The 65,098-nt window shown below is 37.0% G+C and overlaps 4 protein-coding genes across 6 annotated transcripts; 3 read left to right on the top strand and 1 right to left on the bottom strand.

The window, feature by feature from the left end:
• The first annotated feature begins 4,465 nt into the window (after window positions 1–4,465).
• Window positions 4,466–14,816, top strand: cep83 (centrosomal protein 83). Its single transcript, XM_073838292.1, has 15 exons — window positions 4,466–4,680; window positions 4,765–4,915; window positions 7,091–7,183; window positions 7,382–7,513; window positions 7,594–7,845; window positions 8,606–8,737; window positions 9,611–9,725; window positions 9,801–9,945; window positions 10,697–10,846; window positions 11,242–11,317; window positions 11,431–11,588; window positions 13,098–13,227; window positions 13,328–13,431; window positions 13,540–13,708; window positions 13,850–14,816. The coding sequence occupies exons 1-15, from the start codon at window positions 4,466–4,468 to the stop codon at window positions 14,021–14,023; spliced, it is 2,196 nt and encodes a 731-aa protein (XP_073694393.1). The 3' UTR covers window positions 14,024–14,816.
• Window positions 14,817–15,776: 960 nt separating this feature from the next.
• Window positions 15,777–30,063, top strand: LOC141333481 (sortilin). The gene is made up of 21 exons (XM_073838494.1): window positions 15,777–16,001; window positions 16,463–16,525; window positions 16,699–16,775; window positions 18,834–18,936; window positions 19,400–19,567; window positions 19,906–19,979; window positions 20,160–20,206; window positions 20,368–20,504; window positions 20,629–20,712; window positions 21,181–21,241; window positions 21,834–21,989; window positions 22,488–22,585; window positions 23,655–23,754; window positions 23,834–24,005; window positions 24,782–24,975; window positions 26,089–26,281; window positions 26,367–26,483; window positions 26,584–26,710; window positions 29,402–29,508; window positions 29,628–29,745; window positions 29,822–30,063. The coding sequence occupies exons 1-21, from the start codon at window positions 15,777–15,779 to the stop codon at window positions 29,834–29,836; spliced, it is 2,436 nt and encodes an 811-aa protein (XP_073694595.1). The 3' UTR covers window positions 29,837–30,063.
• Window positions 30,064–31,507: 1,444 nt separating this feature from the next.
• Window positions 31,508–38,635, top strand: fam3c (FAM3 metabolism regulating signaling molecule C). The gene is made up of 10 exons (XM_073838075.1): window positions 31,508–31,571; window positions 32,353–32,414; window positions 32,663–32,767; window positions 32,947–32,973; window positions 33,451–33,574; window positions 33,885–33,943; window positions 34,065–34,115; window positions 36,663–36,747; window positions 36,842–36,968; window positions 37,087–38,635. The coding sequence occupies exons 2-10, from the start codon at window positions 32,399–32,401 to the stop codon at window positions 37,174–37,176; spliced, it is 684 nt and encodes a 227-aa protein (XP_073694176.1). The 5' UTR covers window positions 31,508–31,571; window positions 32,353–32,398; the 3' UTR covers window positions 37,177–38,635.
• Window positions 38,636–39,997: 1,362 nt separating this feature from the next.
• ppp6r2a (protein phosphatase 6, regulatory subunit 2a) lies at window positions 39,998–63,213 on the bottom strand. Of its 3 annotated transcripts, none has more exons than XM_073838850.1 (24): window positions 62,897–63,213; window positions 57,980–58,139; window positions 56,037–56,303; window positions 53,905–54,091; window positions 53,653–53,790; window positions 53,252–53,317; window positions 53,025–53,137; window positions 52,831–52,944; window positions 52,594–52,720; window positions 50,617–50,769; window positions 50,249–50,479; window positions 48,937–49,001; window positions 48,655–48,770; window positions 48,466–48,551; window positions 47,138–47,218; window positions 46,939–47,036; window positions 46,713–46,770; window positions 46,483–46,610; window positions 46,266–46,405; window positions 46,051–46,186; window positions 45,876–45,928; window positions 44,497–44,671; window positions 41,982–42,086; window positions 39,998–41,894 (listed from the first exon to the last, which is right to left on the bottom strand). In XM_073838850.1, exons 3-24 carry the CDS (start codon window positions 56,261–56,263, stop codon window positions 41,846–41,848), a joined length of 2,646 nt encoding a protein of 881 aa, XP_073694951.1. In that variant the 5' UTR covers window positions 56,264–56,303; window positions 57,980–58,139; window positions 62,897–63,213; the 3' UTR covers window positions 39,998–41,845. The 3 variants fall into 3 exon arrangements, with proteins under 3 accessions (XP_073694951.1, XP_073694952.1, XP_073694953.1); XM_073838851.1 differs by having other exon boundaries at window positions 41,982–42,083; XM_073838852.1 differs by having other exon boundaries at window positions 52,837–52,944.
• Window positions 63,214–65,098: the final 1,885 nt, after the last annotated feature.

The following is a 65,098-nucleotide window of genomic DNA, read 5'->3' as shown; positions in this document are numbered from 1 at the left end:
AATGTATTATCTTAATTATGAACACAATGGTTTGTAGTGCAAACCGTTTTACCTTTTACTGCACTTAGTTATTCTTCTTGCTATTTTCCTACAGTGGCTTATGAACTGGAAGTCTCGCACATTACCAGAAAACAGCTTACTTCCGCACTGAAAAATAAGGTAGATAGTAACATTTAATGTGTGGTATTCTCAAATTTACATGTTATAAAATAAGCAAATAGAAAAAAAAAAAAAAAACTAATGTACCTTAGCCTGAACAGACAGCACCACAAGCGCTTAGCATTCTTCTCTGAGCACCTGAATAAAATGTTCGGATTAAGAAAGAAAACACTGTCTATCTGTCTTCACTCACACATAATAAACTGTGGGAAAACAGTGGCTATTTCAGGAGTGGTTTAATCTCTTATCCTTTTAAAGATAAAATGCTCACCAAAAACTATAAATATCTTTCATAACAGCATGAGGGCTGGTTCATGCCCAAAGATATCAAGAGGTTCAAGGACTCTAATGCCAAAGTAAAAACACTCGGGCCAGTCTCAACACATCTTTTCGTAAACGGTGTATGTTGGCATAGCTGAAGGAACGATAACTAAGTTACCCATGTCAAATCAAATAGGAAACAAAAACAATAAGTGAACACTGAAATTGGTACATAAACTGCACTTTTACAGTGGTTATTGTGCCCTGCAGACAATATTATCCTTTACAAGTCCAAAACTTACCTACGCACTACCACAAAGTTGTCTGTATGAATGAAAGCATCTGTCTGGATATCTGCTAGAACAGCCAACAATGGCTGACTCCAGTAAAGAACACAGTTTGACCGAACAAATTGGAGCGAAGGGCTAAATTCACATACTGTCAATTTTCGCCCTCTGCTGGCATAAAAGCGTTATTGCAAATTGAAAAGATATCGCGATGTTCACTCTGAGTATATTACAAATTGTATACAAAAATTGTAGTTAGTAACGTAATCCATTACATTACACATTTTAGACTAATCAGACTACTTTTTGGTTACTTTTAGATTACTTTTGACTTAACTTGTTTATCACATTGATTTGACATAAAAATACAAAGAAAATATATTCCATTGGTTGTTAGTCGCAACAACATGAATTAGGCATTACATTATGTCAAGGTTTGCCGGTTTGTGAGTTGTAAAAAATGTCAATAATTAAGCAAAAAAGATAAAACATCAGTCAAAATAAAACACTTACTAGAAAATGGTATATTTTATTTGTTTATCTGCATGCCATGTAGGCATTTTAGAACATTTTAAATAACAAAAAGAACTAGGGACAATCAATAAATTATGAATAATGTATTGCTTTTGTGTGAATATTTGTAATCATGTAATTAATAAACTCAATTCTGATTACAAGTATTTCAAAATGCAATTTAATCCAATTACAAGTACTTAATTTTTGGAATATATATACTACAATATATACTATCTATATATATATAGTTTTTGAAATTTTTAATGTTTTTCAAAGAAGTCTCTTCTGCTCACCAAGCCTGCATTTATTTGATCTAAAGTACTGCAATAACAGTAAAATTTCAAAATATTTTTACTATTTAAAATAACTGTTTTCTATTTGAATATATTTAAAAATATAAAGTATTCCTGATTTCAAAGCTGAATTTTTAGCATCATTACTCCAGTCACATGATCCTTAAAGAATCCTTCTGATATTCTGATTTGCTGCTAAAAAAGCATTTATTATTATTATTATGTTAATAACAGCTGAGTAGAATTTTTTCAGTGTTTTTTGATGAATAGAAAGTTCAGAAGAACAGCATTTATCTAAAATAGAAATCTTTTGTAACATTATAAATGTCTTTATAATCACTTTTGATCAATTTAAAGCATCCTTGCTAAATAAGAGTATTAATTTCTATAATTAAAAATTATTAAAAATATATACTGACTCCAAGCTTTTGAATGTTGTAGTGTACAGTTGTGGCCGAAAGTTTTGAGAATTAGCCTACATAAATATTGGAAATTGGAAAAGTTGCTGCTTAAGTTTTTATAATAGCAATTTGCATATACTCTAGAATGTTATGAAGAGTGATCAGATGAATTGCATAGTCCTTCTTTGCTATGAAAATTAACTTAATCCCGAAAAAAAACTTTCCACTGCATTGTTAAGAAGGCTTCAGGGCATCTAAGAAAGTCCAGCAAGCGCCAGGATCGTCTGCTAAAGAGGATTCAGCTGCGGGATCGGAGTGCCACCAGTGCAGAGCTTGCTCAGGAATGGCAGCAGGCAGGTGTGAGCGCATCTGCACGCACAGTGAGGCCAAGACTTTTGGAAGATGGCCTGGTGTCAAGAAGGGCAGCAAAGAAGCCACTTCTCTCCAAAAAAAAAACAAACATCAGGGACAGATTGATCTTCTGCAAAAAGTATGGCAAATGGACCGCTGAGGACTGGGGCAAAGTCATATTCTCCGATGAAGCCTCTTTCCGATTGTTTGGAGCATCTGGAAAAAGGCTGGTCCGGAGAAGAAAAGGTGAGCGCTACCATCAGTCCTGTGTCATGCCAACAGTAAAGCATCCTGAGACCATTCATGTGTGGGGTTGCTTCTCATCCAAGGGAGTGGGCTCACTCACAATTTTGCCCAAAAACACAGCCATGAATAAAGAATGGTACCAAAACACCCTCCAACAGCAACTTCTTCCAACAATCCAACAACAGTTTGGTGAAGAACAATGCATTTTCCAGCACGATGGAGCACCGTGCCATAAGGCAAAAGTGATAACTAAGTGGCTCGGGGACCAAAACGTTGAAATTTTGGGTCCATGGCCTGGAAACTCCCCAGATCTTAATCCCATTGAGAACTTGTGGTCAATCCTCAAGAGGCGGGTGGACAAACAAAAACCCACTAATTCTGACAAACTCCAAGAAGTGATTATGAAAGAATGGGTTGCTATCAGTCAGGATTTGGCCCAGAAGTTGATTGAGAGCATGCCCAGTCGAATTGCAGAGGTCCTGAAAAAGAAGGGCCAACACTGCAAATACTGACTCTTTGCATAAATGTCAGGTAATTGTCGATAAAAGCCTTTGAAACGTATGAAGTGCTTGTAATTATTTCAGTACATCACAGAAACAGCTGAAACAAAGATCTAAAAGCAGTTGAGCAGCAAACTTTGTGAAAACTAATATTTGTGTCATTCTCAAAACTTTTGGCCACAACTGTATATTACAGGAGCTTTTTATTTCAGATAAATGATCTTTGGATGTTTCTATTCATCAAATAATCCTGAAAAAATGTACTCAACTGTTTTAAATATTGATGTTAATAATAATAATAATAATAATAATAATTATTATTATTATTATTATTATTATTAGTATAATAAGTGTTTCTTGAACAGCAAATCAGCAAAGCTTTCTGAAGGATTCGAGATTTTCTTTCAAGCTTTCTGAAGGATCATGTGACACTGAAGACTAGAGCAATGATGCTGAAAATTTAGCTTTGATCACAGAAATAAATTACATTTTAAAACATATTCAAATAGAAAGTAGTTATTTTAAATAGCAAAAAATATTTGACAATAATACTGCTTTTGCTGTATTTTAGATCAAATAAATTATTTAAAAATTCTTATAATTCTTATATATATATATATATATATATATATATATATATATATAAATTTTATATTTATCATAATATCATTTAATAAAATATGGATATATAAATATAACAAAATATTATTAATATTTAATATTTAGTTAACGCTGCATAACGGAAAGTGTCAAAATAAGACTTTTATTTTGAAAGGCGACTCTGTCCGCCATCATGCTCAAGACGTAACAGTGCGTCGCTGTCAGTGTTGGATCAGGTAACTTTACAACAGCATTTCAAATTATCTACTTTTTTACCCTAAAGCACAAATGTATTATTATGTTTTGCACATTTTTGAACGCATGAGGTAATTTACGCTCAGCAGAAGTGTTTACTTACGAAATACGTGCAGAATGCAGTGTTTATCAAGCACTGTATGCATGACATTTCAATATAGCAGAAGTTAAAGCTGTATACTCTGACTTGCCCTCACAGACAACACGAAATGCTTCATCTCGGGCTAGTTTCCCGAGTGGCTCAGTTGCTTTGACAACATGGGAAGCCGTTATGCGTTTTGTCTGTTTCTACAACACTGAGTGAATCACTGGAGACCAGCCTGAGCTTCACATCTAATCACTTGAGAGCAGAGGAGCAAATAAGGACTCTTGTATTGCACATGTAGTGATTAGATGCTTTGTTCCTGCTAACTAGGCTCTTAAAAGTGATTTAAAACAGTCAGTCCTGATGACAAGATACACACGGCTGCATCTCTTGACTTTGCTTGGCTAAAGTAGTCATTTGTGTTGATTGAGATCTTGAGGTTTTAGTGATTTCTGGGGGAGGCAACAGTATAAAATCTTTTGCCTTTGTTCCCTCACTCTTTTTTTCTGCTATGGACCAGATGAACCCTCCAGCGTTAGGACAGGCATCTGCCCTGTTCCCGAACCTGGAGCCTGCAGGAGGAGGTGGGAAAGCCACAGTCCTCCTGAGCGGCTCTACAGGACTCACTAGCTCTGATATGGAGCTGCAGAAAATGCTTATTGATGAGAGAATGCGCTGTGAGAACCACAAGACCAACTATCAGACTTTGAAAGTGGAGCACACCAGGTGAGGGACTATGTTGTGAGTGTATACTGTATTCTGTGGGATGCATTGTTGGGTTAAGCTGAGCAAATTTGTTTGTATGTACAGATTGCAGGATGAATACACCAGGGCGCAGAGCGAACTGAAACGCCTGCTCAGTGATCGCCAGGTTTCTCAGGAGAAACAGCAGCTGCTGCTGGCCGAGTTCAGAGGAGAACTGCTGGATAAAACACGGGAGCTAGAGGAGCTTAGACTGCAGGTACACATTTTTTTACACTTTTTTACATATATAGGCAACACGTATATTCATTATATCATTCAGAAGTATTATATAAAACACTAGTTTTACATACTAGTTGGTACTAATGAATTATCAGGAGAACTTCTGAATATATATGACAGTATTTAAATGGTCGGTTCATCCAAAAATGATAATTCTGTCATCCTTTACTCATCCTCCAGTTCTAAACCTCTATGACTTTCTTTCTTCTGTTGAACATAAAAGAAGGTATTTTGAAGAATGCTGGTAACCAAACAGTTCTTGGTACCTATTGACTTGTATATACAGAAAAAAATCTATGGAAGCCAATGGGGACCAGGAACTGTTTGGTTACCCCAAAATATCTTCTTTTGTGTTCAGCAGAAGAAAATAGTCATACAGGTTTGAAACCATATAATTTAAAATACAATGAAAGTGTTTGCACATCTACATAATCTTTATTATGGCTATTTTCCAGATTTTGGAATAATTGTGGATTAATCCAAACTGTGAATAACACTTATGTAAATATAGGAAATAGGAGAAATATTAAATAAATTAAATCTCACATTTAATATGTTCACTATGTCACCACACTTTGTCTAGATTTTTTTTTCTTTTTTTTTTTTAGAAATTACAAAAAGGTTTTAATTTATGTTCACAGACATGAAAATCAATAAAAACAGGATTTTTATAAATGCATGTAGAGCTTTAAAGAAGTAATACATACTATGTAGATACCAGTTTTACTTTAGTATTTATTTATGTACAATTTAGTTAGCTTTCAGTTTTATAGTTTCAGTTTCATTTTGAGTTTCTGTCATTTTGATATGTGCTTTTGTAATTTTTTTGTTTAGTTTAATATTAAATAAAATTATTTGTATTTAGTTTAATTTTATTTCAGTTTTAGTACTTCAACTTACACTTTATTTATTTCAGTTAGTTACCACAACTATATATTTTTTTTTTAAGTTAATTTTTTTTAAATGTAATATTTTATTGTATTTGTTTATTTTATTTTATTGCAATTACCAAAAATGTTTTAATAGTTTTAGTTTTATTTAATACATTTATTTATAACAAGAATTAAATTATTTCTATTTATTTTTTAATTTCAGTTTTAGTATTTTTAGTACTTCAACCTACACTTTATTTATTTCAGTTTGTTGCCACAGCAATATTTAAATTTAACTTAAAATTCACCAAATATTTTATTTTATTGCAATTACCAAAAATGTTTTAAGAGTTTTAGTTTTATTTAATACATTTATTAATAACAATAAATCAATTATTTCTGTTTAGCTTTTTTATTTCAGTTTTAGTCATTTTAGTACTTCAACTTACACTTTGTTTATTTTAGTTAGTTGCCACAACAGTATTTAAATTTAACTTAAAATTCACCTAATATTTTATTTTATTTTAATATTTCAGTTTTTTGCAATTACCAAAACGCTTTAATAGTTTTAGTTAAAAATAACAATGTATTTATTTAAAACAATAAAAACTTTTTTTTAATGATTTAGCTATATTTAAAATTTTTATAGTTTAAATGTTTCACCTAATATATATATTTTTTAAAATTTAAATATTTAATTTGTTGTCTATTTAGCTTTATTTTATTTTAGTTTTAATTAATTTAATACTTAAATTTATACTTAATTTATTTCAATTAGGGTTAGGGTTTTCACCTAATATTTGTTTTATTTTTTATTTTATTACAGTTTTATTACAGTTACCAAAAATAGTTTTATTAGTTTTAGTTTTAATTAACAATAGCTATAAAATGAGTTTAGCACTTCAGTTTACACTTTATTTCAATTTGTTGCCACGACAGTATTTAATTCTTTTTACCTAAAATTGTATTTGTTTTATTGCAATTACCAAAAATATTTTAATAGTTTTAGTTTTAGTTAGCAATAACAATAAATGAATTTTTTAGCAATAAATAATATCTATCTAGCTTTATATTATTTTTGTTTTAGTAATTTTAGTACTTCAACTTACACTTTATTTCAGTTAGTATATATATTATAGTTAGGTTATAGTCAATTATATACTTAGTTTATATATTATATATCTAATATGAATATATCTTGGGTGCTGCAGAGATATGCTTGAATCTGACATTTTGCTGACAAAGTAGCTCTTTTGTGCTGTGTTGATCATGTGTTTAAGGTGCTGACCCCTCAGCGGCTGGAGCTCTTGAAAGCACAGGTGCAGCAGGAGTTGGAGGCTCCCATCAGAGAACGCTTCAACAAACTCCAGGAGGTAAAAGATGCCCCTCCACACCAGCTGACTCCCACTTCACATCTATTTGCTCCCGTTCTCATGACAACCACCTGAGTACATGCTCTAGCCAGAATCCTGTCCATCACAGATGGAAAACAATATGAATTCTTTGTCTTTTTGTATCTACGAATGTAGGTTTCATCTTAAAATGTCCATTTCTATTTCTCACTTTAACAGGAAGCAGAGAATTACAGGTCAGAATATAATAAGCTCCGCTATGACCTCACTTTCCTCAAGTCAGAGTATGATCACCAGAAAGAGGAGCATGCCCGAGTCCTAGAGGAGAGACGAATACGGCATGAAGCTGATGTATGTTTCATAATTTTAAAATAGAGTTTTGACCCAGCAGTGTGTCTTTATGATGGAGTATTATATATGTGATTGTACAGGTGGCCCGACTTGAGCGTGATAAGGAGGATCTGGCAGCTCAGCTGCAGAGCGGAGACCCTGCACGGGACGGGAAGCGTGTTGAAGCCCTGCTGAGGGAGAAAGCTCAACTCCACCAGCGGCTCAAAGGCCTGGAGGCAGAGGTCACTGAACTCAGGGCAGAGAGAAATAACTCAGGTGCTCAAGCCGAAAACGTGCAGCGGATACAGATCCGACAACTGGCTGAATCCCAGGCTGCGGTAAAAGCCCTAGAGGTGAGCAGAGTTGTAGATTTTTGTTGGTTAGATTAAGATTTGATGAGGCAAAGTCAGTATATAAAATAAAATTGTTAGTTATTTTTTAATAGAAACAAATTGGAACAGTGGAAAAGTGGGCAATACTTATACTCATGATGCAAAAAAAAAATGCAGTATCCTATATATATATATATATATATATATATATATATTATAAAAATATTTATAATACATTTAAAATGAACAAAATTCAGTGAGGAAGGCCTAGTGCTGAAACATTTAATCCTGATTATCATTTGTGAATTTTTTTTTTTTTTTGGTACAATAAAATTCTAAAAAACTTTGATATAAAATCTATAAAAATGTAAAAACTTTTCTACTTTTCTACGTACCCTAAGAAAGTATCAGTTGATTTCACATTTTTTTGACGTATTTTAAAAATAATGTAAATATTTCATATAGAATATATATCATAAATATGTATTAAGTATAACATAAATGATTTATGTTCAGTGAAGTCCACATTAAAAGTCTCTGATTTATGTTTTAGGATTTTGCAGTTTTTATATTAACTATGTAACATGAATATTTTTTGCAATATTTAAAAAAATATTTTGTTGCATTTCTGTAATCAAATAGGCACATTTTAAGGTTTTTATTCATATGTGATGTGTATATATCACAACATTTAACATACACATATCATATTTGAGATTTATAAAAGATTTTTATTAAGATGTTTGTACGCCTTTTTCTCTCTCCCTCTGTTGGTGTTCAGGCAGAGAAGCAGTCTATTCGTATGCAGTTGGACCGGACAGAAAGTGAACTCCGTCTCTCTCAGGAACAAAACACACTCCTCACAGGCAAACTGCACAAAGCCGAAAGGGAGATCAACTCGCTCAACAGTCAGGTGCGTGAGCACAGCCTGAGTAACTTTTATGACCACATACTTGATATCTGTTAGGGGTGGGAATCTTTTACCATCTCACAATTCAATTCGATTCCGATTCTGGAGGCCACGATTCAATTCAAAATCGATTTTCGATTCAAAAAGATTTTCGATTCAAAACGATTCGATTTTATTCATAATGATTTCTAATCGGGTTTCTGATCATGATCTACTCTCATCTCCTTTGCTATACAGAATGACAAACGGAGACATTAAAGTGTCTTTTTCACATTTATTAAGTTAAATTCTCAGGGAAGTGCCTTTTATCAAAAATTATTATTTTTTTTTTGCTCGCTCGGAGTTGGCAGGGAGTTTCGTGAAGCACTGCAGTGTGCGTTGGTCTGCAGCTGGCGGCTGACTCTGCTCCGTGTCGCTGAGCTCCGGGTGATGCCTAGTAATATGAGCACGCGCATTTGTTGTGCTGCCGAAGTACTTGGTCTTCGTTTTGCAAAGCTTGCACACTGTGTGTGTCATGTCCAGCGCAGTGCTTCCAGGCATTCGGTAAAAACCGAAATGACGCCAAACTTTAGCTTTAAGTGAAGACGGGGCTGATTGGATCTCCCTTTCATCCATATTTGCTTCCTCTTTGTTTTAGTGATTTGCTGCGCACGCTTACGTTTAAAAACTGTCAGTACAGACCAGTATAGGCTAGTTACAAAAATGGAGGCGAACAGCCAGCTGATTTTATTTATTTATTAAATCGATTCTTGGACATTTCAGATCGATTCTGAATCGTTGCAAATGAGAATCTAGATTTTTCTGTGAATCGATTTTTTGGCACACCCCTAATATCTGTAGTAATATATATTGTCAATCATGTGTTTTATTGGCCAGATTGAAGAGATGAAGCACACGCATAAGTTGGAGTTGAGTAACGTAAAACTAGAGTGTGTCAGAGCCAAAGGAGAACTAGAAAGAGACCGAGATACACTGCAGTGCCAAGTAGAGGGTAAACATCTTGCCTTTCATTTACTTTCTTGGAACCTACTTTACAATAATAACAGAATGTCTTTCTCTCCCTTAGGTCTACAGTCAGATATTGAGGTCATGAAATCAGCGTTGGAGAGAAATAAAGAGTTGATATCTGAAAAAGAACGTGAGATGGTGCGAAGGGTTCAGGCAGCGAGAGAGGAGGAGATACACAAGATGGCCGTCCTTCAGGAAGAAAAGTAAGCACTGTTATTAAAGGATAAGTTCACTTCCAGAATAAAAAATTCCTGATGATTTACTTACCCCATGTCATCCAAGATGTTCATGTCTTTCTGTCTTCAGTCGCAAAGAAATTAAGGATTTTGAGAATAGCATTACAGGATTTTTCTCCATATAGTGGACTTCAATGGGGATCAGCGGGTTGAACGTCCAAATTTCAGTTTCAATGTAGTTTCAAAGAGCTCTACACGATCCCAGCTGAGGAATAAGAGTCTTGTCTAGCAAAACAATGTCATTTTCTACAAAAAATTAAAATGTATACACTTTTTAACCACAAATACTCGTCTTGTACTAACTCTGCGATGCATGTCCGAACATCCGCAACTTCACTCATTATGTAATCACATTGAAAAGATTCTTTGGTTTAAAAATGTAGGGTATGGTGAAAAACTCTGGACGTTTTGCTAGATAATACCCTTATTCCTCGGCTGGGAATCGTGTAGAGCCCTTTGAAGATACATTGAAACTGCAATTTGGACCGTAATCCCACTGGCCACCATTGAAGTCCACTATTTAAGGAGAAAAATCCTGGAATGTTTTAACTAAAAACCTTAATTTCTTTGCGACTGAAGAGAGAAAGACATGAAAATCTTGGTGTGTGAATTATCAGGAATTATCTGGAAGTGAATACTCCTTTAAAATCAGATAAGGAACTGATTCAAAGCTTCTTGGCATTTTCTACATTCAAATGATTTTTTTCATTGTCGTCAGGCTGGAGCTGGAGAATCGTTTATCTGAGCTTGAACAGCAGAGAGCTCTTCAGGAGGCAACAGGTAACTCTCAGAAAGAGGAGTGGGAAGAGTGTCTCCGTGCTGCACAATTGGGCGAAGAATCCGTTCGTAAGGAACTGCAAAACCTGAGGTAAGCTTCTTCAGGGTTTGTTTAATACTTCATGTCCACTTAAAATTAAAACAGACCCTTTTAACTTCCTGGTCTTGATTGAGAAAGGAAGTTGTATCATTCACAATATTTATTTTATGTTGCCTTTAACTAAGTGACAGGAAATTACTAAATGCTCAAGAGCTGTATACAGTAAGATATGTGACCCTGAACAACAAAACTAGTCATAAGGGTAATTTTAAGGGTAATTGATATATTTCCGGTATGCAATGTACAAAATATCTCCATGAAACATGATCTTTACTTAAAAGAAAAATCAATAATACAAAGTATTTTTGGCTATTGCTACAAATATACCCGTGCTACTTAAGACTGGTTTTGTGGTTTGATATCCTGTCTAATTTTTTGTGATACAGATCCAAAGTTCAGCAGCAGGGTCAACAGTTGGAAGAGCTTGAGACCACAAGAGCAGAAAACACAGACCTGAGACGAGTAAGCGCTGGAAAATAAATGAAATTACTGGAGGAGACGCACATTATATAGAGATGGAAGTCATGATGTATCATATAACTCAAATAACTTGTTTTGTAAATTGTGTTTATCAGCAAAATGCTGAGCTGAATCTACAGATAGGAACCCTGTCGCACTCGGAAAGTGAGCTGCTGGACACCAACAGCAGGCTGAGAGAAAGTCTGGAGCGAGTGAGAGAGGACCTACGAAGCGCTCGCACACAAATGGAACGGACCCAACAGGAAGCTGAGAGGTACGCCTTAACCTAACCTGGATACTTAGTATTACTGTCAAATGAGAACCAAAAATATTTCGGAGAATTCTGACAGCTTGCTGAGCGAGCATCAAAACGTGCTATTTAGCATTTCTTCAGATTAGAGGCTTGAGATGAATGTTGGTTTCAAAGCAAGATTCAACTTGTATGAAAGTTCTTGATAGACATGATTCCTTCTATTACAAATATGGGTGATTTGTTGATAATGGTATATTAGATCTCTTTTTGTGTACTGACAGCTATAATAAATCATCTTAAAAATGAAACCATATTATCATATGTGAATATATCAGAGCCATTGGCTAATATTATTAGCTAGATGTATATTCTGAATTCCACTTCTTCCTTATTCCTTTTCACTTTCAACTAAACAGGACAACTTCTGAATTTTTATCTTGAATGTATCTAAAAACGATATTGATTTTTTTTCTGTATGTATGTACACTGTCATTTAAAAGTTTGGGATCAGTAAGATTTTTTTAAGATTTTTTTTAATTCTCTTATGCTCATCAAGGCTGCATTTATTTACTAATAATATTGTGAAATATTATTAGAGTTAAAAATAATGGTTTTCTATTTTATTATATTTAAAAATGTAATTTATTCCTGTGATGCAAAGCTGAATTTTTATCAGCCATGACTCCATTCCTCAGTGTCACACAATCTATATGCTGAATATGCTGATTTATTACTTTTATTATCAATATTGGAAACAGTTGTGCTGCTTAATATTTTTTATTATAGCTGAAGAATCTGTGATTCTTTCTTCAGAATTCTTTGACGAATAAAACGTCGAAAAGAACAGCATTTATTTAAAATAGAAATCTTTACTATCTTTACTAAGTCTTTACTATAAATTTTTATCTATTTAACACATCCTTGGTAAATAAAGTTTTAATTTCTTTCAAAAAAAAAAAAGAATAAAAATTTACTGACCACAAACTTTTAAATGGCAGTTTATATTGTTACAAAAGATTTCTGTTTTAAATCAATGCTGTTCTTTTTAACTGTTTATTATCAAAGAATCCTGAAAAAAGTATCAAGGGTTCCAACAAAATATCATGCAGCACAACTGTTTTTTTTTATTTGATAATAAATCAGCATATTATAATTATTTCTGAAGGGTCATGTGACACTGAAAACTAAAGATGCAGAAAATGTAGGTTTGCATCACAGGAATAAATTACATTTTAAAATATATTCACATAGAAAACAGTTATTTTACATTGAAATAATATTTCACAATATTACTATTTTTTTTATATAAGAATCTGCATAAGAATCTTCTTTAAAAAACATTAAAAATCATACTGATCCCGAACTTTTGAAAGGCAGTGTAAGTTATCCTGCTTCCCTTTTTTCAATTATTAGTAGTTTATCTATTTTTATGATTCGTAGTTCTGATTTTACTCTGTTCGTTCTATGAAAAATTGTAACAGTGTAATGAACAGCAAATTGTTAAATCAATTGTTAAATTTATTGTCACAGGTTGGTGGAGGAAAGGCGTGTGGAATGGTTGGAGGAGAAACACAAACTGCAGGAAACAGAAGCAGAACTACGGGAGAAATACAGCCAGGCCAAAGAGCGCCTGCAGAGGGCAGCATTTGCACAGAAAAAGGTCATCTAATTTCTACAAACTTGTTTTTGGAACCTAAACTTTTCCACCTTGTTGATACATTCTTATTAAATGTGCATTATTGGTCTGTTTTCTTATCCAGAGGAAAACCATGACAGAACTGAAAGAAAACAAACTCCAAGACAAGATTCAGCTCCTGGAAGCCAAGATTGAAGAACTTGAAATTGAAGCAAGCACAGCCAGAAAGTACTTCCTTTTTCAGTTTATAACACTATCGTGGGACTTTTGCTTTAGAGAATAGTATGTATATAAGCATGTTTTTTCTATAATATTTTTATTACTGTGTGCGCTCAGGAAATCCTCATACTCTGAAGAACATGCTCAGCTCGGCAAGCGTCTGAAAGAGCTGCAGAGGAGACACAACGAGTTCCGTCGTTTACTGCTCGGCAACCAGATGACCTCCTCCACCCCTTTGGCCCAATCCCTCCTCATCCCAGCAGAGTCCATTTTCTCCAACATACAGGTGTCTGCAAACATCCCATCCACAAAGAACATTCTCTTGTCAGCCATAACAAAACCCAGAATATAAATCTGTTGCTTTTCCATCCTCCTCTTTCTCTTTTCTCTCTCTTCAACCCACTCGTTTCTGCATTTCCTTTCTCAGGAGGATCAGCACCAGAGGGAGTTGTCTGTGCTGCGGAGACGCTTGGAGGAGTTGGAAAACAGTCAGCAACAGCAGCTGGAAGAGCTGGCTGCTCCTCTAGATAGAGACAGAGACAGAGACAAAGACAGAGAGAGACTCTTAAGTCCACGGGACGCCCTTCCAGACCTTTCCTAACCACTACCTGTGTGATTACATTCACCATGTGCCAAAACCCGAACATACTGTGACATTTGTGTGCTGTTTTCTTTTAAACGACTCATGGTGCTTTGCAACAGAAAAGTCAGAGATGTTTTAAGAAAAACCTGTCGCATTATTTATTGATCATTCCTCAGGTGGTATTTTTAACTGGGGGAAGGGGTTTCTAAAGTTTACATAAATTGTTGGTTTGTGTTGAAAGGTGTTTGTTGTACATATTGAAAATGATTTGAAACATGTTTCAATCTTGAGAAGCCATGTCCAAATGTGCATCTATAATGAGTGACAGCACCTTTTCAGTTTTTGGACTGTTTGTGATTTATGAAATTGAGGCTCATTTATCACAACTTTCAGTATGGCTAACATAGTTCAAATGCAGCGGTTATTGTGATAAATAATGATTTAGTTTTGACGAACGTGTCTCTAAAAGCACTCACCCTGAAATGTGTTTTTAATAAACAACATTGTGTCCTCTCTCTGACTGAACAACTCAATGAAGAACGTAAAAATTTTATGAACTGGGGGGGAAAAACGTAGGTAAAAATACATAATACAACAGATAATTTATTTTATAGTTAAAATTTGCTTTTAGTCAAGTCTATGGCTGTCTCAAAACCTAGTAAGCGTTCTACCCAGACAACATAAGGCACAAAACTTGAATCTTGGGAGAAAATGTCAATTAGTGCTGTCAAACGATTAATCGCTTCCAAAATACAAGTTTATTTTAAAACTGTGTGTATTATGTATATATAAATACACACACATGCATGTATATATTCAAGACAAATATGTTTTTTATATATTAAATATATTTTTATATATATTTTATTGTTGTCAAATGATTGTGATTAATCGCATCCAAAATAAAGTTTTTGTTTACATAATACAGAATATATGAGTGTGTACTGTGTATTTATTATGTATATATAAATACACACACACATGCACATATATATTTAAGAAAATTTTTATATATTACAAATATATATAATATCATACAAATATAAATATATACATGTAAATACATGTAATTGTTTTCTAAATATAGGATGTATGTGTGTATTTATATATACATAATAAATATGCACAAAACGTTTATTTTAGATGTGATTAATCGTGTGACCACACTAAATACATGTAAATATTTTCTAAATATCTATGTGTGTATTTATATACATCATAAATATACACACTACACACATACATTATGTAAGCAAAAACTTATTTTGAATGCGATTAATCGTTTGACAGCACTATGTTTTGTTGAATTCGTACATTTAAGTATTTTTATGCAAGCATGACTGTCCAGTGGTTCAAGCAAATCGTTCTAAAACGTACACATGAAGTTGAGGTAATTCATATGAATGTGGCAACGTAAAATAGTAACGAATTATTATAACAGTGTGTTGGCACGTCCCATGTTGCACCTGCCTAAATTCACCAAAATCTTTATTATAATTTTCTCACATTATTCAAATGCTGCTGCCTTTAAACGTAAAATCCTGCACCTGATGCCCTGTACGCGTTTATCATTTCCCAAAACGTTGCTTTATTTAACATTATAGGTTTGTGCAGCAAATTCAGCCATCATGCTGACTCGGAACGATATGCTGTTGAGGTAGGCAACTCGCATCGCATGCCTTGAGTCTGCGGACAGTGGCGCTCACTCCTCCCCCAGCGCGCATCTTCTGAGGCATTAGGAAACTTACTTCTTTCTATCTGTCACACAGTCATGAACTGGACACTGCTTGTGTTGGGTAGTGTGTGTATACTGGTCCTCGGTTTGGACGCGTTAGTACGTGTGAAGCGCAACGCGAGGACAGTGACTTTCTCTCGGACTGCACGGGGTCACTCGAGAGACAGGCGAGACACCTGGAGTGGACAAGCGCATTTTACGGCATGCAAGTCTCCACTGTCACCCAAAGACCAAGCGCTTCTGCTCAGCCACACACACGAGGTGAGAACGAGATATTAAAGTTCACTCAATCCAAATAAAGTATGTTTTGTAATTTTATTTTGGCATTTTACTTTTGACATTGAGATGAATGTCAAAAGGTGACACAATTTGCATTAATTTATCCTACGCCTACAGTTATGGTCACTGCTAAAATTATATCTGTATCTACTAACAGTTAGATTTTAGATTTTTTTTTGATAGCTGCCACTAGCAAAATTAAAGATCTGTCATTTTATTTATTTATGATTTATATGTCCATTGTTGTTTTGGACACGCAAATAGAACACTGAAACACTTTTCATATATAATAATAATAATAAAAGTCCTATAGGTTTGGAACAACACAGGAAGAGTTAATTATGAGAATTTAAATTTTTGTGTGAACTATTAAATGACAGACAGAACAGGAAAGTCCACTTTCATCAGTATATGTGCTACTCTGTCCTCTGGTCTTTTTCCAGACTGGGTTTCATGGCGATGATGGATCCAGTTTTACCCTCACATGGGTTGGAGATGGAACTGGGGTAAGTCAGTCTTTCCAAATCATCTAAATATTAACTAGTAGATATCTCATCATTTTATGGTCATTGTCTTGATCATTTGGATGAACAGTGTAGCTTTACGTTCATAATAAGTACACTTTTATTTAAAGAAATAATGCAGGGTGCATTGTGAACACTTTTTCTGTCCATCTCAGGTAATCCTGGTTCTTTCCACACTCAGTGCTCCCTCAGACTCTTTTTACGAAGGCGGCTCAACACGACTTTATAGGAGGTCAGTGGTGCAGTTTACATGTAGACCAGGGATGCCCAATCCTGTTCCTGAAGATCCATCTACAGTTGATGTCAAACGTTTACATACACCTTTGCAGAATGCAAAATGTTAACAAGTTACCAAAATAAGAGGGGTCAATCAAAATGCATGTTATTTTTTATTTAGTACTGTCCTGAATAAGATATTTTACATGAAAGACATTTACATATAGTCCGCAAGAAAAAATAATAGTTGAATTTATGACAGTGACTCTGTTCAAAAGTTTACATACACTTGATTCGTAATAGTGTTGTAACCTGAATGATCCACAGCTGTGTTTTTTTAAGTGATAGTTGTTCATGAGTCCCTTGTTTGTCCTGAACAGTTAAACTGCCCGCTGTTTTTCAGAAAAGTGCTTTAGGTCCCACAGTGTATTTGAATCCTTTCCAACAATGACTATATAATTTTGAGATCCATCTTTTCACACTGAGGACAACTGAGGGACTTCAGAAGGAAAAATAATGCATTAAGAGCCAAGCTACAGAAGCTACAGAAGATACTTACATGTTCCTCAAAAGACAAAATAAGTTAAATTTACCCTGATCTTCAAATTCACCCTCCAGCTCTTAATGCATTGCGTTTTCTACTGAAGCATCTGTGAGCATTTGAACCTTCTGTAATAGTTGCATATAAGTCCCTCAGTTGTCCTCAGTGTGAAAACATGGATCTTAAAATCATACAGTCATTGTTGGAAAGGTTTCAAATACACAAACATGCTGAAAAACCAAAGAATCTCAAAATAATTCACATTTTGTAGATTCTGCAAGGTGTATGTAAACTTTTGACTTGAACTGTACCTACAGACTTCACTTCCAGCCCTGCTCCAACACACCTGTCTTTATTTATCAAGTGTTTCTGAAGATCTTCATTAGCTGGTTCACATGTGTTTGATCAGGGTTGGAGATGAACATTGCAGGATGATAAATCTTAAGGAACAGGATTGGGCACCCCTGGTATAGATCAGTATGGCCAATTCAGGCTTTTACTGGTGCTTCTTTTAAAGGGGACATTGGATGCTCATTTTCCACAAGTTGGTATGATTCTTTAGGGTCTTCATGAAATGTCTGCAACATTAAACAACTTTGAAGGTTAAAATTCCTCAGTGGTCATGTAAAACAACACCCTTTTTACCTTGTCAAAAGCAGCTCTGTTCACAGTGACCCTCGGTGCATGTTTCTTTAATTAATAATGAGCTGCTCACTCCCTCGCTTTTATTTTTGTGTATTTGGTGGCGCATTAGCATCAAAAACAAAACTAATCCACTGTGTCCTCAGTGGCTCTGATGTCAGGAGAAGACTCTTACGTTTACTTTTAAGTCCAACTACAAAACACCTGCACTGCTTACGAGACAATGTTGTGGCTACAGATGCTCGAGTGTGAAGAAAATGGTGTACAGTGTACAACTGGCTGAAGGCGGAAAAATGCTAATACAGGACAGTTCATCAATGTTTGTGGGCGGGGCCTGTGCAGTATGATGTCATACTGCTCAGAAAATCAAAACGGCTTGATAATTGGGACCATTTAGGTTTTCTTGTTGATTTTTATCATTGTAGGGTGGCTGTGTCCACACACTGCTAAGACATTTAAGCTGGCCGCACACTATACAATTTTAAGGCCAATTTGGGGGTCCAATTTGAGGGTTGTTGCAAACGATTTTTTTGTCCAAAAAATCCTTTGTTGTGTGGTGTCATTAGGATTATTTAACTGCTCCTGATCGAGAAGAAGCGCCTCCGAACTCAAATCGTAAATATCAAACGTGTGGTCTCGCGGCCTGGTCGTATCGTCTAGTGTGCTCGTTTAGAGGATTATAAGGCTAAAATCGATTAAAACTATCTTCAAGTCTGTGGTCTCCCATGGTTTTAAAATTGGTTAAGATTTGAAAATCATCTAGTGTGCAGCCAGCTTAATATGAAAAAAAAGTTTGCATCCAATGTCTCCTTTAATTAGCTAAGCTGTCACAAATGCTGATTTTATTGGCCTAGCCAGCTGTTTTTTAAAGATGCAACCTCTTTTTTATAGTGATGACTATGGAAAGTCTTTTCATGATGTTTCCCATGCCATTAACAACACATTTATAAACAAGGAATTTGGGATAAGTGCTGGACCTGGCAACCCACAACAGGTAAATAAATGTGCTAACATCAAGGCTTTATCTCTGAGAAAGTCACAAGTCAAACTTGTCTTAGCTAATAGTGTGACCTTTCTTCAGTAAACTTTGTCATTGTATGTAGTCGTCAATATGTGGGAAGTATGTTTTTTTCCATTCTGACACAAGTGAGATTCTGTCCGAAAAGGAGGCCATGACATTTAATTGTCTCAAGACATCTCATTGTCTTAACAGACAGCAGCCTGTTTGTGTTAAAACCTATCACCAACATGAAACCACACTTTTTTTTAACTTCCTCCAAAGTGGGGTTGGTGTGAAGCTAATACCCTGCTGTGCGTCAGTTCTTTGGAACTAATATTTGTCATCATCTCAAAGAAAACCCACACTGTAATTTTTCCTCTTCATGATTTCGATCCTTTACTTTTTAAGTAAGTAAATTATATATAACTTTTTTTTAACATTTTCGTCACCATTACAGATAATTCTAACAGCCAACCTGCCTTTTACCGAGACCCGAGGAGGAGTTATTTTTACATCAATGGATGCTGGTGTGACGTTCAGATCAGTGCAGCTTCCTTTCCATCCAGCACAGGCCATTCAGTTTCACTACCAGGACCCAAAATACCTTGCGGTCATCAGCATTGATGTGAGTACGATTTTGTGAGGTGATTCATGGTTCTGCCACCCCCTTGTATTTTAATTAGTTGACACTTAAAGGAATAGTTTGCATAAAAATGAAAATTCTGTCATTAATTACTCACCCTCATGTCGTTATAAACCTGTAAGACCATTGTTTATCTTTGGCGTTTATCTGGGTCTTGAACATGGTAGTTGCATTGCTGACTATGCAGGATCAGAAAGCTCTTGAATTTTGTCAAAAATCTGAAGATGAACGAAGGTCTTATGGGTTTGGAAAGACATGAGGGTAAGAAATTAATGATAGAATTTTCCTCCTTAAATGTCATATGTGACATTTGTCTTTAGGATGGCTTATGGCTCTCACAAGACTTTGGGAACAGTTGGTCTGAGGTTCACGAAGGAGTTCACACATTCACATGGTGAGAACAATAACGGTGACACGAGTAACTGAACAAGAAACTAAACATTTAAGATGTCTGTGTATTTGAATATTTTCAAAATATTTTATATATATTTTTTATAAGTGAGGAAATATCATCTAAGTGAAAAAATAATTAATTTCTGTAAGTAAAATATAGTTTTCCTTTTTTTCTTTCAAGGGGATCTGGAATCACTCTTTTCTTCAGTTCCAGTCCAAAAGGAACTGGTACGTGATTTCATCAATGTTTTTTCATTAAATAACATTAAAGGAATCACTAGATATGAATAACTGATGTTGGTTGAGATACATTTTATGTTCAAGCAAACTGGCCATTAAATGTAATGCTAATCAGTTGAATGGTAATTTATTAATTGGGTTTGAACCAGTGGAGGCAGCAAGACGAGGTGAACTTATTCTGAGACGGACGCAGGATTTCGGCAAAAATTTTACCACCATCGCCAAGAACATCTTCTCCTTCGGATACATCGGTGGCTTTCTGTTTACCTCTGTCATGGAAAAACTGGTGTGGAACTCAGACAACATGCACACTCAAGCATGTGTTCACCCATATGAACACAACTCATGTTGCCCACCATTCTGTAAGAATCATCAAAGCATGCTTGATTTATGAGGTGTTGTGTTTACAGGGCTCTCCTCGTGTCATCTACGTGTCCTCAGACCAGGGTGACCATTTCAAAAAAGCTCAGCTACCATCAGCATCTACAGAGCAGGTATGAAAAAGACACAAATGCTTGAACACACTATTTAAAAAACTAAAAAGTAACTTTTAATTAATTACTTCTAATAAATAAGTCACTTCTAAATAAACAAGTTTGAACACAATTATGATAAAACTGGTAAATGTATATTTATATTTTTTGTATTTATAATGTATTATAAAATAATAAACAAATAATTTACAAATATTTTACATTAATTCTTAATTGTATATTAATATAATAATAAATAAATATAATTACACAATAATTAATAAATATTATACATATAATAATAATTTATTACTTTATTGTTAATTTGTTTTTCATAAATAAGTTTGGAAAATGTATGAGAGTTGTGCTGTTACTCCCGCTTTCAAGTTGGTCCTGCTGATTTGGCAGAAAAAACCTGTCACAACCTCTCACAATATGACTTGAGAGCTGTGTGCAACTGTTTGACTCACTGTTGATGTCTGTTTGCAGTTCTACTCCGTTTTGGACGGCGATGTGGACATGATCTTCATGCATGTGGACAACCCTGGAGGTTCTGTTTCGCGCTTTTTAACTTCCTCTGTCTTTCTCCATCCTGTAAAAAAAAAAAGTATCAGTATTATTTAACAGCTCAACCACTGTCGTTGTCAGTTTAACAGTGAGGAGGCTGGACTTGCCAAGCAAGTTCCACTTTATGCTGACATATCATAGAATGTCTCTGCACAAAATGCTAGACTCTTTTGGGTCAGTGTGTACACTATTCATCTTGGAGTCTGGAGGTCTTTGTGCTGCGACGATCACTAGAAACAGATAAGAGTGAGGATGGTGTAGTCTTTCAGTCAGGCCTTCACTGTCACACTAGAGGAAATTACACACAAATACACCCCTCATTGTATTTACATGTATGTATCACATACAGTCCATGGCTCATGTGAAGAGTTATCTTATGTCCCATCATGCCTTTTTATATGTCGATCTGTTTCTCACTGGATGTTCGATTCACATTTTGTCACACGAAGCCGGTTAGATGGGTTTGCTGTGTATGTGTGTGAATAATGATGGCTTATGGCTGATCTCTTATCTTGTCTGAGAGAAGGCTGTGTCAGCGGAGTGTTTGTATGTGATGTGATCTCACATGCTTACAGAAGACACATATTTTGGGACTATCTACACCTCTGATGACCGTGGAATCCTGTATTCGAAGTCTCTGGAGCGCCACCTGTTCGGCGGGGAGGGGAAGAGCGATTTCACTAATGTTACGTCTTTGAGAGGGGTCTATCTCACCAACATACTGGAGGAGGGTACGAACACTTGTTTCATGTTATTTATTTGTCTTAAATGTGCCTAATCAGTACAGAAATGAAAATTCTGTGTCAAAGAAGGACATCTGAGCTTCTTCTGTTGAAAAGTCCAGGATATGATGGTTAGGTATGTTTTGAAGCATTGCAGCTGGTTTGAGATGGTCCTGAGCTGGTTATGAGCTGGTTCTGACCAGGAGCTAGTTGCTTAGGACCATTTTATAACCAACTAAGGACCAGCTTAAACCAGCTATCATGCTTCAGAACATACCTAACCAGCATATGCTGTTTTTTCAACAGTGTCTGTTTACCACATTTGATGTGCTCCATCTATGTACATTTAAAAAAGCCTAAATTAAATCTTATGGGGTTGAGTAACTGATGACAGAATTAAAATTTTTGGGTGAACTATCCATTCAAGTGCCAAATTGCCAGTCAAACTTGTATTGGCGATGCTTGTATGTCATTATTAAAAGATATCAAACTCATCTTGGACTGCAGATGGGCGCATTCGTTCAGTCATTACATACGACAGAGGCGGGCGATGGAGATTTCTGAGGAAGCCAGAGAATGTGAATTGTCCAGAAACCTCGAAAAAGGTAACTGCTAAGGACTGAGTGATGACGAGAAATTGCATTTTATTGGTTACGCTTTCAATAAGTATGTTTTTTTCATGCTCTGTTGATGTATTTTCTGTTTAAGCAGGAAGTTAGGCAAGAACATATTGAACATTTTAAAATTGGCAATAATTGGATGAACATTTCACACAAGGCAACTTTAAATGATTACATTAAAGTTAAAAGACCAATTTTCATATCCTTTAAAGCAATGAAACAGAAGTAAAACAGATATTTCCCTCCATTTTGTGACATACATCCAAGCATAATGTAATATTGGAAAAGAAAACCCATGAAAGATTTACATTATTTAAAAAATCCATATAGTTTTATACATATTTTGGACAATGGGGGCACCATTATTTCAGTGACTTCAAATGTTTGCACTCCGTGAGCTACTGGTGCTACCTGTTGCTATTTTTACTGCAAAACAACTGGGAAAATAAAATACTGATACAATGCCACACTGTACAGCTTTTGTTTGTAATTTTCAGTCAAAGGGCAACAAGAGAAGTGACCCAAGTCTTCACTGCTTTTCTAGTGATAAGAAGAGGAGAAAAGAGTGGGAAGATGTCTGTGGACGAATAAAACTTCCTAAAGACCTATGACTTTGTTCTCTCCACTTCAGCCCTGATGCCTTTGAGACTTTTAGTAGACCACAGCTACCGAAAGAGCTTACAAATGGCAGAGACAAGAAACGGTAGATGCCATCCTGACAGGAGAAAAACTATAGTACGGCATTTGGTTTAAGTCTATGCTTATATCCATTGCCACCTGTAAGCTGGTCATTATATCAGTATTTTATTTGCGGAGTTGTGTTGCAGTAAAAATAGGAACAGGTAGCACCAGTCACTCAGAGTTCAGCCATTTCACATCATCAAAATAATGGCGGCCCCCCATAGTCCAAAATAAAACGATGTCAATTTCTTAAATAACATACAATCTTTAATATGTTTTCTACTACATATCTCAGTAAGAGACATAATTTACATCATATTCAGCCTTACTGTAAATATGTGCATGTTATTGTTTCCGTTTTTTTTTTTTCTAGTGTAACCTGCACATTCACGGAGAACATAGTCACTTTAGTGGAATCACTCCTATGCTGCCTCTCTCTGAACCTACCGCCATTGGTCTGGTTATCGCCCATGGTACTAGTCCCTACTACCTATCTCCACAACTTCCACAAATAAACATTCAAACTCATCAGAATGTTAAATGTTACTGCAGGAAGCGTTGGTGACTCCATTTCAGCTGCCCGGCCGGATGTGTATGTGTCTGGGGATGGAGGTTACACCTGGTGGGGGACTCTGAGAGGACCTCACCACTACAGCATCCTGGACTCTGGAGGCCTGATAGTGGCCGTGGAGGCGCATAGAGACAGAGAGATCAGCTCAATAAAGTAACACACTATCACTTGGCCTGCAGTTGTATTAAGCCCAGTTCAGACTATACGATTTTTGTCCGTTACAACAGTCTTTAACAGCATGCATGCTGTCATCAATAGTGCATGACTAGATAGAAGGTGCCATGAGTGTAAACAAACACTGGCTACCAAACAGCGTTTGCTGTCTTGTTGTCAGAAAAGCCCAAAAAAGAAATAAAACCTGACAGTATAAAAGCAGTATGGACTGTCAGAGTCAACTGAGGTAAAATGGTTTTTATTTGACCTTTTTTTTTCAGTCTGTCATAGTATTCCCTTAAGGAAACATCATGAATGCAGGAATATTGTTGCCATAGGTCCACCAACATTACCTCCATTGTAAAATTCCACCGAGCAGGACCAATACCATTGTTTCTCTTTCTTTTCGGAATGTTTGAAAGCATGCACGAATGCGCGTCTGTGCTTCTGTGTCACAGATGTGACAAAACTCATCGTGGACGACCAAAAAAATTTAAACATGGTAATCTTTCAGTGGTTATGCGGTGAAGCATTGCAGATGTGGCGTCAGTTGTCATCCACTATGACACACTACACAAGAAGAAATTATTGAATCTTGCTTCCCAGCACCCGCTGTCATTTATTAATCCCCACAACGCCCTACACCAAGCAGATCGTACCAAAATCGGGCTTAAATCATGTAGTCTGAACCGGGCTTTACACATCGTTCTTGTTCTGAAAGAACAAATGCATAATTTGTGGTCACTGTCATATGTGACTGTGTTTGATGTTTTCAGGTTTTCCACAGATGAAGGACAGTGCTGGAACGTATTTAATTTCACAGACCACCCAATCTTTTTGGCAGGACTGGCATCTGAGCCAGGCACTAAAACAATGAATATCAGCATTTTCGGCTACCGCCCAGATGATGATGATCAGCCCATGTGGGTGGCTGTCACCATAGACTTTGAACACCTGCTCACCAGAGAATGTAAGCAACGTTTCAAGAATTAAACTCAAATAGTGTAATAAGTATACTACATCATCAAAGCTTAGATACAAATCAAAGAATAGTGGCTACGAAAGTCATCACGTCATCTTCACCTGAACCAAAAAGTTGCACTTGCAACACACTGCAAAGACTACAGTACAGCCAATGAGCCTAGTTGCTCATTGGCTGTACTGTAGTCTTTGCAGTGCGTTTTCTCTTGCCTGACAGGAAATAACTCTCCATACCAGCAGGTGGCAGTCATCTGTATTTCCCATTTAGTAAGGGAAACTGGAATAGCTTGGACTGTGGATATACAAACTGTAAACAAAGCAGCACTTGCATAGAATTTAGTCCACTTAACTTCGTAGTTTGGTTGCTTTTGCCGCTTCTGTTTTTCTTCCCGTGCACTTAGCTGAACAACCAATTGGAGTGATCTCTTTTACCAACAAGCTCTGTCACCAATTTAATACTCAGTCAGACTAAAAGCTTTGGCGGGGGGTCGGACTAGTGCCAAAAGTGCTGAACACACTACCAATAATATTGGCTAACAGACAAAGACAGCTCGACAGGTGCTCAAAAACATAAGCCCATCAGCATCGTGTCACTGCCTTAAGAAGAAAAAAATACAGTTCTTTTGTAAAAACTAAATTTTTACAATCTGTGTTCTTGGTTGTAGCATATACACTATATTGCCAAAAGTATTGGAACACCCCCTTCTAATGCATAACTATATAATTACACAATTTTTTGCTTTGAAAAAAAGGAACTGGATGAACAAGTTTGTTTTTAAATAAAAAAATGTATGCATACACAGTAAAAAAAAAACCTGTAGCAGAACTAAACAGGTTGAGCTGGGGTTTCAGAGGAACTCTGAGAGTTTCAAGGACACTACGAAATGCTCTAGAGAATGCTAAACAGTCATTTAAATGCAAACCAGCAAGCTCATTGGCTGCGTTTGCAACATGAACCAATCAGCTTGTGCAAAGTAGTTTAACGCTTTGAATATCATCAGTTTGCGTTAATGACTCATCAGCCTGCGCCATCTAGAGTTTAATGACAGTGACAATGCAATATTTAGTCTAAGGGGTTTGTTCAAATCATCTCTTTTCCTAGGTGGTGAACAGGACTATGTGCAGTGGTTGGCGCACTCTGACTATGACTCTGACCCAGAAACAGACGGATGCCTCTTGGGCTACAAAGAGACGTTTAGAAGGTTGAAGAAACTTTCAGCATGCAGAAATGGAAGAGGATATGTGGTCAGCAGGCAGCAGCGGCCATGTCCTTGCACTAGAGACGACTACATGTGGTAGGAAAAATTGCACCACACTGAGGTTTGGACTTCTGCTTGTGGCCAAGAAAAAGTGTTTTCTGAACATCTCTCTTGTTAACAGTGAGTACGGTTTCTATCAGCATGAAAACACCTCGGAGTGTCTTCTACAACCTGACTTTCTGAATCAAACCAAGGATATTTGCTTTAATGGGGAGCTGGATGAACTTCAGAGTTCAGGGTGATTGTGAAATATATCTTGTTTTTCATATAACAAAATTGTAAAACACATGCACACGCACATACATTTGATGTTATAATTATACCACTCTGTTAAACAGGTATCGTAAGATTCCTGGCGATAAATGTGAAGGGGGTTTCAGCCCTCCGAAAAGAGAAGATGCTTTCAAAGAGCTTTGTGGGAAGGACACTTCATCAGCTTCCTCAAATTTGCATACTGAGAGTTCAGTAAGTGGCCATTTCTTATGACAATCATTATTCACTATACAGCCAAAAAACATAAAGTGAAATCACTTACTGTCACGGGTTGTGTGGCTTAAGGGAAGAGCACGAAGCAAGAATATTCCAATGCAGTCTTTTAATATAATCCACAACGAAAATACAGGAGAGCAAGGAGAATCACACACATGGGAACATCTAATAGCAGACAAAGGAAATGGGGATAACGCAGGACTTAAATACTAGAAGGTTAATTAGGGAGAACTGAAACAGGTGTGTAGCAATTAATCAAAAACCATGGGAACAAATGAGGAACAAACTCAGACAGGAACACAACAGAACAAACATGTGACATTTCGCCCCCTCCCGGAAAGGCGCGTCCTCGCGCCGACAAAGAGTCCAACAGAGGAGGGAGGGTGGGGGTTCAGGAGGCGGGCGTGGGGCAGGCGAAGGGCAGGCAATGGGAAAGGAGTAAAGTTCAGGAGGCCAGGGTGGAGTAGATGGAGGAAGGAGCCAGGGAGGAGCCAGAAGCAGGAGGAGCCAGATGGTAGTCCAGAGACCAGCCAGGACGAGGCCCCAGGGCGGAGTCGAAGGAGGGAGGAGCCATGGTGGAGAGATGGCAGATGACACCCTGGGGACGAGCGATGGAGACGGAGCTACTGGCAGAGGTGACCCAGGTGGAGCCGAGCAGACGGAGAGCCAGGGTGACACAGAGGGTCCAGAGGGCCAAGGCGGAGCTGATGGCTCAGGCGAATGAGGCGGAGATGTGGATCCGGAAGACCGCAGCAGAGCCGGAGCGACAGAGGACAAAGGCGGAGCTGGAGGGAAGGAGGAGCCTGACAGAGCCGGAGGGACAGAGTGACAAGGCGAAGCCGGAGGAATGGAGTCCCGAGGCGGCGGATGGTCGACGACTGACCAAGGCGGAGCCGGAGAGACGAGGGAGCCCGGTGGAGCTGGTGGGATGACGGGCCATGGTGGAGATGAGGGAGCCAGGAGCCAAGGCGGAGCCGAAGGGTCGGAGGACCGAGGTGGAGTCCAGGACTCGGAGGCTGGAGGTAGAGACTGGGGATCGACCCGCCTAGGCGGAGCTGGAGCCTGGAAGTCCCGAGATGGATCCACAATCCTAGATGGCGCAGCCTGAGGGTGAGCTGAGGGACAGACAGGCACTAGCAGAGACAGGGCTGAGGAACTGGCTGGTTTGAGTGGAGGCGGGAGAGGGAGGCTGGGTGGGAACTTCAGAGACTCTGGACGGCTGGACGGGACCAGCGGAGGGTCTGGAAGACTGGACTTGACTGGCGGAGATTCTGGACGGCTGGATGGAGCTTTCGGAAATTCTGGAAGACTGGATGTGACTGGCGGAGATTCTGGACGGCTGGGCGGAACCAGCGGGGACTCAGGAGAGCTGGACGGGACCAGCGGAGACACAGGAGAGCTGGACGGAACCAGCGGAGACACAGGAGAGCTGGACGGGACCAGCGGAGACACAGGAGAGCTGGACGGAACCAGCGGAGACACAGGAGAGCTGGATAATATCTCCCCAAACCAGTCTATAAGATCCACTTCAAATATTTCCAAAAGTTCTTTATGATAATATCCATAGCTCAGCTGCAGCTCACCCTCAGTGTTAGGAGTGTGGGCGGGACCTCCCTCTAAGCCCTCGATCTCCACAAGGACTCCTACGGTGTTGCACAGTGTAGCCGGCTCACACACCTGGTCAGTCGCGTCATCAGGCTCAATCTCCGGGGCGATGATGTCCTCTGTCGCTTTAATTGCGGCAGATCGTGGCGCTTTAATCGCTACGGGCTTTGGCTGTGCGGCTGCGGTGGGCTCTGGCTTGTGCTCCGTGCTGCGGGGTGATGAAAGCTGGCTGGGCTCTGGATCGGGAGTGGGGCTGGAGAGGTCTTCCTGAACAGGACAGACGGAGAAATACAGTCCATTACTCTCCAGCGCCCACTCCACGAAGGCGGCGAAATCCTCCCTTGGACCGTTCGCTGGTAGGCGTGCCTTACACGGCTCGCTCAGGCTGGCGTGATAGAAAACACTGAGCGAGCGATCCGGGAAGTGTGTAAGACACGCCAGATCTAAAAAGTCCCTTGTGTGGTCCTCCAGCGAACGGTCCTGTTGCTTCAGGCAGAGGAGTTGGACTGCTGGCAGATCCATTCCGGGAGAGGGAAGAAAAAAAAGAAACAAACCAAAACAAAAGGAAGAAAAAACGCCGCAAATAAACTGTTGTTTGGTCTGCTATTCTGTCACGGGTTGTGTGGCTTAAGGGAAGAGCACGAAGCAAGAATATTCCAATGCAGTCTTTTAATATAATCCACAACGAAAATACAGGAGAGCAAGGAGAATCACACACATGGGAACATCTAATAGCAGACAAAGGAAATGGGGATAACGCAGGACTTAAATACTAGAAGGTTAATTAGGGAGAACTGAAACAGGTGTGTAGCAATTAATCAAAAACCATGGGAACAAATGAGGAACAAACTCAGACAGGAACACAACAGAACAAACATGTGACACTTACCATGTATGTTAAAATATAAAGAGCATAAATACAGTTTGCTTAACCAGTATGAGCAAGAGTGTTGTATTTCTGAATATCATTATGAAATTTGTTTATTAAATTAATATTAAATTAAGACATTAAAACACGATTTATAAACCGGATAAATGCATTTCTTGTCTTTCTATTTGCAGCCGGGCATGCTGGCTCTTATTGTAGTGTGTACTTGTGTGGGAGTAATTGGTTTGGTAATTACTGCAGCTTTAATAATCTCTTCAAGGAGGATAAACTGTAGGCAAAGGTAAGGCCACATGATAAAAATTAATATTACATTCATTTTGAGGCCACCTTCGGTATTTCTCCTACAACAGAGCCTTGCAGAAGTTAGATTCTCTATTGGTCACATTCTGCCCTCTGCAGGTCACCTGCTTATCGCTTTTCGGCTCTGCAACTCCAAGAAGACGATCTGTGTGTTAGCAATGAGAACAGCCCCAATAGCAAACTAAATGGCTTCCAAGGGCAGGAGGACTCAGATGATGTGAGCTTGATGAATCAATCAATATTATCCTCCCCTGTATTCATTGAATTTGACTGACTTTTTATGTCTTTCGTAGGATCTCATTGAATGAACAACATTTAAACTCTGGGAACTACTCAGGCTTTGCAGACAAGTGTGAATTGTTTCAAATGAATCTCAAACCCAGGCGCTGTAACTGGACGATAAGCACTTGGAAATAATGGTGTACTGCATTTTTTAAACCGAGGCATAAGGTATCTTGCTGCGGTCAGGTCTTATTTTGTCCTATTAAGTGTCTTATACAGGGACCAGAGATTAATCATTACGAATGAATTCACTTTCACCCTCTTTGTCTTTTGCACTGGAATTATTCATATTCCCTCAGGCTGCTGCTGGCAATCCTCCTTGAGCTTTGGGATTATGTTTTTTAATAGACCAATCTACTGTTTTTGAATTGTAAATAAATTAAAATACAATTAAAAATCTGCTATTTGTGCTTATCCTATTATCCACATTTAAAGAATTTTGTTAATACACCATAATAAGTGTATTATTTAATACACACCAGGTTTTGAACAATAAGATTTTTAATGTTTTAATGTCTCTTCTGCTCACCAAGCCTGCATTTATTTGATCCAAAATACAGCAAAAGCAGTAATATTGTGATTTTTTTTTTACTATTTAAAATAACTGCATTATATTTGAATATGTTCATATGATCGTTCAGAAATCATTCTAATATGCTGATTTCCTGTTCAAGAAACATTTATGACATTTTATTTTCTTTTTAATTTAATTTAATTTTCAAGGATGCTTTAAATTGATCAAAAGTGATGAAAAAACATTTAAAATGTTACAAAATATTTATATTTCAGATAAATGCTGTACTGCTGTACTTCTGAACTTTCTATTCATAAACAAAACCTCAGAAAATCAGTTTTTGAGCAGCAAATCTATTACAATGATGTGACTGGAGTAATGATAAAAATTCAGCTTGAAATCACAGAAATAAGTGACATTTTAAAATATATTCAAATAGAAAACAACATACATCTTAAAATAGTAAAAATATTTCAAAATGTAACTGTTTTTGCTGCACTTTGGATCAAATAATTGCAGGCTTGGTGAGCAGAAGAGTCTTCTTAAAAAATCTTTTGACTGCTAGTGTATTTTTATATTTTTTTATTTGCTTTATATAGAATAAAGTATGTCACGTTGCATAATTTTGCAGAAAATTGCTCTACCGCTAGTTAAATACCACTACAGAAAAATATCAAACAAAAAAGAGACCAAACAGTTGTCTGTCTTGGAAAACAAACAAACCACACACCTCACATGAGCATACACTCACCTCACACCTCTTCACTAACACACACTCCCACACATATACTACAAACCAACATCAACCAGAGACTCTCACACATCTTCACTCATCTGACTCAAAATTCAAGAACACTTAAGCAATGCATTTTATATGACAAAATAATAAAAAACACATGTCTATAGTTTCCTATTTAATCAGCTTACTACTTTATAACCCAACGTCTTTACAAGCAGTTGGAATATTCTGTTCATTTTTAGATATAGCCTAACTTTTCATTCATTCCAAAAGGCTTTAAAATGCCTTCTGTTTGAATTAGAGACTAAAACCAGTGTAACTAGTTCTTGAAAAATACATATAAAACGCTAAGTAGTTTGAGAGGGCGACCTGTAGCTAGTGCACGCCCCCGTGTGGGCGTGTCCGTCTCAAACACACGTACGCAGTGCACATGCACACACGCACGCCCCTCCCCTCTGGCGAAACCGGATGTGTAAGGATACTCAGCGTTGTGTCGCCGTGGCATCAGGTACTTCTTTCTATTCTCCACGTCTTTATTTAATATTAGTCTAAAAGTACATTCGTTGGGTTACATTATGTTTCTGAATTCATATTATGCATCTGTTTTAAGGTTTATTCTTGTGTTTTGTTTGTATACTCGCCTCATGCTAACGGCTATTGTCACTTTTACTGCTGTCAACTGACACCAAACTTCACACAAACGTTTAAATCGCTTCTGGCATCTTTTTCAGGCATACTTAGAGGTTTTCGGGATGTGTGTGTTTGTTTTACATGTTAGACCTTGATGTGAAGTTAAAGCTAACATTTTAGTAGATGTTTTATTGGCTCATTTTCAGACAGGTGAAGACTGCTACAGATTTATGTAAAATACTGATACTGATATCTGCAAAGCAGAGTACAATTTAATAATAATAACAATTAGGATGCTTAACACTATATTAGAATTTACTAAAATAGTTGATAACAGAAATTTCATTCATTTTATTCATAAACAATTTAATGCATTCATAAATTGTATAATTACGTGGTTTAGTTAAACATGATAAAATGTGTTTAACAGCTTAAAGTAGTCAAATAAAATAAATGCTTAGCTGAAAGGATAATCAGGTTACATAAGTGTTAATTATGAATCTAAATCAGCCAATTATAGGTCTGTTAGTCAGTCTGGTCGTTGTTTCGCTGTGTAACAAACATTAATCTTGAGTAAATTCCTGCAGGTAACATAATTGTATTTGGAATATTTAGGAATTTGTGCTTTTGTTATATAATGATATCTGATCTCATGTCAGGTGTCTGGTTCTCAGTGTGTTGACTGGTGCTTGCAAAGCCGTCAGGATGATGCGAGCAGGAGGTTTGTCCCGTTTCTTTCAGTATGAAATCTGCTAAAGTATATATTACATGTAACCGAAGGCAAATATTTGGTCTTTTGTGTATATATGAGTAATAGCAGTGCAAATACGTTTTGCTTTAAGACATTGCACAATTGTTTATTGTGCAAAAGTGAACAAAACAGCTGAAATTAAATACTACGCCATTGTTACTATGATAATATTATATGAAAAATATTATGGACTTTTTTTCTTTTTTTTTTTTTTACAGGACTTTTGAAACTGGCAGTGCTGGTTTCTATCTTATTTCTAGCGGTGTTCCTGGCATTTGAGCTATTAGAGAGCAATATGAATTTTAAACTGGGGAAAGTATTTGGTGAGTTTATGCATGCAGCCATTTTCTCCAACACAAACAGAACATATTGATATAAAACTGCACATATATTTTGTTAAGAAAGTAAGATAATGCATTTGTTTGGTTAAGGAATGAGTTAGGGTTTTCTGTGTTTGACTTGGCACATTGCTATTTGCTAATCGACATCTGTTTCTCTACAGCACGGTACGCACCCGCAGAGACTGTCCGTAAGTACATATTTGCAGTTTTTTACTACATAGGAGAATTGAGGATGGAGTTTAATCCTTAAAGGTGGTTGACGGGACTAGATGAACAAGCTCCTCTTGAAACGGTGCAGATGTAAATGAGGAATTAAAAACATGTAACTTTGTAACAGTCATTGTCTTACATGTTACTGCAGAGTATTAAAAGTATGAGTGAGACATATGTAGGTTAATGGTTCATGTAATTAAACTTTCCTGCAGTGGTATGAATGGCATGTAGGTGTTAGCTTCTTGATTTACTTTTTATTGTTTCATCAACTTAAGAATTATGTCAGAGACATAATTGAGCATGAAGAGACCTGTCTAGTTTATGTGTAAAAAAATATAAACAAATATTAAAATGTGCTGACTGAAGATTGGAACATAGCCAAAATGTTTTGTTTTTTCCTTTTCAAATAGTAAAAATGTCTGTGTTTATAAATGTATTGGTGTTGTTTTCAGCCACCAGGCCTCCGCGCCACAAATGCGGCCTTTCCAAATCCTGTCCGGAGGGCCATTTTGCCTTTAAGATTACCAGTGGAGCAGCCAGCGTTGTGGGCCCGAAAATGTGTTTTCAGGACAATGTGTAGGTTTTACACAATCTCTAATTGTGCAGCACTATTGCATAAACATATAGAAAAATACTAAAATTGAGGAAACGTGAGAAGCTTTGATCACAGGAATAAATTACATTTTAAAATATATTTAAATGGAAAATTTGAAATAGTAAAAGATATTTCAAAATTATACTGTTTTTGCTATACTTTGGATCAAATAAATGCATGCTTGGTGAGCAGAAGATACTTCTTTAAAAAACATTAAATGTTCAAAAACTTTTGACTGGTAGTGTATTTGACTGCTGCTGTTTGAACTCTTTCTTCTTTATCTTTTATCAGAATAATGAGTGGAGTAAAGAACAACGTTGGACGGGGTATAAACATTGCTTTGATCAATGGTATGCCTCCTTTTTGTCTTTAGAAACCTGTAGATGGTATAACCTTTTTAACTGAACACAGTGACTGTATGTTGGCAAATTATTTGTTACTACATACTGAGAGAAGTTGGCTTGTGTACAGGGAAGACCGGCGAGCTCACCAAGATGGATTCCTTTGACATGTGGTCTGGAGGTAAATCTCTTTATACATGTCATATCTTGTTTACAATTATGCATATTGTATGTGTCTGGCTTCTGTTTAAACTTGTATTAAACTCTATCTTGGGTGATCATCTCACTACAGCCATTAGATAAATGTCTTTTTGTCACATTTTTATATACTTTTGGCTTCAAATATAAGTTTGTATGGTTGTGATTCTCCTCATAGCTGGTTGGCTTGGTTCATGGCTTATAGCGCTTTAATTAAGACATTTAAAAAATCTCTATGGTAAAATACTTCCGTTAAAAAGTGGGTGGGCACTGGGCAGTAATGCGCTCTATTCAAGCCTTTTCTTGTCTGATCACCTAAATCACATTCAGACGTAATCCGAAATGCATATGACCACATTGCATTTGTATTGTTATTGATCTTGGACACTTAAAAAAGAGTCATAGGAGAAGTGGTTGAGAATTGTGAGTGTTACTTAGAGGAAGTAATTAGAGGATTACTTCACTCTAGAAGTAAAATGTACTCACCCCTATGTCATCCAAGATGCCTTTCTTCAGTCGAAAAGAAATTAAGCTTTTTGAGGGAAAAAATTCCAGGATTTTTTTCCCTATTGTGGACTTCAATGGGATTAATGGGTTGAAGGTTCAAATTGCACTTTCATTGCAGCTTAAAAGGGCTCTACCACATTACTTAATCATGCATGCATGACATAGGCGGAAGTACCAACCCAGTGTTTACAAAGCAAACATGCAAATAAAAGTAAGTTCTCCTCAAAGTTGGAGGAGAAAATTAGTTTTTCGCCCTACCCTACCTTTTTGAACCGAAGTACACAGATGAAGAAATAACCAAGCGTGACCATTCCAACATGATTACTTAATGCGTGAAGTCGTAGACAGGCATTGCAGAGCTAGTGCAAGATGAGTATTTGTGGTTGACAAGTATAGAATTTAGTTTTTTTTCTCTTGAAAATGATTGATCGTTCTGCTAGACAAGAACCCTTATTCCTCGGTTGGGATTGTGTAGAACCCTTTGAAGTGACTTTGAAACTGCAGTTTGCACCTTCAACCCGTTGATCACCATAAAATGACATTTTAATTCAGGAGTGAACTAATCCTTTAATGGGGACTCAATGTTTGAAGGCACCTAAGATATTTCAGATACTTATGCAGTTAAAACAAAGTAATTCATTTTCAACTGTTTTTATTTTCAGAAATTAGAAGCAGCAATGTATTAAAAAAAAAAATGAAGTAATTAATAATTAAAATGAAAATAATTTAATTCCATAATATTGGAATTTTAAGAACTGATCTTTATGACTGATTAATTTAGACGACTTTAATTGTCATTCATGATTACAGGGTAAAAACTTAAAATACCCCCCATTCAGTTTCTAAAATATTTTAGTGCTTGACCTAATTAGAAGGGACATTTTATTGCTTTTAATAATTTCCATGACTTTTTAAAGCTTAAAAAGTCACACTTTTAAATTTGCCTCACACATTTCTCTGTGAGACTGTGGGATCCCTGAGTTTTAAAGGGATAGTTTACCCAAAAATGAAAAAATTCTGTCATTTATCACCCTCATATTGTTGGAAACCCGTAAGACCTTTGTTCATCTTCGGAACACAAATTAAGTTATTTTTTATTAAATCCAAGAGCTTTCTGATGCTGCATGGACAACAACGCAACTGAAATGTTCCCAGGCCTAGAAACGTAGTATAGACATCGGTAAAATGGTCCATTTGACATCAGTGGTTCAACCGTAATTTTACAAAGCTACGAGAATACTTTTTGTGCTCAAAGAATACAAAAATAGCGACTTAATTCAACAATACTTCTCCTCCAAATCACATCCCCGCCATTATCGAGAGTACCACGTGTGTGCGCAATCATCTGCTTGTAAAAATGCTTTGTGGTACTCTCACCAATGGCGGAAGATAGGGACTTGGGGGAGAAGAAATATTGAATAAAGTCATTATTTTTGTTTCATTTGTGCACAAAAAGTATTCTTGTAGCTTTGTAAAATTACGATTGAACCACTGAAGTTACATGGACTATTTTAATAATGTTCTTACTACCTTTCTGGGCCTTGAACGTGTCAGTTGCGTTTCTGTCTATGCAGGGTCATAAAGCTCTCGGATTTCATCAAAAATATCTTAATTGGTGTTCCAAAGATGAACAAAGGTCTTGCGGGTTTGGAATGACATAACGGTGAGTAATTAGTGACAAAATCTTCATTTTTGGGTGAACTATCCTTTTAAATAAACATGACAGTTGTCGCAGGAACAAATTAAACTAAAGTTTAAAGTTTTAAAGTGTATTTTAAATCATTACAAATTATCTTGGTGCCCACTTGGAAGTATGCTGAGGCCTCTTGAGTGGTTTCTGACCCCCGGTTGAGTTTTAAGTGGACAGCAAGGGACTAATTTTATTACCAGCTGAAAACAGGGCCGCAATGTTATGGTTTAATTGGTAAGAGCATGTGTGTATTTGCAAACTGGGCATGGTCAAGTACTTGAAGTTTCCTTATGAGTCACATGCAAAATCTTTTAAATGTTTATTCTTATCTAGATGTGAACCAGCTTATAAAATTCTTGAAGGAAATAGAAGATGGAAGTATTGTCATGATGGCCACTTTTGATGATCCTGCAACAAAGTGAGTCACTTCTCTAAATATCTGGTTAGACTTTACAGATCTGTCTCGGCTTCTCTATTTATTGTTTGTTTTTGTTTTTTTTAATTATGAACAGGCTAAATGAAGAGGCCAGAAATCTGATAGCAGAATTGGGCAGCACAAGCATCAGCATACTGGGATTCAGAGATAACTGGGTGTTTGTTGGAGGCAAAGGGATCAAGACAAAGAGCCCCTTTGAGCAGGTAAATTTAGCTTGTATTTCGATTTCAGGCCGCAGCCCGTATTAAAGAGGGGCCATGTCTTGTTTAAATTTTGGGTTAATATTTTATATATCTAATAAATCATCTCTTTGGTCTCCAGCACATCAAGAACAATGCAGAGACCAACAAATATGAAGGCTGGCCTGAAGTTCTGGAGATGGAAGGATGCATTCCTGTAAAACATGAGTAGAATCAACCATTTCGCATTTTCATGTGCAGCCTAGAGAAGATTGGAGAATTCAAAATTGAACATGCAATGTTGTATTGTTCAGTTAGCATTGACAATGACGCAGGTAAGAGTAGAATACAGACTTTAAATTTGATGTTGGACTTCCTGCATTTTAAATCTCGCTATTAGTGCTGCAGAGCATTTGCTGCTCTGTATTTGTATTTATTTTAGTTCCCACTACTTTTAACCAGTGAGTTTTCTTTACTTTTCTCATTTCTACCAATTGCTCATGGATTAGACTCACAAAGAGCAATATGTAGCCAGGTACTGCTGAAAATCACTATATTCACCTTAGAAATATCTACAACTTCGCTATTTGTTGTGAACTTTCCAGCCCTGGAAACCCAGTCTTAAAATTCCATGCCTGTGGGAGACTTGATTTGTAGGTTTTTTTAATAACTGGTCCATAAACAGCAAGATTTCTGCCATTTATGAGGCTCCAGTGTCATAAGGAAAAGAGTGATATCGACTCAGAAGATTTACTGCATGTTTTCTTGTGTACCGTTTTTTTTTTTCTTCACAAATAATGAAGGGAGAGGTTTTGCCCTCATATTTATCACTGCACTATGACACTCTAAAAATGTTGATCATACTGGATTGAAGTGAAATGGCTGAGGGCTGCTGTCACCAGAATGTATTTATTGCTTTATGGTTATATTTATTTTTATACAGGCAAAGGTATTTTGACTGCTGGACTTTATTGCTTTAATGAAGAATCTTGTTTTAAATTCTTGAATTTAAAAACACCCATGTCTCTGGTGTGTGATGGGTTGAGCTATAGACTTTTGTTGGTTTTTGACCTGCTACTGTTTAACTACTGTCTCCAGTTTAATGCCATTTTATCCGTAGCTTTTGGGAATGTTGTTACATATAGGGAGTTCAAAAAATTTCCATCAGTTATTGTGTTGATAGAGATTATGTAAGCTGTATGTCTAGCAGATGTTAGTTACATGCTGTTAGTGTTTATAGCAAGCAATAACAATATCATAACTGCTTATATTCCTAATTGTACCTTCTGCAGTGTCAATAGTATGCGCTTTCTCTTACCATGACATAAATGTCACAACACAAAGCCCATGATCTCTACGTTTGTTGATAATTCCCTGCACGATTTTACCTATATACTGTGAAGCTGTGGATTGAACCCCATTTCTTTTGTAAGAAAACCAGTTGTGTGCCTTATTTAACACAATTATCAAATGTGCTAAGTGATTTTATCTAGACTCTTCTAGAGTTTTGTGTGAAATCATTGATGTTGCATGTCATGGCCTTAATGTGTAAAGCTGTTTTGAAGATTTCTCTAGTATAAAATAGGTTTAAATCAAGTAATTTGTGTATTGTGTGATTGCAGTCTTTCGCAATGGCTCTAAGATTCTTTTGTAAAAAAGTTTCGTATTAAAAATGAAGGTTGTTGCTTTCATTCCTGGGTTTTGTCTTACCTCTGTTTAGATTAAGGCTGAGAACCCCCTAGAATAACCCTAGCATCTGTTCTGCCTCATCAAAGCCTGATGCACGCATCCAAAATGGTACATGTGTTTATAAAGGAGTTTGTAGATTCCTGGAAGGCGTCCATTCGGCTCTCATTAGCCTAAGAAAAGACCAGAGAAGGTTTCAAAGTACACAGCTGCACAAGAAAGGGATGGCAGTTGGCAAACTTCATCACTCCGCTGGCTTAACTGATGAAAGTAATTTCTCTCAATAACAGATTTATTCCATTCTGAAAATATCAAAATATATAGGTACTGATGTAGGCAACAATATCATGTACAGACCCAGTCTATACAAATGTCAATGTGCTGAGAACTACTGTTTATGCCATCAATGAATACCTTATATTCTGACAAACTCCTTGTCTCAATATACTAATTCTCTAAAACGAAGGGAACTTGAAGTGCTCTGAAACATGAAATAATTCATTTATCCTGCAGCATGTGTCCTGCCCCTCCACCTCCTCAAATCCAACATCATTATTATAACATGGAGGATATATAACCTATTTACAAGTGCATGAAATTCAATCAAGGTCAATATTTGAGGGGGAGATTATTGTAGGGAGCTTGTACAGCAGTACAAAAAATGTTCCAGGTTCAATGCTGTTAGTTACCACAGAATAATTTCGACGTCTTTCATTTTCTAATAAACCAAAAACATATTACATAAGACGCAGTTACGGTCTAACTGGTCATTTATCAATGGGACTACGGTTTAAATCGAATTTATTCGTTACTTGCCAGGTAGTTCTTGTTTACACAAAACAAACACGCGGACATTAAATATAGATATATATTTAACTCATCTTTACCTGAATTCTGTCTTTTTACTATAAGTGACAACGGAGACACAAGATGGCGCCATTTCCGTTATAGTAGTGTGCCGTTTCATTCAGTTCCCGGATCGGATGAGCGTAATTATATACGCATTGCTTTATGCGACAGCGCTTGGCCAATTAGAATCAAGTATTCCACACAGGCACAATATACGCTGTGTACATTAGAAAAAGAAGACGTTTTTAAAGTTAACTTTAACTCTTAAGTTAATGCCTATGCTTGTACAAATTTGAGGAACGAGTCAAAATTATTTTCTGTCGTAATAGAATCGAACCAGGAACCGTCACATTAAAATAAAAATAAATGTTTGGCAGCTTGTGAGAGTAATACAACCATCATCTGTTAAGTATCTATAGCTGTGTAACTGAGACTTCTCTTGGGTCAATAAATGAATACAAGGCTTCAAATTCTCAACCTCTATCTGTAAATGTACAGAAACAGTCCAGACACAGGAACAGAATTGAACAGAGCAATATTTTGGTTGCTGAAGATCACATAAATTAGAATCTCTACAATATGTAAAATAATATTGGTTAAAGTTAAAAATAAGATTTTTTTTAACAGTTAAAAGAAAAAGAAAAAAAAAGGCAAATACATACTTTTGGCTTCGGAAACAAACCTATTTGAACATGTCATAGATATAAGAAGCAGAGTCAATGGAGGATTTACACTCCAGAGGCGAAGAGCGAGAAAGAAAGAAAAAAAATACACGGTGTTCCAACGCATGATGGGAGAGCGGGTCTCCTTACTAACACCTCAACAAGTGCAAAATAAATAATGCAATATCCCAATCCTGTAATCCAACAGATTTGGTACCATAGTAAGCTTGCAGAGATATGATAAGTGAAATGTGATAGCCAAAAAAAATTCCTGGAGAGAGAAATAATAATCACATAATGTTCAGGATGAAATATTAAAAGAGGTGAATCTTGGTATGTCCATCGAGAGCTACCGGAAGGTTCTGAGACAAGTCTGAAAAGTCTTTCTGACAGCATATAATAAGTTCTGTTTTTAAAAAAAAACTGATGATGCATAATACTGTCCTGTGGAGTATTTCATACGTGTTAATATACTATGGAGTAATTGGTATGGGGTAAATTTTCTTAGCCTCTGGTGGGGAAAAATCATGTGCTGTGTTGGCGCTGGACAGGGATGCAAATAAAATTGTGGGGGCGGTTCTTTTGAGACCAGCTGAGATTTAAAAACAGACAAAAAAGCCTGTTTGCTTTGAGGCAAACCCTTCTGTCCTGTTACAGGGATTCTGAAGGATTTGCAACTTAAGGCAAAGGTTATTACGATTACTTTAAGCTTTAAACCCATGATTCAATTTTTGGAAAGCTTAAGCATAAAATGCACTAGAAAATTAGGTAGAAACTGTTTAGTTGATTTGAGGGGAGGAAAAAAAACTGACAAAAGTAATTCGATACAATCAGAAGGTCTTGACTAACTAGCTAGAGCTTTGTCGGAAAAAAACAGCTGCTTGTATATGCTTGATAAATAATGTTTTGCATGCAATGAAAAAGTCCAAAAAATTCAAAGAGGCACACCCCCACCACTAACGTATAGTTTCCGAATGAGTCAAATTTAAATTAAATGGCTAAACATTACTGCACAAGTGCCAACGTGGACACCAAGTCAGAGTATCAAGTCATTCATTTCCGCCCCAAAGCACTTCAGAACATTCAAATACATGATTTAATGAGATTAGGCCATAATAATGTGTTTAAAAAAAATCTTAAAAGTGATCTTGGCGGGGCGGTGACCTGTGCAGAAATGTGTCAAGCATTACAGAACATTTCAGTTGTGCTTCAACATACAGTAAATTGTCGCAGAGGCTGTTGTCAGGCAACGAGGCTTTCGATTTTGCATGAGGATGTTCAAGACGTTATGCCGTGAAGGATGAGCCTGTGCTTTCCAATTAGGACCTTCACATCCCTGTTTTCGACCATCCAAGGCTGCGAGCGGAAAAAACGAATCCAGAAAAATTAAGGAAGGGACACAAACCGAGGAGGAAAAAAAGAAGTCCTGACAGATCCTGTAATCACACGGTCACTGCTACATTTAAAACTGTGCATATCTCATACAAAGTTGAAAGGATTAAAAGACTAACACCTCTGAGCACTGTACTGGTTACTGGTTTGTGTTACATGCCCCTGGCTTCCTCCTCCAATTATGGGCTGATTGGCAGTATCCAGGACCAATAACATGGCAGCATTCTTTATTTAAACACCAAAAGTGGTATTGAGGTTTGGGGGTTCAGAATGGAAGAGGCGGAGAGTGGGTCGGACTCCTGTCCAGAGCCTTCAGACCGGTCCGTTAGGCGTGATCTCAGCTGAAGCAGGTGCCTCGACTCTGTTGAGGAATAAAAGAGAGTTAGAGAGGGTGGACGGTGCTTTTAATCTATCGTTTAATGTCTGGTTGATACACATTTACTATTACCTCGTCTCTGTCACAGTGGTGGCATCCGACTCTTCTGTAGGCGCTGAAGACTCACTATTGTCTGTGATGCTGAGCTTCTCCAGAGCTTCAGTAGGCACCTCGCTGCTGAGAAAAGAAGAGTGCAGCACAAATGTTCATCATTAAATCTTGTAAAACTTGACTGAATCATTTGGAAAAGTGGAGTAAAAATCATTCTAAAAAGATGCAGTTAACATTAGCAAAATACCAACAATACAATACCAAGATTTTGACTTCGATACAATACCTGACTAAAATATCTCGATGCTACTACTAAACCGATACTATGACAAAAACATAGGACAGGAAAAGTTTTATCTTTGTTATTAATCATAAGAACATAGATGGAAGCAAAAAACTAAAGGACAAATACAAAAAAACAAAGATATAAGTTAAATAAATAGGGCCCTATGAAATCTGTTTTACTTTTCTCCCAAATTTTGTTTTATTTTTTCCAAATGTTGTTTTTTTTATTTTCATTTTTCTGGATTCTGTTTTTTTCCCTTTTAATTTTTATAGATATATTTTAATGGTTACATATAAAAAACTGATCAAAAAGCATGCCTAATTAATTAAATTTATTTTTCATTTTTCTCAAATTCAGTTTTATTTTTATTTTTTTTAATTCTGTGATTCTGTTTTCCACTGACTTTATGGATTCCATTTTACTAGTTTCTTTAAATTTGAATAATCAAAAGGATGTCTTATTACTATAAAGATTAATTAGATTTTATAAACAATACATTTTTTATATTATTTATTTCTTCATTTTTTTCAGAAAAAAATGTTGTGTAGTTACAATTTTCTGGTAAATATTTCTTAAATGTTATTTTAATAATACTGTCATTACATTAAGTAATATTTCTGTCAAAATTAACCCAAACGTTTATTTTGAAGGGTTGCTGTGAAGACCTTTTTGTTTCTGTCTGTATATGTCATGACGCTGTTTTTTCTCAAAAGTAACAGTAAACCGCTCATGAAGTGATTATCATAGCAGTTATAGAGATTATGTTGATAACGAAGGACATGCAGGATTTATATTTAAATAGCCAAAAGATATTCATGATATTCTGTGTTATACAGCAAATTCCGTTTTTATGACTGGATCCCGCATTCGTGTGCAACACTAATGGTAAGGACATTGTTAAAATAGCAAAGGAATGCACACGCATACATTGTAGTACTCGTGCGTCAAAGACTGACAAGAAGATAAGAAATTGCTGAATTAAGTTGTTATTTTTGTTTTCTTTGTGGACAAAAAGTATTTTTTTAAGCTTCATAAAATTACGGTTGAACCACTGTTGTCACATGGACTATTTCAACAAAGCCCTTAAAGGGATGGTTCGGAGTAGAATTGACTTCATTGCTATGCACTCCGAAGCCCATGTAAATACCCCATCCGAAGTTTTTTTTTTCCTTAGTCAAACATTTATGGAGATATTAAGAGTTTTTCGAATTGCTTGTTACAGGAGTGAATGGTACATGTGATGTAACTCGTAAATTGCACCACTAAACGTGCAAGTAATCTTACCAAACTTGTACAGTAGTGTAAATAGGTTATGTACTCACAAAACGCTGCATCAGAACATTTGTAAGTCCACCATGAGTGTTTTAAAAACACGTTTTACCCGAGAACTACTAGTCTCAGAAACTACAAGTCGACGTCACTTCCCTGGTTTGAAAAAAGCACGTAAAAGTCCTCCTACAAGTTGACATGCACACAGATGTAGTAGGAGGACTTTTACGTGCTTTTTTCAAACCAGGGAAGTGACGTCGACTTGTAGTTTCTGAGACTAGTAGTTCTCGGGTAAAACGTGTTTTTAAAACACTCATGGTGGACTTACAAATGTTCTGATGCAGCGTTTTGTGAGTACATAACCTATTTACACTACTGTACAAGTTTGGTAAGATTACTTGCACGTTTAGTGGTGCAATTTACGAGATACATCACATGTACCATTCACTCCTGTAACAAGCAATTCGAAAAACTCTAATATCTCCATAAATGTTCGACTAAGGTAAAAAAAACTTTGGATGGGGTATTTAGATGGGCTTCGGAGTGCATAGCAATGAAGTCAATTCTACTCCGAACCATCCCTTTAATACCTTTTTGGGCCCTGAAGTAGTTGCATTGCTGTTTATGCAGGGTCAAACAGCTCTCGGATTTCATCAAAAACATCTTAATTTGTGTTCCGAAGATGGACAAAGGTTTTGTGGGTTTGGAACGGACAAGAGGGTGAGTAATTAATGACAAAATTTTTAATTTTGGGTGAATGTAGTGGAATTGCGATTCACCTTTCAGTCTGGTCTGTCATATTTTCTCCCTTTTCAGTGGTTTGTTTAGAGAGAATAACTAAACGATCATCATCCTACCGGTCTTCCGTCATCGTTCAAAAATGGAAATGTATCCCCTTCTTGAATTCATGAGAATCCTTTTTGTTTCTGAAACTACATTAAAACACTGTAATCTTGCTAATTCTTCACAAAGTGTTCTTACCTCGAGGGTGCTGTTGTCTGGTTGGCAGGTGTTTTAGGGGAACCCTCTGTCTTATTTTCTCCAGGGTCCTCTTCACTGTCTGAGCCTCCAGACGAGCTGCTGTCTGAGGCCACCAGAGGAGCTTTTTGCCCAGGACTTCCTTCCCACTCTCCTGTAGCCGAACCACTGCCAGCCACTGCAGGGAAAAAGACACATTCAGGATCCAAACAACAAATAGTTTTTTCAGTGTATCTACCTCATCCATACTACTGTCATGTAAATGTAGACAGTCATGTGTTAATGTTTTAGAGTAGACAAGCAGACATGATTAAACAGTAGAAATTTGTCAACCAGTAGATATTTTACAGCGGTTACGCGCTCACGTGATGTTGCTGTTCTACGTAGTCACGAAATGTAGTTTGCACACATTTTTAAGCATTTCGGTTAAAAAAAACAAGCGATTTTAAGTTGTTGAAACAAAATCAGCAGCAAAAGATAACTCGTTTCACTGTATGCGCGCACTGACAGACTGTTGAAGATGGCGCTCATGGAGCATTGAACAGAGTTATTTTTGCCACTTAACAGGCCTTGAACATTGAAATACACACAGATGTATGTGTCAAAATGCCTGTCTTTGCAATTATCCACATAAAAACAGTAATTTAGGTCTTAAGTGAAAGCAAACAGCTGAGAAAGAAAACACACATGTAACTGTATCTGGGCAGCACTTAAAGTGAGAGCAGTCTAATATTCCTGCTCTTGACTAAATTACTTTTGTAATATTGTAGCATTTCACAATGTATGTAGCATTTCTGTTTATTTGTCTACTGTAGTTTTTTGTCGTATTGTAATTAGTTTCTTATTCTTTTTAATCACTGACTATTTACTTGTCTTCAGTGAGCTTGAGGTTTTTTTAGGCTAATATTAATTTTTTGTGGTTTTGACACTGGTGACAAGAACTATGAAATTTCTATGGTATCAAAAAATTGAGATATCATAAAGACCTTATTTAAAGCAAAAATAACTTCACTTTTTTTATATCGTTACCCTGAAATAAAATAATTCATACCGTGATATAATTTTTTGGTCATATCGCCCACCCCTACTAATGCCATGTAAATGTAGGTAGTCATGTGTTAATGATTTTAGAGTTTCTGATATCAAGAACTTCAGAATAATATATTTTTGGATAGGAACTTGATTTCTTAAAGATACAGCATGTTTTCATAGTACTCAAAAGATCAAGAATAATTGTGATTCACCAAGATAGTTCCGCTTTAAACATTTCATCAGGTAAAATTAAAACAGAAATCTTGGTGAAAACTGTGTCGGTGGTCGACTACTTCTCACGTTGCGTATTAGAGTTAAAATTTAGACAGACGCAAACATGGCATACTTACAGTTCTTCTCTTGGCCTTGTTGAGGTTGTCCCTCAGTCTGACTGGACTCTGTGCTGTAATGTAAAAGCCAATGGATAAGCACAGATAAAGGTATCCCCATAATTCAAACACCAACCAATACTACCTCAGTTAAACAAACATTCCAAAATAGCGTCGTAACCGGAGTGTTCTTTACCTGCTGAAAGGCTGGAACTCAGTGAAGGAGGCCCAGCCTGTGTCCTGCGGACCCTCACCTCCCTGCTGAGGAGAGCCCCCCCAGGAGCTAGTGGAGCTCACCTCCGTCTCACCAAAACTTGCCGTCCAGCCTTGATCTGTGCACAACACAACGAATCTTCAATGAGCAAATTCATCTGAAAGATTCAAAGTTGTGGGTGATGTTGTACCACTCACTTTGAGTCTGAGCTGCTGCAGACTGTTGAGGACTAGCTTCTTCCTCAACATCCTCTTCCTCCGAGGCCGACCCGCGGCCTCCGCCCCCATTCCTCACAGCACTCTTGGGTGAACTATCTGAAGAAAGAGACACCCCGAACCTGACAAGAATAAATCAAGATTGTGAATGCGAAACAGGAGAATGTATTTCCTCAAGCATATCATCCATGTGGTGTACCTCGATCTGGATTTGATTTGTGTTGCATAGTTTATTTCTTTTTCATCCCAAATATCCTCCTCTTCCTCACAGTCATCGAACTGCTGGATTCTTTCTTTACAACACGCCTCAAAAGCTGCAGCATTGGCCTAAAGGAGCAGAACAATTCGAATGAAGCATCAAAACAAACATACAGCAGAGCTAAGTGATCATTTGTATAATGGACAGTGTTTTCAGTGGCAGACACTTACACTATGATCATCTGCGTCTATATTGAAGTTAATTTCAGCAATTCGATCGAACGCAGCACTGCAAGATTGAAATAGTCTCTCAGAGATCATACTGACAATCTTAACCACAAAAACATATCAGCACTGTACATTAGTGTATGCGTCTGCAGCATTTGAATATAAATGGCAACACTTATCACTGGATCTGAGAAACATTTAACTATATATACACATCTTTAGCACTCACTTGATATTTTCATCATGTTCACTGAACTCCTCATCATTAAAACCGAACTGATCCACAAAGTTGGCGGTCATCTGCTGAATCTGGTAGTCAGAGAACGCCTGAAAGCAAGAAAAAGAGAAATCATGCTTAAAATGTTCTTCAATCAGCTGTAAGGAACTTAAAGCAGACTCATGCTGGTTATTTATTTGTTGCTTCTTACTTGTTGGATGGATAGATCATTGGGGAAGGGGCTCTCCATGTCATCATCTTCACTAGATGAGTGTAAGTTATGGGTGCTCACCTGGAAAACAGGATAAGAACCAATCAGAAATCAGCATCAATGCTTTCAATTAACCCTAATAACTAGTTATAGTGGACTTCTTTGGTGCCTGTGAGTTTGAATTTCAAAAATGCAGTTTATATACAGCTTCAAAGGGCTCTAAACGATCCCAGCCAAGGAAGAAGGGTCTTATCTAGCGAAACAAATGGTTATTTACTAAAAAAAAAAATATATATATATATATAAATATATATATATATATATATATATATATATATATATATAAAATTATAAATAAGTTTTGATGTATTTATGGTAGGAAATTTACAAAATATCTTCATGGAACATGATCTTTACTTAATATCCTAATGATTTTTGGCATAAAAGAAAAATCTATAATTTTGATCTATATAATGTATTTTTGGCTATTGCTACAAATATACCCGTGCTACTTAAGACTGGTTTTGTGGTCCAGGGTCACAAATTATATTTTAAAATGTAATAAAAATTAGTGCTATATATATATAATTTAATTTATATACTTTTTAACCTCAAATGCTCTTTTTGTCTAGCTCTGTGTGTACTCCGTTTATTCCAGTTCAAGACAGTTAGGGTAAGTCGAAAAACTCCCATCTTATTTTCTCCTCCAACTTCAAAATCATCCTACATTGCAGTTTTATCTTGTTTTGTAAAGGGTGATTGATCTTCTTTGTATGTTCACATTGTAAACACTGGATCTGTACTTCTGCAGCGATGTAGGATGATTTTGAAGTTGGAGGAGAAAATCAGATGGGAGTTTTTCAACATACCCTAACTGTCTTGAACCAAAATACACAATGTTGACACAGAGCTTGACAAGACAAGCATTTAAGGTTAACAAGTATATCAATTGTAATCTTTTTTTTTTTTAGAAAATATCAGATCGTTTAACTAAATAAGACACTTCTTCCTTGGCTGGGATCATTTAGAGCCCTTTGAAGCTGCATTTAAACTGCATTTTGGAAGTTCAAACTCACGGGCACCATAGAAGTCCACTATATGCAGAGAAATCCAAAAATGTTTTCCTCAAAAAACAATTTCTTTATGACCGGATAAAGAAAGACTTGAACATTTTGGATGACAAGGTAGTAAGTAAACTAGCTGTAAATTTTTGTTCTAGAAGTGAACTTCTCCTTTAAGACACAATAATTACATTGACTACATTTAAATGTCTTAACCAATATTACTCATCTATCCAATGGAATGAAATGCGTAAACGCTTTCCTCACCAAATCCACTGTGTTTCTCCTGTTGGTCTCTCTCAGAGTCTCACCCACAAAACTCTCCCAGCGGCCTCTGCAGTCCTCTGGCAGCTCTGTGGATATGCAAGTGATTATGGTCTCAGTAATCACACTGCTATCTCAAGCATCATCATTTCATAAACTCTGTGGCTCCTGACATATTCCTGCACAACAAACCTTTAATTAGGTCATTAATCTGAGAGTGAGCCAGCCCTTTCTCCAGGTTTTGAACCACAGTGTTTGCAATTCTTGTCAGGTGACCCATGTTTCCCCTTCGCCTTCCTCCTTCAGCCCTGGAGATTAATGTAGAGAAACTACAATCAGCCAACAGCAGAAACAAAGACAGACAACAAACATACTGACACAATGGAGCAGATCAAGATGGACTTCATGGGACTATCGCACATGTAAGAGACCAGCTGCTTATAAATGACAGCAAATAGTGGATTTGGCTCTTACTGGATTTTGTCATTTTCCTCCCAAGCATCCAGAATCCTTTGCACCAGCCGGCAATGCTGGAAAAGCTGAGAAAAAGCAGAGAGCAAAAAATTTAGAATAATGAACGACAGGAAACACAAGAGGGTGTAGATAAAAGGACAGCCAAAGAAAAAAAAAAAAAAAGAGAAAAATATAAAAGGAAACAACACTGACACACCTCTACACTCAGAAAACCACATGAGCACAAATGGTGAAGGATGAATCACAGGTCAAATTTCAATATTTGTGTTCAGTGGTTTGTTCAAATCCCTAAACCAAAGTCAGTTTTGTTCGTGTTTTTGAAATAAGTCTTTTTTGCTCAGCATGGCTGCGTTTCAAAAATACAGCAAAAACAGTAATGTTGTGAAATACTGTTGCAACATAAACTATTCATATATATTTTTAAACTGTAATTTATTCCTGTAATGGCAAAGCTGAATTTTCAGCATCATTACTCTACTGTCTTCAGTGTCACAAGATGCTTAATGCTAATTTGGTTTAAAAAACACTGATGATTATAACTGCTGTTTTTTTGTGGAAACCACTAGGATTTTTTGATAATTAAAAAGTTAAATAATATATAAATATTTACTTCTTATAAAAAAATTGACCCCAAACTTTTGAACAGTAGTGTACAGTCAAACCAAAAATTATTCAGACACCAGATATAATTTTAAAATTTTTGTTTTACTAGTGGGTGCAGGACACTATAGTTCATTTATGATTATTGAGGATAGAAATATAAAGTAAACTGTGACATATTATACTCAAAATATTTCCATACAGTGGACTACCAATAAAACTGATACAAATTTCGGACCAAAAATTATTCAGACACTTTGACCTGACCATGTTTTGCTTTAGTGTTTTTTCTTTAATTACTAAAGAAACAGACTGAAGAAAATTAAGTATTGTTTGGTAATTGGTCAACAAAGTCCATTAATAGTAGTTTAAATATTGCCATACTAACAGTTGTCTGAATTTTTGGTTGATTGTAAACATACCTTTCTATCAAAGGTGTCTGACATTATCAAGATGAATATATTCTGACAGTTTAACTATTAGTTCTTGTCATATTTTATTAAAATTTTCTAAACTATAACTGAGAAATGTTGGAGATGCCTGAATAAATTTTGGTTTGACTGTATATGTTAAGTAGTCAAAGTGGTGCTTGCATTCGTGAGCACCACTAAAAAGGCCCACTACCCTGTTTCCTGTAAGTCAATATGAAAATAGGTGCCAAAAGGAAGCGGTCATGATCGAAAATTGATATGAACTAAAGCATATGACCTACATTGGCAACAAGAGCATCTTGAATGGGCGTGTTTGCTGGGTCTGAGGTGGTGTTCTGGCCCGGTGTTCCCTCCTCCGCTTGGCTGCCTGTGCCTGTAGCTGGTCTCTCCTCGTGGTTCTGCAAACCTGGGTTCTGGAGGTCTGCGTGGGCAGAGTGGTTCAGGATGGATGCCACACACAGCTCCACTTGCAAGTGCAAGAAATTATTCCAGGTGTATTTAAAGAATAAATCCTGCAAGCAGAGAGTGGTGGAGAGAGGAAGTGAGGAGGACAGACAAAAGAAAAATTATGAAAAACAAGATCGCCCACCCACAGCCAGCTCATAGTGTCGAGTCTGCGATATTCGATGTGTGTGCGTAAGTGATTTACCAACAGCAGGTCCATGGTGTTGAGTCTGCAGATCTCTTGGCAGATGCTGAGGTTGCAAGTCTGCAGCAGAGAAGCCACCAGCCTGGCCACATGAAGGCGGGCGCTCCCCAGGGGCTGCTCCAGAACGCCCACTGTAGTGAGTATTGCACTTCTCTGTTCCACGGCAAGTGGAAGGAGATTGACACATTGTTAGAGGGCTGTCAGTCTCAGCATTGCACAGTGATAGTTGAGACAGAAGCTCTTTTCCAGACTTTGTGTGCTGCCAATGAAGACTGACACACTTTATGGCACCATTAAAGGGATAATTCACCCAAAAATGTAAATTCTGTCATTAATAACTCACCTTCATGTCATTCCGAACCTGTAAGACCTCAGATTTTTTTTTAGATATTTTTGATGAAATGAGGGTGAGTAATTGACAGAATTTTCATTTTTGGGTGAACTAATCCTTTAAAATTATGCTCTCAAATATTAGGTGTGCCGTAAGTTTTAGTGCCACATTAAAAAATTTTGAGAATAAAGTCAAAATAATTCACAAATTAAGTTGAAATCACGAGAATAAAGTCGAAATTTCAAGAATAAAGAATAATTGTTCGAGAATGAAGTTGAAATTACGAGAATTAAATCATGCCAGACAGTGCCAGGCCACCGGAATTTATTTAAATAGGTCTATATGTGAAATGATTAGCAGAAATCCTACCATATTTCATATACTCGCAGGGAAAAGTATGCTTGAAATAGTATTTCTTTGATTGAATTCATTAGGCCTATTTGTAGTGTGCCAGCCACACAATAATAGCAATAAGCTTTGTGCTTTCAGTACTTTTATTATAAAACAAAGTCTCAGCTTTCAAAATCTGTCAGTTTTAAAGCAAAATACAAACAACGTGTCTTGAAATAATGTGTTTTTGATGCTCTTTAAAGTGGCGGGACAGATTGCTGTATTCATGTAAATCATTCAACATTTCGATTACAATGAAACATTAGTTTAAACTGTTTTCTTTGTGAAAATTCCACCACCTACTCCACAAAAACCACTGTGGCGTGCAATCTTTTGTTCCTTACACGTATTTAATTAAAAACAATGTTAAAACGTTCTAAGGGTTGAAATGCACTCCAACTCTTTAACATAAATTATATTGTCTTTTCTGAGGTATACAAGTGACAATTCACAAGCTGTTTTATTCACAGTATAATACAGTAAATGATCGGAAATAATATTTAATCTTCCATTCATTATTTGTAGAGAGCCAGTCAACCAGTAATCGCATTCATTTTGTGTTTTGTTGCTTAAAATATAACACAGCTTAGCTTTTAAATGTCAGTTTTATCATGAAATACAAATTATAAATGTGTTTTTTCTCTTTATTTCAAGTTTATCGCAAGATATAAATGTGAAGGAACATCAGAAAGAATGAAAAAAAAAGTATAGCCTAATTTAATTAATCTAATGTCTCATTGTAATCGGAAAGATGACAGATGCACATCTCGCTTAAACTGAGGCAAACACAGCAATCTATCACATCATATTAAAGAGCGTGAAAAACACATTATTGTAATAGACATATTGTTTGTATTTCGCTACAAAACTAACAGACTAAAAGACTTTGGAACTTCTCCCAGCACTCCCAGTCCGGGCCATTTGCATGAACAGAATGCTAAAATATATACTCTCAAAATACTATTACTTCAATCTCATAATTGCTACGAATTCTTGTAATTTTGACTTTATTCTCAAAACACTTCAACTTAATTCTTGTGAGGTTGTACTTTAGTTATGCACACAGCAAGGCAGCTTAAGTTTGGAAACAGAGCAACAAACTTTAGCATAACACAAAAAAAAACAAAAAAAACAAATTGGAACAAATGGTTCAAAAGCCCTGAGATGACATTTACGTCCAGATGGAGTTTAGTTGCCTGTGAGTGTGTGTGTGTGTGTGTGTGTGTGTGTGTGTGTGTGTGTGTGCATGCTGTTACCGTAGGAGGGTTCAGTAGGAGCTGCTGGAAGTCCTTTAGATGAGGCTCAATAGCACGTAAAATACTGCTGTTGACAGTGTAAGACCTTTCACATCCCTGAGAATACAGGTCCATCAGACCCTCCAGCCTAACAACATCAGAGGAAAAAAAGAGATTAAAAAAGGTGAAAGAACAGCAAACATCCAAGCATGGCTATTTATTTAAGGATTAATTCAGGGCTGTAATGAATAAACTCACCCTGACCTTCGTGACTCCAGTAACGTAAGAAGCACTTGCGTTCCATTGACGACAGACGCTTCAGTCCTTTCCCCTTCAAACATGTTCTTCAAAAGCTCCGACACATTCACTTGTCTACAAAGACATAAACATTAGTTTACCGAGTGTGTAAATTCTTACACATGGTTCACTACGTCACATGATCGGGCACTTACGACTCCAAGACCGCGAGTAAAGGGTCTGGTTCGGTGACCTCTGACAGCTGATTGGCCTGGTCTCGACTAAGTCGAATGATGTCACAAAGAGTCTGGGATGCATTAGATTGTCTCTGCAGAACAACAAAGTGGAAAAGAATGCACTCAGTCCTCTTCTTAAACTTCCATAACTAAAATCATGTGGGCTGGGGGGTGAAAAGTTCAGCAGAGTGAGTGGTATTTTGTACCTCTTCATCTCTCCCTGTGTGCATGAGCTCTGTGAGTCTCTGGATGAGTCTCTCCTCATTCAGCCACTGCAAATACATGCATTCACAGACTAGAATCACAGCCCTGTAATGATGAGTGAGGATTCCGCCAGGGCTTTAAGGACAACAGTCAGGCTAAATGCAGGTCAATGTCTAATTTAAGCAACTGAATCACTTATTAACGTTCCTTAAAGGCATGCTTTCTACAAATGGCTCAGGCTCCTGGAGGTAGATCAATGTAAAATGCTTTTGAACAAGATTAACCATTATATAACCTCCAAATTCACTTGTAGAGTCAACAACACAAGGGAACATTCACACAGAACATTGATATAGCTGAACAGAACATAGTTTGTAAGAGCCCTATACATTAGTGTGCTTACATTGAGGACCTCCATCCTCAAGGGGGCAGGCTCTACACAGCTGATGAGGCGCAGCAAAAGGTCCATCATGGCCGAGGCATCAATGTGATTCAGCACCAGACTGATAAAGTTGTGTTTTTTCCTTAGGAAAGAGATTACCTGCGTGTGCAATGACAGACAACTTACTAACTATGCAAATTAGGCAAATAATATTTCTTTTGTGCCATTTGCTGTGCATTCATATTCTAAGCTGTGTGGATCAGGTGTGCGTACCTGGTCTGTTTTACGTGCAATCAAGTTGCCGATGGTTTTGCTGAAGAAGGATGCCAGCAGGGGATTAAGGGGCGGCTCTTGTTCCAGAAAGTGGTAGAGCTTCTCCAAAAGGGATTCGTCTCCACCCAGCTTATCGTTGATAAGAGCCACATCAGAGGTCAGGAGCTCACAGGCAATGTTTGGAAACCTAGATAAACAAGACAAAACAAAAAAAGTCTATATTACATACTTGGCCTTTAGTATTATAAACTAAGCCACTTTCTGAGAGTCCAATGAAGGCATTTCAAATGTAACTGAAAGTTGCTCTGTAGTATTACTCATCTGCTGTCACTTAAATGGCACTAAACTCTGCATCCATACATTATATTCTATTGTAGGATTCTGCATTTGACAAAAATATCACCATGTAAAAAATCTGGATCAGTGCTGCCAAGAACATATTTCACTCAATGTAATAACATTTCACAATACTTGGAGAGAAAAGACATTTTGAGTGAATCCGCTTGCTCATTTCAAGACAAATGATTCTGCCTCCTACACAGAGAGAACCAAATGATTAGTTTTAAATGAACTGTAATCTCTTTCTCTCACTCTAACCATATGGTCCCAGCAGAGAGTGCTAAAACTGATAGATTCAACCCATCAACCCTTCAGAACATGAGTTTTTCAAATCTTTTGTTAAACAGCACAACCCTTACAAACAAAGGAACTCTGATTTAAAACATAAAAGTAGCAGGAGTTTACACATCACCTTTCAACTCAATCATTTCTATTTTCCTGTTCCTCTTCCTTCGTTTATCAATTTAACTCTGCACTTCTACATCCTCACTGTCAGTTTTATAGCCCTCCGGTAACCAGGAGCTCCAGACATGCACGGCTACCAGTGAAAAACACATATGTCCGACCATCATAATTCAGCAATTCTTAGTACCAGTTGGAATACTTTTACTGCCAGCTATATTTACATCTAGGCTACAGGTTATTTGCAGTGAATAAACATTTAAAGGAGACCTATTATGCCCCTCTTTTACAATATGTAATAGAAGTCTCAGGTGTCCCCAGAATGTGTCGTGACGTTTCAGCTCAAAATACCCCACAGATTATTTATTGTATCATTCTGAAAATGCCTATTTTGAGTGGAAGCAGAAACATGCTGTTTTTGTGCATGTTTCTTTAAATGCAAATGAGCTGCTGCTCCCTGCCCCCTTTTCCAGAATAGGACTGTGCCTTTACAGCTCGTACCTCGGATACTCTGCTAAAACAATCATGCTGAAATTGTGTTTTAAACCATATTAGTTTAAACTTCTAATAGAAGGTTTTCTGAGCGCCCACATTCGAAGCACACGTACAGAAAGCGGCTGTCACATGGCATGTGAGTACTAAACTAAGTTCTATTTCATGTCTTATTGCGCTTAAACTATCAAAAAGTTTTTGTTAAAAACACTCACTGTCTGTGAAGGTAAACAACTGGACAAGAAATCACATGTTTATATTAGATCTGTGTGGCAGCAGCATAATATAAAGTAAATAAATCAATAAATCCACAGCTCTCTTGTCTCCTCTGAGGCTAGGACTCTAAATAGTGTGCTTGTCTGTGCAGCCAACGAATGAACAGTTAGCATGCTTTGCTCAAACTTTTTCCATGGCATTAGAACTGGTACACCGTTGTCACTTGTGAAAAAAAATGATGACAGCATGGGTGGAAACATGCACAAAGTTACTGGGTTGTCCTTTATCACATTTTCTGGGTTGGTAGATACACTGGTGACCCGATTATTGCACTTAAACATGGAAAAAGTCAGGTTTTTATGATATGTCACCTTTAAAGTGCAGACGCATTAGCAAATTTTGGGAAATTTTGACATGTAAAACAGTCCATTGTTTGTTGTCAATAAAAAAAAAAAAAGTCAGTTTCAAACCAAGCAAACAGATGCACAATCTGCAGAAGCAAAATCTGCATGGACTTTTTCACCCTCACACAAAACTACACATTGTGTAAATTCGTGGGTGGATTTTGCCCATGAAATTTCATATAGCCCTGTCCCAAATTCATGCAACTGGCTGAGCCAACGTTGCATCATCTGGTTGGTCAAAACTAACAAATAAAGTACAACGCTGTGTCTCTGTCTTACTTGAAGCGAGTTTTCTCCTCCAGGTCAGCAGGGGGCTCCTCCGTGATAAGGGTGACCAGCTCCTGCATACAGTGATCCTTGGAGAGGAAGAGCAGGAGCTTGCGGTTCTGTGCTTTGCATTCCTGCAGGACATCCTCCTCTTCCATCAACTCTCTCAGAGTCACTCCCTCTCGATCCAGAAGCTGGTCGATATGGGAGGTATTGTTCAGGTCAAACTTCCAGAACATGATGGTGGCGGTGGCGGCTGCTGCAGCAGGAAGCCCAGGCCTAAAGAGAAGATTTGACAGTGAGAAAAAATATCTATTGCAAAAAGAATCCAAGGTGGTCAATGCATTGAACAAAATGCAGGCATGCAGAATTGCCTAACCTTTTTTTGATTCAAATGTCTTCTGTTGTACAACACAAGATTCAAAGATAACCTGATGTAGGTTATTTCTAGTATTTCTAAAAGTATGTACACTACCAGTGAAGTGAACATTTTTGAAGATTTTATATGTTTTTAAAGAAGTCTATTCTGTTCACTAAGCCTGCATTTATTTGATCCAAAGTACAGCAAAAACAGTACAATTTTGAAATATTTTTACTATTTAAAATTACTGTTTTCTATTTGAATATATTTTAAGATTTCATTTATTCCAGTGATTTCAAAGCTGAATTTTTAGCATTCCTCCAGTCACACGGTACTTTAGAAATCATTCTAATATTCTGATTTGCTGCTCAAAAAACATTTAATAGTATTATTATGTTGAAAACAGCAGAGTAATTTTTTAAGGTTCCTTTGATGTATAGAAAGTTCAGAAGAACATCATTTATCTGAAATAGAAATCTTTTGTAACATTATAAATGTCTTTATCATAACTTCTAATCAATTTAAAGCATCCTTGCTAAATAAAAGTATTCATTTCTAAAATTCTTTTTCCAAAATATTAAACCAAAAAGTATACTGACTCCAAGCTTTTGATGTTACAAAAGCTTATTATTTCAGATAAATGCTGATCTTTCTATTCAATAAAAAAAGTACTCAACTGTTTTAAATATTGATAATACAATTTTTCTTAAACAGCAAATCAGCATATTAGAATGATTTCTGCAGGATCATGTGACACTGAAGTCTAGAGTAATGATGCTGAAAATTTAGATTCGATCACAGGAATAAATTACATTTTCAAATACATTCAAATAGAAAACACTTATCTTGAATAGTAAAAATATATTTAAATTTCAAAACTGTTTTGCTGTACTTTGGATCAAACAAATGCAGGCTTGGTGAGCAGAAGAGACTTCTTTAAAATAAATCTTACTGTTCAAAAAATTTTGACTGGTTGTGTATATATAAAAAAAAAAAATTGTTTTTAAATGCTTTTTAGTGATCTTGAATGCCCCTTGGAAGTTTCTTGAAGCCCCTGGTTGAGGACCACCGATGTAGAGTGTCCCAAATCAGTCACTTACGAAGTTCCATAACAGTTAGGAAGCTGTCTTAAAAAGCAGCTGTCTATGTAAGCAGTCTAATAGGTTTTGGAACAAAGCTATAGAGTGAGTGGGAGGGGGAGAAGAATAGTGATGGAAAGCAGAACTAACAGATGAAAGAGAATCTGGAGAACAGAAGAACAAGGAAGGGGACAGAAATAATTGATGGACCTTTAAAGCATCCAAATAACACATCCCACTCAAAACAAAACATGAAGCAACTGGAACATGAAGATCAACTTTCCTTCTTTCAGCACTGATTGAAATCACCTGGGCTGTGAAGATTTTCTAACAACTCTGGTCATGAACAAAGCAGACCTTTCCCACAAGACGACTGGTACCCACGCATCACACCCTGGGCGATACATTTCACACAGCCTGATAGTCTTCGCTTGCTCAAAGAGATCTGTTAGTGAGCCTATGTAAAAGACTCCTCAAGAACATTAATAGCATTTGTTAAATAAATATATTTTTACCAGCTGATGAAACGTGTGAATCCTTAGTTACACCTCCTCCACAGGCAGACAGGCATTTGAGTGGCAGAATGCAGACAGCACAGAATGACCTAGCATTAATCTGCATGAGGTCCACTTCCCACCAGGCCTTCCTCGAATACACGCCTCAGACGGACTGACACTGGGGAAAAGAAACGAGAAAATGCAAACCCTTCAAAAACAATGCAGGCAGGCTGTGAGAAACATTTTGAACCATTGTAACAAATAATGCAAAGTGGGTATAACACATCAATAATGTATAAAAACACACTGAATCATGTCTAGAAACCATGAAACACAATAGACTGTGCAAGACTAAAATTGTGGAAGCTCTCATGAACTGAAAATGTAGTGTCTGTACAAATGTCATTTCCTTGTCAACAGTAAACAAATGCACATAAACACTCTCTTCCTCAAAATCAACCCTATACTGACTCTCTAGTAGGGCTGCAACTAACGACTATTTTAATAGTCGACTAGTCACCGACTATTGAAACGATTAGTCGACTAATCGGATAATTATTCAATTTTTCTCAAATTTAGCATGAGATTGCTTTAATTATGTGGAAAATTATAGTAAACACAAGAAAGAAGGGGGTACTTCAATAAAAAATGCATATTTTGCTGCTGATAGGCCAATTCATACTAAAAGTAAATAAAAATGCCCTGTCTAAAACCAATTAGGCACAGTGCTCGGTCAGTACAGACATAAATGCATAAATTAAGAAACTCTATAATTTTTTTAATGGACAGGCACATTTGTTTTATAAGAAAAAATAAATTAAAATCAAGTAAACATTTTCTTCCTGTAAACCATCAGCAGCAATAAAACAGTAAACAAAAATGTATATCCAAAACAAAACGTATTGGCTTCCATGTTATTTAAATCTTACCGAGGCCAGCCAAACTCCGTTTCATTCAACTGTCCGACGTGCTTTCTCTTTAAATGTTCGTGCATCACAGAGGTGCTGCCGTGATGCGCAAGGACTGCTTTACAAACCATGCAGGTAATATTTTAATTCGCGGTAGCAGGCTAAAATGCTCCCAAACTTTACTCCTGTTTCATACATACTCAGTCTGCAGTGCGTCTACAGTCCGTGTGCGTTACGTATGCGGTGCAGAAGAAGCACAGACTCGTTTTGCTTTCACACAGAACGCGTTTGCAGTCCGTACATTGTGAACGTTCTAATCCGTTAACATGGGTGTGGGAAAAAAAAACGCACTGCAGACGGAGTATGTGTGAAACGGGCGTGTTTTGGTACGCGCAGCTGCTGCGTTGGACGCCGCCATTTCTGTATGTTATCGCTCAGCATAGAAGCTGCGTATGTGCGACTCTCGGCAGAAAGATGCCTCACTCGGTTGTCTGGCGACAACATCGACAATGAAATTCATTGTCGACTATTTCTATTATCGATTTTTGTCGACAACGTCGACGAATCGTTGCAGCCCTACTCTCTAGCAGATATGCAAGAGTTATTTTAAGCTTTTGCTTGTAATACGGTAAATATGAGTCTTGAGATCAGACTTCAACCATTAAAAAAGTTCAAAAAGTGAAAAAATGTGCTTAGCTTCAGGCCATCCATGATGTGGATGAGTTTGTTTCTTGGACAGAACACATTTGGAGAAATGCAGCATTACATCACTTGCTCACAAGTGGATGCTCTGCAGTGAATGGGTACCGTCAGAAAGAGATTCCAAACTGCTGATTAAAATATCACAATAATCCACAAGTAATTCAGATGACTCCAGTCCAGCTGCATGTTAATAAACAAAAATGTTATAAACTAATCCATCTTTTAGAATTTTTAAACTGACAACCATTTTTTCCAGCCAAAGTATAAGAGTTTGCTAAACATACTTCAGTCAAAAAGCCATCTTGTCTGAATCAGGCGAGAATAATGCACAGATAATCATGGTTTCCAAATGAACAGTCACAGGATTTTGATGTGAGAGGACAAGAGGGGATGAATTTCTTCACTGGAAGAAGCATGTTATGGATTACAGACTCGCATTTTAGCCAAAAGTGACAGTTTAAAGATAAAACACATTGATGGTGGATTTGTTTCTTACAAACATGCAGCTTTTCACTTCACCAGATGTTAGTTGATTGATTGGACTTTAGGGCTGGGCGATATGGCCTAAAAATAAAATCCCCGATTTTTTCACAAAAAAATCCGATTTACGATTTAAAATCGAGAGCCCTGATATGCAAATAATTCGCCATTGTCTTCAATCATCTCTCTACTCTGTTTATGTGGTAAGTGAAATTCTATGTACTGTAATGTAACAGGCTAACTTGCTAGCAAGCAGCTAATCATGTCCCCTTAGTGACTCGCATTATTTTACCAGAACGCGTTATTTGTTTTCCGTTCTGAATACATATATATTTATAAAAAAATCGCGATACCTCGATTTAATAAAAAATTAAATTGTCTTAAAACGTAAATCCGTATTAATCGAAAAAATCGCCCAGCCCTATTGGACTTATTGTGTTGTTGTTTTTTATAATCAGTTTGACGGCACCCATCCACTGCAAAAGATCTATTGGTGAACAAATGATGTAGGGCTGCAACGATTAATCGAACGATGTTGTGAGGCGCGTCTAGACAATGAAGCCGGTACTTTGATTAGTAGTAAATCTCCATCACGTGCGTTCAGCTGGAGCGGCAATTCAAACACCCCGCCGTAAATCACTGACAAGCCACGCCAAATCGCGCTGAAAATCGAATTCGATTTTCATTCGATTTTTGGCGTGGCTTGTCAGTGATTTACGGCGGGGTGTTTGAATTGCCGCTCCAGCTGAACGCACGTGATGGAGATTTACTACTAATCAAAGTACCGGCTTCATTGTCTAGACGCGCCTCACAACATCGTTCGATTAATCGTTGCAGCCCTAAAATGATGTAAGAAATTTCTCAAACTCTGTGAAGAAACACGAAGAAACAACTCTTCTACAACTTGGATGGCCTGAGGGGAGTACATTTTTAGCAAATTTTCATTTTTGGGTAAACATTTCCTTCCAGTGCAGTCACATTTGTAACCCTGGACCACAAAACCAGTCTTAAGTAGCACGGGTATTTTGTTGCAATAGCCAAAAATACATTGTATGGGTAAAAATTACCGATTTTTCTTTAATGCCAAAAATCATTTGAATATTAAATATATTCTAACTCTTCCATGAAGAAATGGAAATTTCCTAACTGTAAATATATCAAAACTTAATTTTTGATTAGTAATATGCATTGCTAAGAACTTCACTTGAACGACTTAAAAGGCTATTTTTGAACCCTCAGATTCCAGATTTTCAAATAGTTGCATCTGAGCCAAATATTGTCCTATCTTAAACCACACATCAATGAAAAGGTTATTTATTCAGCTTCAGATGATGTATAAAAATGACCCTTATGACTAGTTTTGTAGTCCAGGGTCAAAGTAATAATTGCATGAGGATGAAAAAGTCCCCATACGCAGATTCAAGTTCAAGTTCACGATTCAGGTTCAAGTTCAAGATTTACCACACTACCTAACACAAAGCTATACGAAAAAGCTTCATACATCACTACATTATTGACTATAGACGATGGACCTTTATTGCCTGCAAAATTTCTCAGAAATTTTGACCTTTAGACCTAATTGTAGGAAGTTAAAATAGAATATGCCACTTGACGCACTTTCTTCCTAAATGAAATGTGCACCGACTCCACATCTCGTGCACATATGGCACACTCACAACAGCAGCTGGTAACAGCTTCCTTGAGCACTACATACTCATCTGATGACAGACGACACACAGAACGCATACCGGAAAGAATATCTATCATTGATCTGCAGCTGTTCAAGCTGAAGCCCTTCTTTCATTTTTGAAAAAAGTGGCCAAAAAAGGGGGCTTGTTTCCCTTATTTATCTGGACATGACTCTGTGCACGTGCACAGCGTAGTGCGACAATAACAAGCAGAGAATTCCCCAATGAACTCTACACAGGAAAGCAAATGTCTCTGTTCTACAATTCATCAAAAATAGTAACAGGCCACAGCAGCAGCATTTGAACACACAATATAAGCTGCCACACACACCAGACATGAGCAGAGATGTTGCATGAGATCTCTGACAGCAGCTGAGGTCAAATAAGCTGGCACTGATTGCACAACTGTCCAGAAGCTGCCTACTTAGGAAGTGGATCCAGCAAGTCGTCCTGACCCCTGGACCCCCACAGGGGGTGTTCCTGCATTACAAAACTTCAAAAGAGATTGCATTCGTCGAGTTTTACAACTCACTAGTTACATAGCTGGAGAGAATGAACTAACTTCTGAATAGCTCTTGTGGCTGCTAATGACAACATGATTTGAATCAAATGTTTACAACAGACGTCAATAACATACCACAGCATTTTTCACACCTTATAAAGCCGGGGCGGGTAAAGAAGACGTACTACTATTAAAATCACACATGGGATAGCGATTTTAAGCGCACAATAACAGTTTCAGCAGAAAATCTCGGCGCTTGCATGTTTACAACTGGGCCCCGCTAGCAGCCGTTAGCATCAGCGGCTAATATTAGCGTCAAAACTGGTTTCCGTATTTTCAAAACAACCCCAAACTCGACCGAAACCACTCAAATACACACTCGTTTATACCTGAAAATGGATTACTAAAGATGTGAAGTGCGTTTGGCTTCATTTAACCCTAAAGAACGGGATGTTTTTGTGTTGTTTGCTAGCTCGTCTGGCTAACTTCAGCTGAATGTCTCTCTTACAGAAGTTTCTTTCCATCTGAAGAGACACAAAACGACATATTTTCTAAGCAAAACATTTATAAACAAATATGGTTTGGTGTAAAGCAGAGATGCTCGGCCCCAGTAGTGTTATCTGCGCATGTAAACAGGCTGTACATGTAAGCTTACCCCCGCTGTGAGTGTCTTTAGACGGGCTGCTGGTTGTCGGTTAGTGCTGGTCTGGCTCGTGCAGCGGTGGCGCTGCTGCTGCCCCGCGCGCGCTCTGTGAAACCCCGCAGCTGCCACGAGACCGTTTTCCTCTTAACTATCTGCCCAGAGCGAGAGCCATCGTCCTCACTAAAGTTGTTTTTCTGCTCTCTTTTGTTTATAAATTAATTTTTAGACAATTATTCTGCTCTTAGTCACTACGCAGAGTTATCTCGGACGCGCACACACAAGGCAAGGGAAAGAGGGTTCGGAAAATAAAAATCGTTCATATGTTTGTATTCAAAATGGCGAAACTCTGTCATAGACGCGCGCGTGCGCGTACTGTCAGATTACTGCCTGCGCATCGGGAGCGCGCTTCCCCGCGTTCACTCCGCTAGCCTTGACAAAATGTACATAGATGATGATAATAATAATAATACGTTTGTTCTCATACTTTTTATTAAAATAAACTAGACAAATGCATCAAACTATTTATTGTAATTAATGGTTTATTATAGTTAAGGGTTTTTTTTGCCTTTATTAGGATAGGACAGTATTTCAGACAGGAAGGTGGGAGAGAGAGACAGGGTAGGGAAAGATCCACGAGCCTAGATTCGAACTCGGGACACCCAAAGCACAAAGGCGCTACAGGTCAGCGCGCTGGCCACAAGGCCACTATTTACAACAATTTTAGGATTTTTTTCTCCAGGCACAGTCTATTTAAATAACCTTAAAAGAAACAACATGAAAAACTAAAAAGTAAAGGTCATTGCACACTGAGTCCGAAATTTTCCTTATGCGTTTTTTCGTATTCGTCATCCTTACCTAACAAAAAGCTTGCTACAAATGCAAAAACGCAGAAAATCTAACCTGATTAAAATTTTTAATGAAGTTTTCAGAGGCAGTGTGTAAACTCTGACACAACATGAGGTCGTATTTTTTTTAATTAGCAAAAATATTGGACGAGAATTTTAGACTCTTTAGAGAATTATATCCATTGACACTTGTAGAGAGAGACTTTTTCTGAAAATAATACATTGGGGGGGGGGGGGGGGGGGATTATGCTCTTTTTGGAGTAATGTTAATGCATGTCCATTTTAATCTGACTTTTCTTTATCATATAGACATAATTTTTTGTTTGCTTGTTTGTCTGTTGGTTCTTATTTATCCACCTTATTCTTTAACGCGGAAGTAAGCCTATGGGTGAGACTTCCGGTTCTTTAGCCGCTATAGGGAAATAACGAGAACAATAACAACATGCAGTAAATGGTAAAACTGTTTGCACTACAAACCAGTGTGCTCATAATTAAGATAATACAGTAGAATAATATGGTAAGACACACCAATGTGCAATATCAAGCAGCAAAACAAGCTGTTTTGTGCAGCTAAAAATATCTGGATGTGGATGAGACTGGAAGCCAGACACATCAAATTTACAAATGGCCCCGTTCACTCTTTTTTCCTTTTTTATTGCAAAACAATAAAGGAACATACAAGGGCATTAACATTTAAATGACATCAAAACAAATACAATAATAAACAAAAAACTAAATAAATAAATAAATAAATAGGGAATGCAATACGAAAATCACATGTCAATAAACAAGTACAAGTAGTTGCAAATTATTCAAAGAATGGATTTAAGGCTTTAAAGTAATTTACATTTTTTTGTTTCGTTATTTATTGTTTCTTTTAACGTATACAGGTAGTGATCTATTTCTATTTAAAAAAAAAAATTTCACTGCCCATGTATTTGTGAATAAAGAATTTTTCATATAAAATGAGTAAATTCACAATATACCAAATTTTGAAGTCAACAGTGTACTTAAAAAAACTTCCTTTTGAGTTGCAATTCAATATTAGGACTTTGTTTCACAAAAATATATAATAATCACACAAAAAATAATTTTGTATAAATCTAATAAAATAAAGTATTTTTTTAAAAATTACTCACCCTCATGTCGTTCCAAACCTGTAAGTCCTTCATTCACCAATAATTTTCTACTGTTAAATTCAGATAAGACTGAGATATTACTTATTGGACCAAAAAACAGTACACAGAATCTCTTAAACTGCAACTTGCACCTAGATGGATGTACTGTTATTTCCTCTACAGTCAAAAATCTGGGTGTTATATTAGACAGCAACCTGTCTTTTGAAAATCATATTTCCTATGTTACAAAA

This window comes from Garra rufa, chromosome 4 (assembly GCF_049309525.1).
Source record: "Garra rufa chromosome 4, GarRuf1.0, whole genome shotgun sequence".
In the NCBI taxonomy this organism is placed as follows: Eukaryota; Metazoa; Chordata; class Actinopteri; order Cypriniformes; family Cyprinidae; genus Garra; species Garra rufa.
The sequence above is the reverse complement of the archived record's forward strand: the minus strand, read 5'-3'. Positions and strand labels throughout refer to the sequence as shown.

Coding starts and splice junctions, on each gene's coding strand:
- cep83 (XM_073838292.1), top strand. CDS start 4,466: ATGGACCAGATGAACCCTCCAGCGTTAGGACAGGCATCTGCCCTGTTC. Junction 4,681..4,764: donor TTGAAAGTGGAGCACACCAG/GTGAGGGACTAT, acceptor TTGTATGTACAG/ATTGCAGGATGAATACACCA. Junction 10,847..11,241: donor AAGGAACTGCAAAACCTGAG/GTAAGCTTCTTC, acceptor TTTGTGATACAG/ATCCAAAGTTCAGCAGCAGG.
- LOC141333481 (XM_073838494.1), top strand. CDS start 15,777: ATGAACTGGACACTGCTTGTGTTGGGTAGTGTGTGTATACTGGTCCTC. Junction 26,282..26,366: donor ACTAGAGACGACTACATGTG/GTAGGAAAAATT, acceptor TCTTGTTAACAG/TGAGTACGGTTTCTATCAGC. Junction 26,484..26,583: donor GATGAACTTCAGAGTTCAGG/GTGATTGTGAAA, acceptor TCTGTTAAACAG/GTATCGTAAGATTCCTGGCG.
- fam3c (XM_073838075.1), top strand. Junction 32,768..32,946: donor TAAACTGGGGAAAGTATTTG/GTGAGTTTATGC, acceptor GTTTCTCTACAG/CACGGTACGCACCCGCAGAG. Junction 32,974..33,450: donor CGCACCCGCAGAGACTGTCC/GTAAGTACATAT, acceptor TGTTGTTTTCAG/CCACCAGGCCTCCGCGCCAC.
- ppp6r2a (XM_073838850.1), bottom strand. CDS start 56,263: ATGTTCTGGAAGTTTGACCTGAACAATACCTCCCATATCGACCAGCTT. Junction 52,721..52,830: donor CTGGAGTCACGAAGGTCAGG/GTGAGTTTATTC, acceptor TGATGTTGTTAG/GCTGGAGGGTCTGATGGACC. Junction 48,552..48,654: donor GATTAATGACCTAATTAAAG/GTTTGTTGTGCA, acceptor GCATATCCACAG/AGCTGCCAGAGGACTGCAGA.